Source organism: Lutra lutra, chromosome 2, assembly GCF_902655055.1.
Source record: "Lutra lutra chromosome 2, mLutLut1.2, whole genome shotgun sequence".
NCBI classification, from domain to species: domain Eukaryota; kingdom Metazoa; phylum Chordata; class Mammalia; order Carnivora; family Mustelidae; genus Lutra; species Lutra lutra.
Genome location: NC_062279.1, coordinates 185,742,406 through 185,814,091, shown reverse-complemented (window position 1 = coordinate 185,814,091; position 71,686 = coordinate 185,742,406). Strand labels below are relative to the sequence as shown.

Genomic DNA, 71,686 nt, shown 5'->3' with positions numbered 1-71,686 from the left:
TACCAGGATTAATGTGGATATTCATTATGTGAACCTCAGGAGCTCTGTCTTCGGACTCCTTTTACTGCACGTTGCACATGGGGAGTGGGCCAGTGCCTTGGCTGGCCGGAGAGCCTGGCAATGCTCAGGGTGGGGGCAGATACATGTTTTTTTAAGTAACTCAGTAGTAATACACATCCACTTACTCAACTTTGAGTAGAGAGAACCACCATTCATCCCAAGCTGGTTTTTAAAAAATAAAGTGCTAAATTTTACAGATGATGTCAAAAAATTAACCCATGTGCAACCACAAGACTAATATGTCAGCCATCTTCCTTAGTATGAGTCTGTCCTTTGGCAGTGGACCTCTGGCCTCCTTCCTGCCTCATCCATTTTGGTGAATGACACCTGCCCACAGGACAGACTGAACAAGTATTTGTTGTATAAATGAATGAATAACACCTGGCTAACTATTTCTCCCTTAAACAGGTTGCTGATGCAACCTAGATTTCTCAGACCAGTAACATTTCCAAAAATACGTTTAGGGCCCACATGGTCCCAACTTAGAGTTAGGATTAACTACAAAACAACACAATAACACATAAACAGCTCTATGATGACCGTATCATAGGAGGAATGTTTTTCTTTTTCTTTTTAATTTTAGAAAGATAGGAAAGTTCTAATCTAAGAATAAAAGTAAATTATTTAAATTCAATGTATTTAGCCTCTTAAAAAACTTTCTACAATGTCCTTCTTGCCTCCTTTTCATCATAGACCAGTGAAAATCTTGTCATGGACCCGGACTGGTTCTTATATTAGTGTTTGGAAACCAGATAATATCGACCTGCTTGCCTAAAATATTATTGGAAGCAAATCATTTTCTCTTTTTTTATTCTCTGCCTTGTGTCTTGTATCAGTTGGTTTCTTGTTTGCAGCATTAAAAAAAAAAATTCCCATTTCTTTTACATACAATGAATGAGATCTACAGTACTCCCCCCTGTAATTTACCTGTTTGCCTAAAATACTTTCTGTTGTAATTATTTCCTTCTTTTTTCTTCTTTTCCTTGTGCTATCAGATTCTTGCAACTTTATGAGAATGGCTTTAAGAGGTTAGGTCTATCCTTATCTTTGTCATCTTTGAGACTTATTGCTAACATCTGGTGTTCTCATAATTCATTTAATTCAAGGAGCTTAACGTGCTTTGCATAGTACCCCCTAATCCTTTAATATAGCATTTTTCTACTTAGCAGAACGGGAGGCAGACATTCTCTATCACCCGGCCTTGGTGATTTGGGCGTTTAAGTTTTTCCTAACAACCTCTCCCAAGCTACAAGCTTCTCCTCAGAGACTGTGAAGTTGAGGGATGGGTCAAAGTTGCCTGAGGGAATCTTGAATATGAACTCTTGGCTTTATTACCCAGAAGCATTGCTACCTTTACAAAACAGCGTGGCTGAAAGGGCCTGGGACAATCTGCCCCTCTAGGGGTCCACCTCATTTTTGCAAGGAACACGTGACTACAGGAAAACATTTACCGTTAGTAATAAGAACCATTTATTGTTCATTGTAGAGAAAGGATACCAAAAAGGTATTATTTCTTCCTATAAAGTCAGTTTCATGATAGCTGTACTCACTTGGTTTTGTTTTTCCTGGAAAGAGTGAGCCTCCCCATGCCCAGGGCTGGCTCTAGTCAGGAAATGGGACAGCAAACTATGCTAAGAGCGCCACCTAGTGTTTAACTTTGAAGATACCGCTATGCCAGAAGAGCTCACTAAATTTTAAAAAAAAAATTTATTATTAACATACAATGTATTATTTGTTTCAGGGACACAGGTCTGTGATTCATAAGTCTTACACAATACTCAGCGCTCACCACAACACATACCCTCCCCAGTGTCCATAACCCAACCGCCACATCTCTCCCACCCTCCTTCTCTCAAGCAACTCTCAGTTTGTTTCCTGAGATTAAGAGTCTCTTATGATTTGTCTCCCTCTCTGGTTTCGTCTTGCTTCATTTTTCCCAGAAGAGATCACTAATTTTAGGTTTTGCTCATCTGCTAACATCGGAGTGTTTTGTGTGTTCTGTTGTGTTGGTTGTTCCTTTTGATCTTTGCCTTGAAATTGAATTTGCTCATGACCTGGGATTTTGGTTACCCATATTGTGTATGCTTTTATTGTCCAGGTAGGTACACTAGCATATGATTTGCTTCTATTGAGTTCAATTGAGGATTGATGTTAAAGGGTGGGTAAAACTCTCCTGACGGCCGATCCCTCAGGACTCGACTATTTTACCACTTCCAAGAAGGTTTCCATGATCTTTCCTCCAATTCTATTCTCTGCTGGGTGGTTGCAACATCTTTGCCTCTTTAAGACTATGCATACATATCACAGCTCTTGTCACTCCGATTTATAATGGGCTACTTGTTTCTCACCCAGTGGAGTGCAAGTTTCTCCAGGACAAGCATTGGGTCTCATAGTCTGTAGTATACCCTGATCCCAGCACATGGGGTGCTCGATCAATATTTGTCAGATTAAATGAATGAATGAATTGAAAAGGTTTTCTAAATAGAATGAAAGGGTGAGTCTAATCTTTTTCCCTGAAACTCTCAGTGTCTTCTGTGCTCAATAAAATATTCTGTCTTGAAATGGCTGAATTTAACAAAACTAACAACCCTCTATAGGATCTGCTAGGATAATAAAAATCCTGATTTGAGGGCAAAACCTTGAATTCAAAGGTGGATGGGGTTCTGATGACAGCATACATCTGCCTTTCAAAATCAGCCTCCTTGCTTGGTCTTAATGTTACAAGGTGGAACACAACTTTCCCTCTTACACCAAGATCCTAATCAGCCCTGACTTGTTTAAAAATGTACATTTGTGGGGCACCTGAGTGGCTCAGTGGTTGTTAAGCCTCTGCCTTCAGCTCTAGTCAGGATCTCAGGGTCTTGGGATCTAACCCCACATCGGCCTCTCTACTCAGCAGGGACTCTGCTTCCCCCTCTCTCTGCCTGCCTCTCTGCCTACTTGTGATCTCTGTCAAATAAATAAATAAATAAATAAATAAATAAATAAATAAATAAATAAATAAAATCTTTTTAAAAAATGTGCATTTGTTTGTTTGAGCAGGGGCCAGATCCCAGAATGAGAAAAGGGTAGTGATGGGGACGCTGGCACAAGGAGATCTGTAAGGAATGCCTAGGTTTCCTTCCTTCCAGGAGATGTACTGCTGATTTGGGATGAATTCCTAAATTATTCTCCCAAGTTAAAAAATTTAATCCTCTTGCCTCTTAAGAGAGATGCTCCTGAGCTAAATTAAGTTAATTAATCTCATGTGTGGTATTTGGTTAAGTTACCTGATCCTGATAAGCAAGAGTCCTAGGGTCTCCCGTAGGTGATTTGTGCCATGGAACTGAGTAAAACCACACACTTGGATTTATCAATTGAAGGCTGTGTCTCACAACTCCTTTTGCAGGGGAGAAGTAGTTAGGAATATGAGATTTGGAGTCATATTCACCCAAGCTCAAAACCTGGATCTGTTATTTATTTGATAAATTATTTAAATTGCAAAGCCTGATTTTTCATCTGTCAGATGAGGTGTATACACACAGTCCTGACTCGCAGGGTAGCTGTAAGGATTAAGTGAGGTGCACTGTGTATAACAGGCTTAGCAGGCTGCCTGCCATATGAGTAAGTGCTTGATATAAATGTGAAGACCAGTAAAGACCTTCATGGGCAGCTCTGTACCCAAAACTTCCAGTGTGTAGCCAGCCCTCCTCTGGCCTGGACATGAGATGGTCAGTTTATCCCTCAGGATCTGTTAACACGTGGCTAGTGGAGAAATGGCTTCCAAAGGCCTACACTCCTGGCTCTTGCTCTGCAAGATAGCACCATGGCTACCAATGCCACCAGCTCTTAACTCCCCCCACCTCTGTCTAGCTGGTCTGTTTGCCTCAAGCAAAGCTTCTCTCCATCTCCACCCTTGGAGACTCCAAGTCATGTGTTACTTCCTTTCTGGAGCCTTCTGTTGACACCCAAGAATGACAGGTGAGTCCCTTCCAGGGGACACCAGGCATTCACTGTTGTCTGTCTCCCCTGTGAGCCTGCAAGGCAGGGACTGTGCCTATTTTTTATCTCTCAGCTCTTATTTTATGCTTGGCATTTAGTAGACCATCAGCAAATGTTTAGAAGAACATGTTCAGTATTGTGAACATGCATTACACTGAGATGGAATTCAAGAGAATCTCTCTACCTCTCAGCCTCCATTTTAGTTAAATCTCTAAAAAGAGCAATGTAAAGGGAATGAAGTACAGGGAGTAATGACCTTTCAACATAGTCTAAGAACATAAGTGAGAGGCAGAGAGCTGTTAACTGTTAAGTCATCAATACAAGTGGCCCTTGAATAGAGAGACATAAGGGAAGTTCTCCGGAGACACTCCAGACAGCCAATGCAAAGCTGTGGTTGGAATGAGTTTAGCCAAGTACTTTGTCCTTTGACATGGACAGCTCTCCCTCAAAGAGTGGTCCACAGGGAGGCAACCTCCCCCATCCTCTGGATTTTAGATGCTGGGAGCTTTGAAACCACTGGTAATTTTTACCTTTTAAGTCCCCTGCCACTATTGTGTTAAAAGAGTAAAAAAAGAATATGTGGAGTTCAAAGGAATGTCAAGATGGGACAGATCTATAGCATCCACATTACATCTCAAAGAGTATACCCTTGGAGCTATAGGGGTCACTCTTATGGAGGGGTCAGCTGTTTCATTTAAGAATATAATTACCCATGTGTGTCTAGGAGTCTGGAGGGAGGTCCTAATTGAGATCTTCTCCTGCTCTGTAGGTTATGCACAGTGGAGATGGTTTTCTGGTGGGAGAAGACTCTGTATTTTCTGCCAAGTTCAAATAAGAGATAATTTTTGTTGTAAGACTCCCCAGTTCCAGGGGTAATCGATGCTGAGCAGAGTCAGGTCCTATACTATCAAGCCATATAAGGTAGAGGTCAAGGCCACACTTTCTTTAAGGAGTACAATAAAGAGTGTCCATTTCCTCACCTCTGTCTCCTTCTGGGGCATAAGAAGGTGAGCATGAATGATTCCCACCCCCTAAAGACCAGAGAAGGCAACCCACCAAATTCCTTATAGCACTGTGGGTTCTGTAAGGATGGATGACATTCCTTGCCCTGGTTAGCAGCCATCGAGACTCTTGACATACCTCAATTGACCTGAGCAGGGCACACCCAGTTGGAGAAGAAGAGTCAAAGACCACCCTCTTGGATGTTGCTTTCTGAGATTCCCAGAATACATACTGAGTTTGTGCCCTAGACTAGGGCTGCAGATAGTATGTGAGGTTGGGGACAGGCTGGCCAGGAACTGCCTGCCAGGCAACCACCAGAGGCTAGTCCTCTCAAAGGAATGCAGATAGAGGGCCAGGATTTGTGCATCAGAAGTCAATGGAGGGAGACCTGGGTGGCTCGGGGGTTAAGCCTCTGCCTTTGGCTCAGGTCATGGTCTCAGGGTCCTGGGATCGAGACCCGCATCAGGCTCTCTGCTCAGTGGGGAGCCTACTTCCCTTCTCTCTTTGCCTGCTGCTCTACTTGTGATCTCTCTCTCTCTCTCAAATAAATAAATAAATAAAATCTTTAAAAAATAAAAGTAGTCAATGGAGTTAAATGTCTCCGTATTAGGGACAATTGCAGTCTCTATCTGTAACCACAGGGCAATCCAAAGCTTAGAAGCTCAGATAGTGGCCCATAAGTTTACAGAAAGGGACAAATATACTTTATCACAACCAGTCCGAAAGGGAGATTCCTCCCACTTCTCTCCACCTCCCCACCCCACAGCCTCCCAGCCTGAGCATGAGAGGAGCAACCCCGAGGAAGAGAGCAGTGGGAGGAGGCCCCCAAGAAATTAGCCTCACCAGCTATGTGGGGGGCTGGGGCACATGTCCACGTAATACAATATTGCAAATTTAAAATGCATGGGATTAAATCTTGGTAGCCAGAATGACACTGTTTTACTTGCTATAAATAAATAAAATAAAATATAAATTTTATAAATATATCTATAAATATAAAATATTTATATTATTTATAATAAATAAATAAATAATAAAATAAATAAATAATAAATAAATAAATATTTATATTATATTACATATATAATATAAATATTATATTATAAATATAAATAAAATATATAAAATATAAATATATATATAATATAAAATAATATAAAATAAATAAAATTCTATTTATAGAATTGGACTGGGATCCTTAAAGGAAACCATCACCCAGTGGGGAGTGTGACCTTGACAGAGGACAATGAGAGCGGTTAAGTGGGAGAACTTCTCAGTTAGTGCTCATGCCTTAGCCTCCTCCCTCAACTGGTCATATGTGTATCTATGTACGCACATATACATATATGTAAGTAGTTGGACTCTGTTTTTTCTAAAAATTATTTAACGCAAGTTTAAAAGATGCGTGTGTACTAACTCTGAGTATCTGTGACCAGTACCCTGGCTGGTCTCCAGTTAAGGACTTCCTTAGAGCATGAACTCTGTCCATTAAATTTGAACATCAGACAGCTCATTGCTTTAGTCAAAGGGGCATAACAAAAATCCCACTGATGAAAGTAACGGCATGGCTGTGCTAACAACAGAAGTGTTAATCATTTTCTCTGGAAGTAGACTACTGTTAATGAATTCATATTTTGAACAAGTAATGAAATGTCCACAGAAATGTTTCCTAAAAGTGGCCTTTCTGACAGTCTCCTAGATATGATCACTGCTGTTTTGGGGGTTTGGGGAGGTGTCTGGCTTCCCCTTGGTGATGCCTCACTGAGCTGGAAGGAGCCTGTCAACTCTGCTGGAGCTGCCCGCCAAGCTAATGGGAGGAACCATTCTAGAGGAGGCAACTTAAAACAATTTTCTTGAAATAAATTTAAATGTGTAGAAGAGAAAATAATACAGAGTGATCCCATATACCCTCAGCCAGCTTCCTGTAAAGTACATTGAACATCCCTAGTGCATGTGTCAAAATCAAGAAATTAACACTGGTACAATCCTATTGACTAAATTAGGACTTTACCCAGTTTCTCCAGGAATGCCCCTTTCTACTCCAGGATTCCATCCAAGCTCCCAAACAAAATTGTTGCCTATTTTCCATGCTCTTGCGGGAGATAACTTCCAATATGAGGAGTGCTTTTCCGAAGTCCGGCTTCCTGGCTGCCGGACTTGGCGCCAAAACTAAGGGCTGAGGCCAAGAATGTGCAGCCCAGGCCCCTTCCCCCGGAAGATCGTCAATCCGCTGGGGCTTCCCACAACCACGCGCCTGATTGGAGTCGCCTGCACGCCTCTCCGTGTTATGATGTCACCAGAGTCAGAGTAGTGTGGCTCCCATGGCTTTATTTGGAATGAACCAACTGGGGCAGCGGAGTCCAGGGATCCACCTCCATTAGGTACGGAGGCTCTGGGGCGCCCAAGGGGAAATATGGCAGCCACAGGGTTTCACGCCCCGCACTGCCAACTCCTATTCTTTCCCCATCCTTGCCCTCCCAGCTCTTGCTTCTCTACGCAGGTGTTTGCCTCTCAGCTTTTAAATCTACTTCTCTTTTTTCCTGTCTGTTCGGTATTCAAGGGGCTGGTCCCTGGGAACTACATGCCCTAGACTCCTCCGCCAACTGGAATGCGGTTAGGTTCAGCAGAAGGGAGGCACTGCCACGTTGCGGAGCAGAGGGAAGAGAGATTTCCCCTCCTCCCTCTCTGCTTTGGGTGGTGCGGGTCTGGGAGGTGCCAGTCAGCACCACATGGTTCCTTCTCCTGCTGGGGGCCCTGACACTGATTCTGGCAGTGCTCCCTCTGCCTTTTATCCCTCCAAGGGTGTAGATACTCTTTGCTATTGCTAATCTCTGGGTTGCTTCAGTGCTTCCATTTGGCTTTTTAACTTTTCCAGTGCCTTTGTAATAACGAGTTCTTGATACTAAATTCCCTCTATGGAACTACCTGGAATGGGTACTATTTTCCTGACTAGGCTCTAATTGGTACCTATACCTTTATTGCTTCCCCATCCCTCCCAGGGGCTAAAAGGGGAACTCAGGGGTCTCCCAGGGGATGAAGTCTCACTTAAACTATTCAAGGTATTTGTCATCGCAGGGGGCAGGGGGGATCTGGGCTCCATGACATAAATGTGGACAGAAAGTTCTATTTTATTCCTCGACCTTAGGCTCTTGCCCAAAAACCTTCATATGATGTGGAAACAAACATTGGTCTGTATTAGATTAAACCAAGAAATTACTGCATTCGAGAATTTTTGCCCTACACAAATGGCAATTTCACATGACTCTGCTTAATAGAAAAAGAAGCAGATAAGAAAGACAACTAAACTGTCCCTTATGATTTACAGCCAATAATAAAGCTAATATTTACTGTGTGTTTACCATGTGCAAGGAGAACTCATTCATGACTCCTAAGTGTTTTGTGTATATTGAATCATTTAATCTTCAAAACAACCAAGCAAGATCAATATATTTTCCCCCATTTTATGGATTAAGCATGGCGAGGTTAAGTAACTTGCCCAAGGTCACATAGTGAGTGGCAGGGTTAGGACTTGAAGCCTCAACCATTACACTATACATTGTCTTGAAGTAGCTGTTTTTAAATTCATTTTACAGAGAAGGAAGCTGAGAAATAGATTAGTTGGATAACTTGGTCTAAGACACACAGCTGGGAATGTGCTAAGGTGGCATTTGAACCCAGTGCCATCCTTAAATGCTTCCTCCCCTCCATAGCCAGCTTCTCCAGGTTGTCCTGTGAGGTCTCTAACACTCCACCTCACTGGGTTATCTTGTCTTTGCTTACAAAAAATAGTAAAGTGCATGTTTCAACATATTCTACCCTCACATCAGTCTTACTGCATTCATTGAGATTCCTTCATTGTGATGCTGGGGACCTTGTGTGTGTGTGTGTGTGTGTGTGTGTGTGTGTGTGTGTGTGTCTACGCATGCGTGTGTAGCCAATTCAGGAAGAAATGACCATGGTTTGTGTTAAGACCCCTGACATAAGGGATCTCAGTGTCTCTTTCGACTGATAATGCTACACAGGCTCACTTCTATTTTCACTTCCTCTACATACTCCTTAAAAAACTGGGTATTTAATAATGACCTTGTTCATGTGGTTTATGAGCATGTTTATGTTATACAAGCATACTTTGGAGATATTGTAGGTTTGGTTCCAGACCACCACAATAAAGTGAGTATCCCGATAAAGCTAGTCAAATGAGTTTTTTGGTTTCCCAGTGGATATGAAAGTTATATTTACACTTTTCTGCACTCTAGTAAGTGTGCAGTAGCATTATGTCTAAAAAAAAAAAGTACATTGTTAAAAGTTACCTTATTAAAAATTTAAAAAATACTTTACTGATAAAAAGTGCTAACCATCATATGGGCTTTCAACGAGCTGTAATCATGGACCACAGATCACTGTAACAAATATAATAATGAGAAAGTTTGAGGTATTGTGAGAATGACTGAAATGTGATACAGGGACATGAAGTGAGCAACTGCTGTTGGAAAAAAGGTGCCAATAGACTTGCTCGGTGCAGGGTTGCCACAAACCTTCAATTTGTAAAAAGCACATTTTCTGTTAAGCACAATAAAGGAAAACACAATAAAATGAGAAATGACTGTATTCGCATAGTGCCGAGAAACACAGCCATTATTTATCTGAACAGTATACTTCTTGTCTGTTTTGTGGCAATGCCAGGCAGAGTCTCTAGGGTATCTCTGTCCCAAGGTCCTGCAACCCAGGTAGGAGGTTAATACCATCTACGTTAACAGCGAGGGGTTGTAGTATTTAAATTAGCCACAAGAGGGCTCTATTTCTTTATCCCACAGATATACTGCACTAACAGCTTTTGGGGCCACAGATGTGAAATGCTATTCTGGACACAGTAATTAAACCACATTTAGTGCAATTTACCAAAAATAAGCAAAATGGTTTGTTTGGTGGAATAAAAAATTCTGTCATTTCTTTAACCTCCAAATACAAAGAGGGAAACCTTTTAATAAAACGAATTTGTTTTCCAGCATGCATTCACAGGAATTTCTCTCGTTCCTATTTGAATGGTGGCATTTGAAAAGCAGTAATTTCATATTAAATTCTCTTAAAAATATCTCCCTCCTTTTTAAAATTTTTTTAAACTAAGGGTCCTAATAAATTTTTCTGAAGATTTGATAGTAAATGAAACATCAAATAATCTTCCTTCTAATGCTGGGTATCATTCAGGCTCTAGTCAGGAAAACTAAAACCACAGTTGAGACAAATGGTAGCTACACTTGTGATGAGCAGAACATAATGCACAGAATAGTGAATCACTATATTGTACACCTGAAATGAATATAACATTGTGTGTCAATTCTACTTCAGTAAGAAAATTTCTTTAAACCCACATTTTGATATTTCAGCAGAGGGAGTTTAATATGGAGAACTGACTGCACAGGTGTGAGAGGGCTGAAGGAACAAAAAGTGACCATCGACGTCATCAATGTTATTACCGCTGGAAGTAGCAACTGTTCATAGGGATGAGGAAGCTAAGGGAAGCAGGTGGTCTTATTAAATCTTGACACTTGGGGGAAGGGATTTTGTGCTGATCCCTCTGAGAGGTGCAAAGAGTCTGCTCTTGGCAAAGCTGAAAGTCAATGCCAGGGCAAAGGGTCCTAATGAGTCAAAGAGAGGTAAGTCCCCACTCTGTGGAGGCTATGGCCTTTTTTTTTTTCTCCCTTTCCCAATTGATTTTTTTTTAATTTCTTTTCAGTGTAACAGTATTCATTATTTTTGCACCACACCCAGTGCTCCATGCAATATGTGCCCTCCTTAATACCCACCACCTGGCTCCCCCAACCTCCCACCCCCTGCCCCTTCAAGACCCTCAGATTGTTTTTCAGAGTCCATAGTCTCTCATGGTTGACATTCCTCTAGTGGCCCCTATTGGCAGGACATAACCGGAAGCCAACAATCAAAAAGGCTGTGGACCCCACAACCACTGTGCAGAATGTAGAAAGGTAGCTTCTGAGCACAGTTCACTCTCTTGGCGACTGAGCTACTAAATATACTATCTCAGTGTATTTTGAAATTCTATATAAAATAATAACTTTTTGCCTTGGCTATAGATGTTACCAATTTCCATTACCTTTTACTACTGGGCACAGAGGTTCTAAGAAATTGCGTAGAGAATCCTTTGGATTTCAAAAAGACTTCCTGTGTAATAGAAATCCGACATGCCTCAGTAATGGCGATCCACCAGTACAGTAACTGCCGCCCTCCACCAGCAAGGCTAGGAGCCCCACCAGACAGACCAGCAGTCTCAACACTCAAACCTGTGGAACAGTGTTTATGTCAACTGGTGGAAGCATTTCTCCATTAAGAAATCAGACCTCAGAACCAGAAGAACCCCAGGTTACAGGGCCAGAGAGCAAACGTTTTGTGGGTGGATATTAGGTATCATAGTGAGAGAAGCCACTCCCACCTCCACCTTTGATTCTTGGACTCATGTCCCAATTTTTTTCCCTCTGCAAATTGAGTTCCTTGGTCAGAAGCAATGCTATGTGGAGTTCTATGCATGTGAATAAGGCATTATGCAAATTTGATGGTGGGAAGCTTTGTTAAGCAGGGGTTTTATAATAGCCAATACTCATCTTGGCAGAGAAAAACCCATTGGTCGGCCATGTCCTAAAAATCTAGATCTGCCCTCTATCCTGCCCTTTCCCCCTTCCAGATTTTCTTCTTTGCTTCAAGGTGAGGTTTTCTGTTTATTTGAGGACAAATACTGTACGGGCCAGGAGACTGACAGTAAGTTAGGTTTTCACTATGCCTACATTTTAACTTGTGTCTCTGTCTAGAGGAAAATGACAAAGGACAGTGGGGTGGAGGTCAAACACGCATTTGGAGGCAAATGTTCCCCCTGAAAACAGCTTGACCTCAATCTCAGTATTTATGCTCCTAAGCAGAATGATTTCATGAAGAATGGTTATTCTACACTTATACACATTCAATTATGATTTACATTTATGTTTACTCTGAGGAGGAAGTATGCAGTGTAAATACATTGTTTTAACTCAAAAGGGCTGAGAACATAAGCAATTTTCTCTCTATATGTTTAACATTGTCACGGCAGCATTGTTTCTGTTTAATGTTAGTTTTCAAGCTGGTGAATCGCTTCTCGGCCTTTTGGCTAAGATCAAGTGTAGTTTTCAAGCTGGTGATACCTTCTGATATTGGTGATACCAATATAATCCAGTAGTAACCCTGACTTGTATTTTTTTTTATTTTATTTATTTATTTGACAGAGAGAGAGAGAGAGAGATCACAAGTAGGCAGAGAGGCAGGCAGAGAGAGGAGGAAGCAGGCTCCCTGCTGAGCAGAGAGCCCGATGTGGGGCTCGATCCCAGGACCCTGAGATTATGACCTGAGCCGAAGGCAGAGGCTTAACCCACTGAGCCACCCAGGTGCCCCCTGACTTGTATTTTTATAAGCATTTAAAGAGCCGAAAGCTCACTCCACCACTGAACATTTTCGAGCTGTAATGACAAGGACTAATTCCCAAGGGAAGATAGATTTAAGAAGACACAGTCCCTAAGCACCAATCTAATTCCAGATGGTCACTTGGTTTCCTGCAGAACAAATACTCATCTCCTCTCCCTCAGCTTTGGTTGATTTGACTTTTTCCCATTTCAATATCTTGTTTTGTGGTCAAATTCTCATCACCCTTCTCGACTATGGAAAGAAGAAAGTTGAACTATTTTTTTTAAAGTTTTATTTATTTATTTGACAGAGAGATCTTAAGTAGGCAGAGAGGCAGGCGGGGGGGAGCGGGGGGAGAAAGCCGACCCCCTGCTGAGCAGAGAGCCTGATGTAGGGCTCAATCCCAGGACCCTGGGATCATGACCTGAGTCAAAGGCAGAGGCTTAACGCACTGAGCCATCTAGGCACCCTGAACTATTTTTTAAATACACATAATCATGAATTTTTTTTTCAACAAAAATGCAGTGAGGACCCACTTTACATCAAGAATTGAGGTTAGGTAATGAGTGTACTGCTGTTGTAAGTGTTCTTACAGGTCAGGCCAGTTTTAGTGGCCCAATAGGATAGGATCACAGTAACTGGGACAGAAGGACAATTCCCTGGTTCCTCTGCTCATGGGAATCCCAGTCTCATCCTAATCCCTCTTTCTGGTCTGGAGTCTTTTGTGGGGTGTGTAGTCTTCCTTTCCCTGTCCTCTCTAGGGTTTTGTACCTTGCATGGCTGAGAATTCACCCTTTGCGACTCACTCCTGGGGACTATGTAAGCTATACACTGGTAAGCACCAAATGTTGAAACCAGAAAACCTGGATCTGTTGTCAGATTCAAAGGGTAAAGGCCATGCCAGAAATAGGAAACCACGCTAATGAGTTCAGGAGCCTGGTGAAATGAAGAGCAAAAGTCAGAGATCGTACATTGCACAGGGCCTGGAGACAGGGCTACCACCCAGAATTCTTCAAGTTGTGCACGGCCAGCTCCTACATGCTCCCTTCACATAAATCACTACATGATGGACACTCCCTCCAACTGCATACTGCCCAACCTGCACAGTTGTATGAGCTATGCTCTGAGGCTTGTTTCTGTTTGCTTGGTTTGTTTTTGTCTTCTGCACTGGTGCACCATGGGACGTGGAGGACATTACTTCCAGGCCAAGATGGAACAGACACACCAGCTTCTTCCTCATCTCTCCATGGTCTGCCTCATGAGGGTACCCATGTCAATGGTCTTATCCCCTCTTAGAAGCACCGCTGTGCTTAACCTTTGATTTTATATAGAATCTAGTGATAACTACACTGTATTTATCTCAGACTTATTAAAACAGTGTATCGTCCCGGAAGAAGGCAGTCTGACCATTTCTCCCATTGTGGAGCACTCAGTGGTCCCCCACACCTGTTCCAGCTCAGAGCCCCCTTCACCCTGACCCTCAACAATTACCTTTCCCTGGTGAGTGCCGTTCTCATCTGCTACACATCTAAAATACCAGACTAACATCAGCTCCCCAGGCCTTCAGAATTTCCCCCTCTGTGTCAGCACTCAGCTTCTGGTTGTGTGTACTTCCCATGGGGATATTTGACTCCTCATGGAGCAGATTCCTCTAATCCTTTATTTAGGTCCTAGAATAGTTGTTAGGCCTGCTCACAATTATGTCATCCTTTCAGGTGCATGGTAGGATTCCACTTACCCACTCTCTTTGAAGTTCCATGTGGCATAGGACTGGTTTGGTCAATGAAATGGGTGCAGATATGAGATTTCCAGGCAGAGAGTTTAGGACCCAGGGCGTGATGCACTGTGACCCTTTCACCTGATGAGATGACCAAGAAAGCACATGTCATGGGAAAGCCAGCCTTATCTGCATCCCTGAATGACTATAATGCATACAGCCTGCCTGAAACCCTTGCTGGAAATGTAACATCAGCAAGAAATAAATGTGGGTTGTGATAAGAAACTGAAATGTTGAGGTTGTTTGTTGTTGCAGCTGATGCAAGGTCTTCAAATGTCTGGAGTTGCAATGAGTACACACACTCTAGGCCTTCATGCTCTACCCTCTACTAAACCAAGATGCTAATCCAGAAAAGAGCTGGGGTGAAGGGTACAGTAATTATCATTTCCTAAAATCAATGTTGAGATTCACCATTATGATTTCCACCATCTTGAAAGAGATCAACGGGCATGTCTTGGATTCCATGATTTGCCACAGTGATGTGACTGCAGTGAGGGAGAAAAGAAGGTAAGTGGCACACTGGATTGCAGAGCTGGCTGTTTCTAGAACAGCTAATCCCTTACCAAAGGGCTTTAGTGGTTTATCTGAGCCAGAACAGTAGGAATCTGGCTCACTCTCTGGAATCACAAGAGCAAACATCATTCCTGAGTGCAGACTCATTTCAACAGAGCCAAAGCTGGAGAGCATAACTGTGCTCAGGGACCCTTGCTTGTCCCTGGTTCCCACTGCTCCCAGCCTTCACTTTCTCTTGGTCCCTGGATGGAGCATATGACAAACTCAGCCCAGTTGTGGGATTTTTGAGATGTATGACTAATGGCATGTGTTTGGTTAAAATTGTTAAGTTGGCAAATTTGATTCCCATCCTTAGCCTCTGAACATAACCCTCCCTCCCCCATACTGAGACTCCTTCTCGCAAAGTTGGCTATCAAACAGCTTCTCTTGAATTGTTGTCAGCAGATAAGTACTTCAACAAACAGCATTTTGAATCTCTTCACTGTGTGCCTCATGTGAGAGGCACTGGGGACAGAGAGAGGGTAAGGAAATGTCAGTGACTTATGGCCTCATGCTGGGTTGGCAAATTATAGCCCATGGGCCAAATCCAGCCTGTGGCAGGTTTTGTAAATAAAGTTTCCTGGGATGCAGCCATGCCCATTTGCTAACACACTGTTTGGGGCTGCTTTGGGGCTGTATCTGCAGAGGTAAATAGTTGCAATAGAAACTGCACAGTCCACATGGTCTCAAGTATGTACTATCTGTCCCATGCCAGAAAGTTTGGCAACCCCTGTCTAGCAGATTATTAGCTGTTCTAGGGGAGTTAGCTTTTTTTTTTTTTTTTTTTTTTGGCAACTCTGAGACTCAAGGGAATGATGCCAATAGTGGAGGTTCAGGCAAATAAGAAGCTATTTTGAAGGAGGAATTCACTTCTAGTTGCAGTCAAAGCATACCCCATAGACGGCTGTCTTCTCTGTCAATCCAGGATTTTTGCCTTTTCCAAATCCCTGCACAGAACTGCAAGCACCAGGAAGAAGAGATAGTTCTCTCGGCTGGGTCTGGCCCCCATGGAGGAGATCTAGAGCATAACTCCCCTGTGGTTCCAGGAGCACCCAGCCCAACTCTGTGCACAGACACAAGCTAACTTTGACTTCTTTACTCCTCTGGGTTTTCTGATGACAAGAGAGTGAATTTTTTGCAAGCCCCAGAAAAGATCTTCAATACTCCCTTTCTCTCCAGAGGCACCAATAAGGGGGTTTCAATGGAGAACTTCAAGAGAGCCCATCAATTTCTAAGCTAAGGGAAAATGGGGAAAGCTGAGTCGGCCTCAGGTCAGGAAGCCTCTTTGCCAGACTATATCCATTCCCTATGTGAGAGGATGGTTGCCCACTGAAATGCCCAGCTCTCTCAATGGTAGAGGAGAATCCTGGCCATGGTTCCAGGGCCCAAGCAAGTTTCTCTGTGAGCAGGACCAGAGTCTTCTAAGAAACTTGGGGACTTGATCATACTCTGATTATGGAGCCTAGACTGAAACCTCTGCCCATGAATGTGGGTCACGCAGCTGAAAGCTATACCTCATGGGGAGCCAGCCAGCTGGACCCTGGGACATGCCTCCTCCCAAGGCTGCAAATGACACATTGGGCTGGAGTCAGGCTGAGGAGGAAACTTTCTCAGTCTGTGATGGCAACCTTAATGGAGAGGAAAGAAAATCTTGTGGGGCTTCAGAACCCTTCTTCCTCCTCTGGCGTTGTCGTGGAAACTCTGTCATCTCAGCAAACATGGGCAGAGTGTCTGGGGAGCAAGGCAGTGTCCCAGTAGAAAGCTACCAGAGATGCAAAGTTGTCTAGGATGTGGCCGCATTGCCTTCAGAACCATGAAGCAGAGAGAGCAGAATCTATAAAAGGAATTCAATCCTGGAGTTTGGAGAAAGATGTATCTAGGTTTAAATCTCAACTCCACCACTTACTAGCTATATGAGTTTGGTTATATTCATTCATTCATCCAGGAAACATTAATTGGAGGCTGACTATAAACCAAGTGTCCTGCTAAATGCCAAGGACACAGAGTGGACCAACATAGAGGAGATGACTTTTCTTGCTTTCATAGAATTTACATATTCTAATGGAGGAAAACAGACAAAAAGCATGTATACATATAAATAAAAAAATACTACTAGAGATTGGTAGAGGCTATGAAAAACATAGAGTAATGCGTAAGAGTGACTTAGAGCAGTAGCTCTATAAGAACAAGTAGTTAGGGAGCCTTCTTGGAGAAGGTAGGTTTTGAATAGAGACCTAGGGAAGGAGGCGGTCAGGTGACCATTTGGAGGAAGAGGATTCTAGGAAAAGAGAACTATTGGTGCAAAGGTCTGCTCACATGAGTCTCTGAGTTTCAATTTCTTTGTCTGTAAATGGGAAATAATTTGCTTAATGGGATTGCTGTAAAGGTTCAGTGATATACACTGCATCTAAAGTACTTAACTCAAAGCATAGTACTAGGGTTAAATGCTCTTTAACATTACTAAATACATAAAATCACAAGATGCAGTTAATTCTGAGAGCGTGGGGTGAGTGCCGAGTCATGAAGGACTAACATTTGCCTCTTACCTTGCAGAATGGAAAAGGCTTTGTTAAATAGGTCAGATCTTTCAGCTGGTAACTTCTATCTTCCCAGGAGCTTCCCTTTCAGATGCTGACCACACTTCATCATAATAACATGAATATGTTTCTTTACTCCAATCTGTAAATTACACAGAAGTAGGGATTTCTTGTTTTTTTTTCCCCCACCATTCTACTTCAGTGCTTAAATGAGATAATGCATGCCAAACATGTAGCATAGTCTTTCTTCCGTACGTGAGTGAATAAATGAATGATTCAATGAATGAATAGTGGGAAGGACATTAAGGTAGTAAGTACAGCATGAAGTAGAGTCTGTTTGGGAACTGGTAATGGACCAGCAAAGAATGAATGTGGAATCCAGAGAGAGTGACCCTCTTAGTCAGAGAGAACTCTTCCTGCCTGACTACCTTTGAACTAGGATATCAGATTTTTTCTTGCCTTCAGACTCCAACCCAAACATCAGCTCTTCCTAAGCCTCAAGCCCACTACCCCCCAACTGGAAACACACCTTTCACCTTTCTTGGGGCTCAGGCATTAAGATCAAACTGTGATGACACCATCAGCTGTCCTGGGGCTCCACCTTGCTGACTCACCTTGCAGATCTTGGGACTGGCCAGCCTGCATAATCATGGGAGCCGATTCCTTATAAAAAAAATCTATCCATATATCCTTTTGGTTCTGTTTCCCTGGAAAACCCTGGCTAACACAAAAGCCCATCCTAAGGGATCTACTTTAATTTAATCATCCCTTTAAAGACCCTATCTTCAAATACAGCCACATCCTGAGGTATTAGGGATTAGGGCATCAACATCTTATGCGGGAGGAGGGACACAGTTCCACCAGTAACAGTGAGCAAATAATCCATTCTTTGTTCAAGCCATTGTTAACTGCAACTGAGAATGTATTAACTGCTCACACCAGGTGTGGATTCCACATACCAAATTTGATGATCCATGAGGTGTCTTGCTATATTTCCATGGTAGCATATTAAAATGTGTTCCGTCTTTGATGAGTTATTTAATAGTTAACATGTGGGCTTGGGAGAAAGGAAGTCTCAAAAGGGTGTCAGTTTGGCGACTGACTTTTGGGGCGATTGCCAACCATGCTTCAAATTGTCCATTGCCAGCTAACCCTAAAATAACACCATGCACCCCTGACGTGAAAAGTCATCCCAAATCTGGAGTCATCATCTGAGCTTTGGGGTGACGGAGGGGAGGTTCAGCAGCCATGGAGAGATAGGTCTCTTAGCCAAACTTACTGACATATCCCTATGCATGCCTTCCAGCCAATGTCAGCTGCTAATCTGTATGAATTAATGCAGTAATAATTGGGCCGTATTCAGCAAGCACTAATTTCTTTCACTACATCAAATCAAGCCTCACGATTGTTTCGAAATAAACACGCCATCCCTAGAATGCTGAATCCCTGCACCGGCAGCTGGGTTCTGAATGGGTCTGGAAAGGTCCAGGGAGGAGGCTGGGTTGCCAAATGGTAGGACTCAGATTCCTGAGTGCGTGAGACCTGATTGAGCCCAACCACATTTTATTTATTTATTTTTTAAAGATTTTATTTATGTGACAGACAGAGATCACAAGTAGGCAGAGAGGCAGGCAGAGAGAGAGGAGGAAGCAGGCTCCCTGTTGAGCAGAGAGCCTGATGCAGGGCTCGATTCCAGGACCCTGGGATCATGACCTGAGCTGAAGGCAGAGGCTTTAACCCACTGAGCTACCCAGGCGCCCCCCCAACCACATTTTAAAGGATGAGAGGAAGTCAAGCTTTGATTCTGGCCAGTATCCAAGGAGCTCTCACCCAGGAGCAATCTTCGGGGTTTCTACTTTCTTTAGAAGCCTCCAGCTCAACAGAATGCAGAGTCTGCCTGGCTGCTGCTCCACGTGCCTTGGTAAGGGGGCTCTTGCCGTGTCGCCGCAGTGAAAGACCCCGAGAGAGACTTTTTCAAAGACTCTCGGGTCTGGACTGCAGGTAAACCTCAGAGGAAGTGTCTAACAGACTCTTACAAGCGAGAAAACAGGAAAACCGAAGAGAGAGAGAGAGACTTGGGGTCAGTGAGCAGGAGATGCTTTTCTTTGCTCTGCCTACAGGAGGGGAAGAAGGAAAAAGAAGAACAAGGTCTAGAAAGATGATAAGGAAGCAGGGCAAGGACTGGCGAGTTAGGCTGGCCAGAAGATGCGCTGCTTCTCCACAAGATATTTAGCGATCGATTGGTGGGAACTTCAGATGTCTGCTCCATCACTGGGCAGGTCGTTAAGTAAAATCATGAAGGTCAACATTGCAGGCTCTCTTCTCTTCTCTCTCTCCCACACACTCTCATATTAATGAGCACCTCCTCTGTGCCAGGCCCTGTCCTGGGCCCTGGGGACAAAGCAGACAGAGCTCCTCTCTTCCCTCCCTCTGTTCCTATCCCTTCTCCCCTCCCTCTCCCTCTCTTCATCTTTCTCCCACCGTCCCTCTCCTCCTCCCTCCTCCCTGACCCCCTGCTTCCTCCCTCTTTCTCCCCCACTCCCCACTCCTCTTCTCCCCTTTTCCATGTTTGCTGCCTGGCACCCCCACTCCTGATGAGCTGCTTATCTATCCACAAGCTTAGAATGTCAGAGCCTAGAAAGCTTCTTTAGATTTCTCTTCTCTTCCCTTCTGTCCTTATCCTGTCAGTCAGGATGAAAGAAATTATGTTGTGTAAGTCTGTACATTTCTCTGTGATCCAGCTTCCAGGCCTTAGAGCTGCCTGCGAGCTGCCACATCACCAGGGTCTGGATTCAGACACAAGCTGTAGGGGTTCTGGGAAATAGGTGCCATTGTGCCCCCAAAGCTCCAAACTTCTAGGTCATGACTGAAAAGCAGAAAGGAAGCTGTAAATCAAAGCTCCAAGGACATCGCTTATGGCAATGGTGGTAATGAACCAGAACCCAAAACATGATGAGACTCTGCAGTCATCTTCCAGTTTCTGGAGGAACACTGCTGCCTATGGTATGCAGGTCACACACTGTACAGTGTGCCTGGCTGAGAGGGCAGCTTACCAAGGGGCCAAGCTGTATGCTTTTGTACAGAGCTGTGTCTGTCCCATCCAAAGGGGTCCCTTGTTATGTACTTGGCTGTTGGCTGTTGGGGCCACTCTTGCTTACAGGGCCTATCTCTTTGAAATCCTCACAGGGACACAGGTGTATGCCAGTGCTGGTCAGGCGTATAGATGATGAGGTAACAAATAGACTAACTTTTTAAAGTAGGTATTTTTTTTTAATATTGTTCTTTGAAGTGTGTTTTAGAATTATTATAAATGTAATGCCATCTCTTATGCCTTTTGCATGTGAAAAGTATATAATAATAACTATATATATTATGTAACATGAATAATTAAAAGTATAGTAACTCCCATTTATGTGAACTTTCTCGGTTCCTGGTACTATACTGGGTGCCTATATATTTTGTTCCACAATTCTTCCTTCCCTGCCTGCCTCTACTAGAGTTCATCATGCGTGGAATATTCTTCCTGCTCCACTGACTTTGGCCTTAGCCATAACATATTTGGGCAACAGAACTGGGCAGAAATAACACTGTGCCAGTTACTTATAGCTGAAGATATATGAGACATGGTGAGGTTCTGCCAGCCCTCTTGAGGTTCCATCCTCCACCACAAGAGGAACATGCCCCCAGGTAATTTTTGTTCTTTGACCTGAAACCATGACATGTGGAGCACACCTGAACCTGACCCAGAGCTCAGAGTCTAGCCAAGTTCAAACACAGCTGAGTACGGCCAAAGCACAGTGAAAAGACCCATGAACATCAAGTAGATGTACATTGTTTCAAGTCATGAAGAATTGGGGGTTGTTTGTTACATGGCATTATCAATGACAGGAACACTTACGGTGCCTGATGCTTTTCTTTTTTCTTTCTCTTTTTTTAAATTCTTGTGATCATTCTTTAAAGTGTGTGTTCCTATTTTACGTAAAAGAAAACCAAGGCTCTTAGAAGTTGAATAACTTTTTAAAGTTAATAACAATTATTAACATATTAGCCAGTACTAATATCCAGCTCCATTTGATTCCAAGTTCTTCATACTGTGTCCAGAATATTAATGCTGTGTTCCCTCTAGAGATCCTTAACCAGCAAAAATGACATAATTACAGTCAATAAGTTTGTGTTCTATTTAGGCACTAGGACCAATGGATTTAATTTTGCAAGATTGCATTCAAACTGTCTCTCTGCTCAACTGTCAATTCCACACAACATTATTTTAAGCAGAATTCATCCTTCCTTTCCCCTCTACCCACCCCAAACTTCCTGTTTTTTAAATCTTCAATAGTTTTAAGGGTCCTAAATGTGATTCCTATTTCTTGAGGCTGAGATGACCAGAGGCTGAGGTAGAGTTTAACTTGGCATCTTGTTTGTTGTCAGTATGATAAGCCAGAACCAGATGCAGATCACTGAACTGAAGGATGACTTCTGTCTCCTGATAGCAATTTAGGCAGAAAAAAACAAAAAACAAAGCCCTTTGATGTATTGTTCAGTGAAAAAAGCAAGGTGTAGAACAATGTGTATTATACATTATTATTTGTGTGTTTGAGAAGCATGTGCATGTATGAATGTTTATAGTCTCCACAGGATTTCTTCAGAAGAATACCCTAGAAGCTGGCAATGGTTCTACCTCTGATAAGGGAACTTAGTGGTTGGTGGGGGGCAGGGATGCAAAGAGAATTATTTTTCCCTGGGTAGTCCTTTAAAGCTTTCTAAATCAGTGTGCATGTTTATATCACTACTCAAAATAATGGAAAGATTTTTTTAAAGAAGAAAGCATACCTTCTTCATTCTACCCCCATTTTTCACAACAGTCAGGCTATATCTCCTAGGTTTCAGATCCCATGACTTTTTATTATTATTATTATTTTTAAAGATTTTATTTATTTATTTGACAGAGAGAAATCACAAGTAGGCAGAGAGGCAGGCAGAGAGAGGAGGAAGCAGGCTTCCCGCCGAGCAGAGAGCCCGATGCGGGGCTCGATCCCAGGACCCTGAGATCACGACCTGAGCCGAAGGCAGAGGCTTTAACCCACTGAGCCACCCAGGCACCCCAGATCCCATGACTTTTTTTTTTTAATTAATTTTTTATTTTTTCAGCATAACAGTATTCATTATTTTTGCACCACACCCAGTGCTCCATGCAATCCGTGCCCTCTACCATACCCACCACCTGGTGCCCCCAACCTCCCACCCCCCACCCCTTCAAAATTCTCAGATCGTTTTTCAGAGTCCATAGTCTCTCATGGTTCACCTCCCCTTCCAATTTCCCTCAACTCCCTTCTCCTCTCCATCTCCCCTTGTCCTCCATGCTATTTGTTATGCTCCACAAATAACTGAAACCATATGATAATTGACTCTCTCTGCTTGACTTATTTCACTCAGCATCATCTCTTCCAGTCCCATCCATGATCCCATGACTTTTTAAGAAGACTTGGAAGGAGGAGCTGGCCCAAGAGGAGGAGGCCCTTTCTGCCATGTTCTCTTCCCTGTATAGTTGAGGTGGTGCCAGATAAACATCTTCAAAGTCTCTAGAGACAGCAGAGGCAAACGAAGGGGCATAAGCTGGAGCCCATTGGCTTCCACAAGTGAAAGTGATCAGCTGTTTTCTTAAAAACAAGACATCCCCCAAAATGTCCTCTGATCTTGCTCTGAGTTACACTATGAACGTGCCAAAAGTCAAAGTCCTAAGATTTCCACCTGAAAGACAAGGATGTTTTTCCGTTAAATCCTAATCATATCTCTAGAGTTTATCAATTGTTTCAATAAACAGACATCTATGTCCATTCATTATAAAAAAAAAAAAAAACAAGGTAAATAAATCAACTTTCAAATCATGTCCTTCTGCAAACACCAGCTGCACCGGAAAAGGAAGGCAGCCTGCTAGCAGGCTCTCAGTGCAGGGCTGGGCTGGGGCTGTCCACATGCATATCCAGAGCCTGTTAATGTGTCCTACAGCCCACAGGAAAGAAACTCAGCGGAAAACAAGAAGGCAGAACAATTGTGTGAACTTACCTCCCCTTCTTACTCTCTAAACATCTGGCTCCTGCATGTGTCAGCTCTTTGATTTGAGCACGCTCTGGGGTTATTGATACGGAAAATCTCCACCTGGGTGAGGAGCGGGATGTGGACCGACTACCTCTTCATTAAAGAACGATTAGCACAGACTCAGTTTTTGTCGCAAAATAGTGGAGCAGGTTGGTTATAAGCCACGTTTCTGAAATGGCCCAGCTCTGTCTCTGCCAACTCTTTATGGAGTGAATACAACAAAAGCTGGAAGACAAGAGACAGTAAGGAGAGCCCTTATGATTAGGGCTATAGAAAAAAACAAAACACACAAGACGCCATCTTGGTATTGGCTAGCCATGGGGAAAATCTCTGCTGTTTAACATAATGCATTTATAAACACAGATGTCAGGGATGAAACAAGTTTATTTTTATAGTTCCGCATCTTACGTTTCCCCAGTTGATTCCTTTTCTTATCTACTTCTACGTCAGAACGGGCAAACAGGATTCAAGTGATGCATTTGGATGGCTTGCTTCCCAGAATTGTGTCTCTAGTCATCAATGGGACACTTCATTCCACCTGTGGACAAGGCAGTTTTGTGATCATCACAACCGTCCCCACTGTCGTACTCCTTGTTTGATTTCACTGGGATACTTTGAATACCAACCTCCCAAGCTTACTTTGATGGCAGCTAAAAATCAGTTTGGTTGTGGTATTGCCTGGAGATCGATCAGCTATTAGATTTCTGTGTCTGTGAAATTTTAACTATCCGCCCAATTTTTAAGTACTTAGAGCCACTTAAATTTGGTTAGGCTGCAAACTTAATTTGCAAGCAGAGCATGATGACTGCAGACTGCATGCAAAGCTTGCAGGGCACTTCTTCCCCTTCTCTTTTGCACCTCTCTCATTAGCACCTGCTCCCTTGGCTGGGTGGGTGAGCCTATGAAATAAGGGGCAATGACAGTGTCACTGAGCCAGTGCCACCAAAAGGAAATCCAGCAAGGCTCAGGGTAAAGCCCTGTGTTCAGGCTATAAAAAAGAAATCAGGGGCGCCTGGGTGGCTCAGTGGGTTAAGCCGCTGCCTTCGGCTCAGGTCATGATCTCAGAGTCCTGGGATCGAGCCCCACATCGGGCTCTCTGCTCAGCAGGGAGCCTGCTTCCTCCTCTCTCTCTGCCTGCCTCTCTGCCTGCTTGTGATCTCTCTGTCAAAAAAATAAATAAAATCTTTAAAAAAAAAAAGAAATCAGTCACACAATTTTAGATTAGGAGAGACTGAGTCAGCAGCCACATACATGAAAGAGATTTGAGAGTTTAGTTAACTGCAAGCTAATTTTTAAAAAAGTTAAACATCATACACTTCCAGTGTATCAACAAGCACTACTCTAAATATTTTACAAATGTTAACTCTTTCCATTATCACAGCAACTTAATAAGGTAAGTATGATCATTAGACCCAATTATCAAATGGAGAACTGAGGCATGAAGAAAACACAAATTGTGTCTAGTAACATAGCTAGAAAGGGTCAGAACCATAATTCAGATTCATGAAGTCTGGCTCCAGACTCTATGCTCTTAATGTAACCTTGGTGTAAGGCAGTAGTGGGTGTAACTGGTAGAAAATAAATTTGGAATAGGTTTTGTTTAATGTTGTTACTAATTGAAGCTCATTAAAAGAAAATTGTGAAGATCAAAGCTTCTCTTAAAAGAAAACTAGATGTCCAAAAATTTCAAATGTTTCAAATAACAGCGAACAAAGTGAAATTCTAGAACCTTAAAAACAATTAATATTATCTTTATAAAGTTGATATAATGATGTTATACCCATAATTTTGTGATCATTTTGGTGGAAACTATCAACTATTTGGTAGAAATATCAGGGTAATGTTCCAAGTCAAATTAACCTTCTGCGTCTTCAGTCTCATTTGTCCAATGTGTGGAATGAGCTCAATAATTTCCTAATCTTTTCACATTTTAAAAATTCTAATATTCTCCCAAATGATCTTTCAGGCCAATCATGAATTTATTTATTCAGTCATGGAAATGGCATTTTTCTAAGCATTTACTTCTTTTACAAGGCATCCTGCTGGCATCATGGAGAATGGTGAGATGAGAAGGTAAGCCTTGCGCTATAATGCAAACCCATCGAAGTTCTTCGACAAAGTATTGGTTTGTGTTCTTAGCTGCAGACAACATTATCACTCTACCTGCTTTGTATAAGGAAGGATTTGGTAGGGGGATTTTAAATATTCACAGAATCTTTGGAAAAGCTAGAGGGATAATATCTGGACTGAAGCTCTTAGAACCCTAAAGCCACCCTCGAGAACTGGCCTGACACAGATGCCTTGCACTGATTCTAGAACCAGCTGGATGTCTTTCTCTGTCTACAACAGCAAAATGGGTGTTCCATGCTCCTCTTGTTTCCATAACTCAATTCCAAGTCAAATCCTGTCATAGATAGTTAGGATTGGAAGAAACTGAATAATGGTGGTGCTTTGCAGGGGGACGGGTTACGTGGGAAAAATCAACTTTGGGAGGATTCTATTTGAGATAGGCAGAATCCACAGTTTTGGGAACTATCAAAATGTAGAAAGGGTGTTTAAGAGGTTTTTGGCAGCCATGAATAACAAACGTCTGCTACAGGTATTTCTCTCAATTCAGCAATGGGAAGGCTGTTATTTAAGAATAATGTTGAGTTATGTTTGTTTGAGATATTTATAACTGAAAATTAATCCCTTTGATGATGGTAGTGGTGGTGATGATGATGGTGGTAGTGATTATTCATTGAGGATTTTTCAATATTTTAGCCACTGTTTTCCATATTATACACTTGATCTTAGCCAAAAGGCTGAGAAGCGATATGTTTTCCATATTATAGTGGAAATATTATTTTATGTTTCGGTGGAGTAGACCCCTCTTTAGCTGTCAAGGAAACCTATGACCAAGGCTTAAGTCATTCAGCATATTCCATTCCCTGGCCATCCCTGGATGGGCATTTGAAGGTCTTCAGATCAATGAGTGTCAGGCTTAGGATTTTTATTTGATTGTTGGACTGGAACATAGGAAAATGGGGTCTATGTTTCTTGACTGCCATCTTGCCACCATGTGAATCCTTGAACAAAGCCAAAAAAAGGAGAGTAGAGCTAGAATTGGAGAAAGATCAAGTTTTGGTCACAGCATTTGAGCCCCTGGATCAAGCTACTGCTATAATTGGCATACCTCCCAAATTTACATTTAAGTCAACAAATTCCCCCATTTCTCTTTAAACCACACTAAGTCATGTTTTCTGTGATTTCTTTCCAAAGTTGTCTTAATTTCTTCATATACATTAATCCTTTAATTCTCAGAAAATACCCTATCACATTTCATAGATGAGGACCCAAAGGATCAAAAAGATTAGTACCTTCCCCAAAGTAACAAAACTTGTCCACATGACTTCAAAGCACAGGTCCTTCACCTCTTGTGTTATGGGAGGGTATTGGAGAGTACTGGGTGGGTGGTAGAACTGTGATTTAAAGTTTGAAAAGCATACCTTAGGGACTGATAGTAAGCCACTCTGGATGTCAGGGAAATACCTTACATTTCCTTTATATGCCCTGCAATGACTAGATGTACATTCTGTGCAGACTGGCTTTCAGAATGCATTGCTTGCTTACTGAGTGAACTGGCAGAGAAGGGAATGGAATGCTTCCAGTCTGGGGGGATAAGAGAGATTAGCAATCTCCACCTATATGAAGGGACATTATATAAATGACAAGGACAGCAAGCCTATATAACCCTGGCTAGAGAACAAGGGTACGTGTGGGGGTGTCTGTGTTGCAGGAAGATGAACAAAGTTTTAACATCAAACAGGACCTTCTACTCTCAATGCTATGCAAGACTACAGACTCATTTTCTGGAAATATTAAAGAAAGAACAATATAATGATCTTCCTAGCCTACTGATATTTCCCTAACCACAAATGCTCTTTCATGTTTTCATTGCATGTGCCATTCCCTCTGCTAGGAAAGTACTTCCCACCCCTTGTTTGTCTAGCAAACTCTTACTCATCCTTTAGATTTAGCTCAGGTGCCTCCTTCTCAGGGAAGCCCTCACGGAACTATTACCTTTGGCTCAATTCCTCCTTCCTCCATCTCCCCACAGCATCTTATGTGTACCTACATTAGACCTTAACACACTTTATTTCAACAATTTGTCCTAATTTTCTGAATATAAATCAAGGGGCACATTATTTCTCCTGGTATTCCTTGCTCCTTACATAATGCCTGCAACTCTAGGTGATCTTGCAAATCCTGCTAAGAAAGCCCTTCCTCGGTATCTTTCTCTCAAACTCTCTTCCTGTTTGTTTTTCAGAATGCTGCATAGAAATCACCTCCTTGGGAAGCCTTCCTTGACATCCAAAGCTGTTTTCCCTGTGTAGTCCCCAAAGCAACCAACACATATGTAATGATTAAGAGAGAAGGTGTCAGTGTCTGATTGCCTGAACTTGAATCCCAGGTCTGCCATTTCATAGCAGGTTCCTAACCCGGCTGTGCTTTGGTTTACACATCTATAAAACAGGAATAATCATAAAAAACAATATACCTCATAGACATTTTGAGAGAGAGGGTGAAATCTGAGAGGAAACAAGCTGCAGTAGAACCACAAATATTAACTGAGGATTGACCATGTGGAAGACACTGTTCTGGGCACATCAGCAGGGAATGAAACAAAGATTCCTGTATCGTGGCATCATTTACATGACACCTTACGTGGTGTAAGAGAGTAACCAGCATAGAGATGGCATGACATACAATAACTAATCTAAATTAGTAAATCACATGGTATATTAGACAGTGATAACTACTATGGATGAAAAATAAAGTGAAAAGGTGAAGGCACTGGAGGGGGCATGTGTGCTTTGCCAGTTTGGGAAGGAAGGTCTTCCTGAAAAGATAACAAGCGGTTAAAGACTCGAAGGAAATGGGTGAGAGAGCCATATATGCATATGGGAACACAGAAGGGAATAGCAAATGCAAGGACCCTGAGACAAGAGCATTTTGGGAATTCAGGGAACAGTAAAGAGGACAGAGTGGCAAACATGGAATGAGTGAGAGTGCTGCAATGGGAGAGTTCTCTATGGTTGTAAATAAACCATTGTGAAACTTAATGACTTAATAATCATATTTTGTTATGTAGCTTCAATTTGAGCAGGGCATGGTGGGGATGATTTATTGTTGTTCCACGTGGCATCAGCTGGGGAGAGTCAATGAGGGGCTGGGGCACCACTTTCAAAATGGCTCTCTCACATGGCTGGCAAGTAGATGCTGGTCGTCAGCTGAGAGCTCCATAGGGACTGTTGGTCAGCGGCCTAGGTTCTTCCCCATGTGGGATGTTCTACAAGCTGCTGGATCCCTGTAGGCATGATGGCTAGGTTCAAAGAACAAATGTTCCAATAGGCACAAAATGGAAGCTGCCATAATCTATTGGTCCAACAGTCATAGAGGCGAGATTCAATGGCAAGAAAGAGAAGACCCTTGGCTTCTCTACCAGAGGGATGTCAAAGACTTTGAGAGCCATGTTTTAAAACTGCCACAGAAGAAGAGAAATGATGTCAGAGAGGGCAGCTTGATCATCCAGGGCTTTATAGGCCGTTGTTATGGATTTGACTAACTCTCCCAAAGGATGAGGAGCCATTGGAGGATTTTGATAAAGGTATGACCTAATTTGACTAGTGCTTGGCAAGGCCACCTGTTAAGGTAGATTAAGAATAAACTGAAGGAAAAAAAAAAAAAGAATAGATGGAAGGTAGACAAGGTAAACCAATTAAGAATTTGCAAGTATCCAGGCAAGAGATAATGGTGGCTTGTACCAGAGTAATAACAAAACAGAAGATAAGAAGTGGTCAGATCCCAAATATATTTTGAAAGAAGAACCAACAGGATTTCTTAATGGATTGGATACACAATATGAGAGAAGGTGAGGGATTGAGGGTGACACACAGGTTTTTGTCCTCAGTAATTGGAAGAATAGGGTTGACATTATTTGATGTGAAGGCTGAGGAGAAACAGATTAAGCAGCTGGGAACAAAAGCTTGCTTATTGATATGTTAAGTTACACATCCTAGTAAAGACATTGAGTAGGTAGACAGATCAATGAGTCTGGAGTTTAGGGGAGAAGGCAAGGATGGAGATACAGATTTGGGAGATATCAAGCATAGAGATGGTAATAAAACCATGGGATTGAATAAGACCACCAAGAAAGTGAGTGTGGATGGAAAAGGAGAAAAAGTCCACCATTATGAGGAGATGAGAAGGAACCGGCAAAGGACACTGAGAAAGAACAATAAATAAGTAGAATAAAAACCAGGAGAATGTGTTGTATTGGAAGGCACATAAAGGGAGTGTTTCAGAAACTGGGAAGCCAAGATGGAGGAAGGTCCATCTCCCTGAATGTTGAACCCATAAATTATTATGCCCAGAATAGTGCTGGAAAAACTGTGAACCAGGCTCCAAAGTCTTCAGGGAATGAAGGGTGTGACCTGGGGTTTGTTCATGGACATGACAAGGAGGGATAGTGAAGGATGTGATCTAATGACATAAGATTTAAAGCCAACTGAGCATGTGAGTTTTTGATCAGGAAAAGAGATGGAAAATTGTCTAGAAGCAGCAGCAAGAGGGAAAAAGGACACTGTAGAAAGACCAAGAGCAGTAACCCATTTCCTCCCATCTTATGTGCAATATGCAGAAGATCCAGGTATAGCTTTAAGCCCATTAAGGAGAGAGAGGTGTGGGTCAGTGTGAAGAGCCTACAGAATGTAGAGATTTCTTTACTGGGGTCCATGTCAAGACATGGACCTGGGGGTTACCTGTGCTTGATATCCAATGACAGGCCGGGACCAAGGTCACCTCCATAGAGACCAGTAAGTATAGAGACAGCTATCTGTGAACCAGAGGATCCTCCATAAAGATATGAAGCTACACTTGTATGTCATCTTGTACAAGGGGGTGTTAGACAGAGAGAACAGCCATAAAAGATCTTGGAGAAATTCCTGGAGGTGTAGAACTGCTCAGAGCAGTACTAGTTCTGTATCTTCCAAGCTCAGATCATGGGCTTTGTTTCCTAGCTTCATCTCTTGGTAAAATGGTACCAATAATAATTTTGAAAGGGGACTTTAATCTCTGCTTATTCTCTTCCTCCCAAAACCCATACCCACCCCAAAGAACTGGGCAGTTGCTTACAATTTTTCAGGAACAGATAACTTAAAAAATATTCACTTTAAACATAATTAAAACCATACATGTTTATTGTAGAAAACTTAGAAATTAAAGATAGATTATCTGACCACTTCTTATCCTCTGTGTTGTTATTACCCTGGTACAAGTATAATATTATCTCTTGCCTGGATGCTTGCAAATTCTTAACTGGTTTACCCTGGTATTAGTCGTGATCTTTCCTCTTTCATCCTCCTCTCAGCAGGATATAATAATACCTGTTTTCTGACAACATTTCTCTTTCTGCTATCATTAAAAAGTCTTTGCCTTGACTTCTTGAGTTGACTTCTTGAGATTTTTTTGTCTGATCCTTGATTTGTGTTTCCATGGTAAGAATGAGACTGCTTCCATTTTGCTTTTTTTCTTACGTAACAGGACTGACTAATCTCTGCCAAGAAGTTTTGGGCCACCATTTTTAAGCTACAGGAAGGTTTGGACCCCTAACAACATGTGGAGGCCAAAATGGTTTCAAGTCAGAAAATCCTAGCCTGGGGGCCATTTGTCTTGTCCTTGGAAGTTACTCCTATCCCTCATCTCAAGACACCTCATCTGTCTTCCTTCCAGCTCTTAGCTTCTACAATCCTTTGTCTTCCTGTTTCAGGGAACGTTCTTACTAGCTCATCCTCAATATCTGTGGACAGGAAGGTCGATCCAAAGTCAAGTGTATTTGGACAAAATTCTGACTTCTTATCCTTTCCTTGCAAACATACACCCTTAATAGAAATCCGAGTTCTATCTTTGCCTTTGTTCAGGCTGATAAAGATCTTTCAATTCAACTTGGATAATATTAATTGAACAGCAGCATGGTTTTTGGTGAAATAATGGATATGATAGAAACCCAAAACCACTCTTCTTTCCTGGTAGTAACTTTTTCTTTTCTTTCTCTTTAGTAAAATCTCATTCATCCACTAATGTTTCCTCTCCAATCTCCTCTCTAGAGGATTCAAAAATGTCATGGCTGTCGTCATCTTCCTGCAACAGTGATTCACTGGCTGGTTCTAAGGCCCATTCTTGACTGTGAGATCACCGTAAACAAGAGCTCCTGATAACACGGGTGACAGGTTCCTTCTCTGACAGTCCCAGTTATGTAAAATGTATTGTTCTGGCTATGAGCTCACCTTTAAAACAATGGCTTGTGGTTAAAAAATAAATAAATAAAAGAATAAAAAAGAGACTAAGAAGAATGGGTAACACCTGAATAAATGAGGCGATTTGGGGGGACTTTCTGGTTGACATAGTATTTTCATGGGGCTCCAAAAGGGGAGTCATGGTTTCTCTGTGCCTAGAGCTTGTTTGAGAATCTTTTTAATGGGACTACAATGACTTTAAGCAGAGGGACAAAAGTGTTTTGGCTTTCAAGCAGATTTTTAGCTCTTCATTGGGATTGGGGAACAAAAGTGTGAGTCCTAATAATGGAAAACTGAACCTGTTGCTTAATGCAGCATTAGGACACAGTTTGTGGGAAAATAACCTGTATTTTTATATGCTGTTTATTCACACAGACACGCGTATGCGAATATGCTGACACATGCAGAGATATATGCTCAAATAATGCCATAGTATTTTTTATAGAAACATATGGAGATATATATATATATATATGCACACACACATACACACACATTATATGTACACACACATTTTATATATATATATATATATATATATATACACACACACATATATATATATGTTTGTGGGTTTTTTTGAAATGTGAATTGCATCTGCAAAAGTTACGTAATCTTGTCCTAGAGAGAGAAGCCTGTGTGGAGCATGGAGATTTTGGAAGCTCTCTCTTCTCTCCTTATTTGAAGCACAAGCCAGTGATTGTCATTCACACTGAGCAGAGGTGTCTGTGCCAAAGGGTGACAGAATAGATAAGTAATCCCCAATGTCAGCTGTTGGGTGTGATACCACAGAGATGTACGCCCTCTGTGCCTGCCAGGATCGTCTCTCTCTGTTCTGGAAAGTGGAATCCGATGATAAATGTCAATACACTTGCGTTGCCACATGGAAGTGAGCTGTAGCTGTCTGGATCACAAACAGAAGCGGCAAGTCGCAAGATGGGGGTGCCAGATGGCACTTAGGAGTTGGGCATGTGGGATGGCTACTGAGGGAGGTTTTATTAGCTGAGATGAGTGGCCTGGCACTGCTGAGTGCCACCTTGCCCCCTCTGGGGGTTCCCTCCAGAGAACATTATCCAGTTTGCTTTTAGATACCCATTAAACGCATACACCACTCTCCTGCTCCCGCCTTTTAATGGACTCATTGGGATGTGCTTGGAGGTGCTTTGGCTGAGGGGTGTCACCAAAATCCATAAAAGGAAAGAGAGTAGTGTAGGAATGAAGCCTTGTCATAGAGGAACTGTCCCATTAATAAGGCAAAAGGGACTTTTGTAATGAGTGGTGACATTTCTTTCATGGTGTGATCAGGCTTGAGGGGCAAGTGAGCTGTTACCTGCATCAATTTCCCACTTTCTTGAAGGAGGTCTTTGGGAAAGTGCTTGGTGTCCCACAGCCAAACGGTCTCATTTTCCTTTTGCTGTGGGGATCGGGGAGGGATTCCTTCACAATATGAAAAACTTAAGTTTGTATTTTTGAGCTTTCCAGTTTACAAAGCATGTTCACATGTGCTAATTTCTCCTCCCAACCTCACAGCTGTCATCCTCATGTTATGGATGCAGAAATGGGGACTCAGAGAGGTAGCAACCTGTTACTAGTCACACAGCTAGTGAGGCCCCTACTCCTGCAGAGTCAAGCCTGGACTTGACCCTTCAGCAGCACCTACCACTCATTGGTGCCTACTGTCTTAGTCTGCTAAGGTCACAGACTGGGGGCTTGTAAACAGAAATTTGTTTCTCACAGTTCTGGAGGTTGGAAGTCTGAGATCAGGGTCAAGTGAGGGCTGTCTTTGGGTTCGCATACCAATTGTTGTGTCCTCACATGGTGGAAGAGGCCAGGGAGTTCAGTTGGGTCTCTTTTATAAAGCCACTACTCCCACCCATATTGGCTCCATTCTCATGACTTAATCACCTGCCAGTACCATAACATTGGGGATTAGGATTTCAACAGATAAATTTTGGACTGACATAAACATTGAGATCATAGCACCTGCTATGCGCCATGTGCTTTACACATATTATCTGGACCCTTTCAACAAGCCTGTAGAGAAGGTATCTTTGTTGTGATACACAGATGACAAAGTCAAGGCATAGAGGGACTAAATGCTTTGGTTGGTGTCACATAGTCATTACGTTGCTAAGCGAGGCTTTGAAACCATGACTGTCTTGACTCAAAGCCCTACATCTTTCCATTCTAATAATTATAATAGCTAACGATTAATGAGAACTTACTATTTTCCAGCCACCGTTGTAAGGGTTTTATTGATATTAACTCATTGAATGTTTATAACAAGACTATGATGTAGGTATTGCTAATATCCCCATTTTACAGATGGAGAAACCAAGGCATAAAAGGATTACTAAAGGCCACACAGCTGGAGAGGGGTAGAACCAGGGTCTGAATTCAAGCAATTTAACTCTGGGAGTCACATTCTTGGAATACCACTATGTCCACATAAGCACTATGCTAGCTTGCCTACTGCAGGCTTAAGGGGATGATTTAAAAAGGGTTTTGGAAAAACCCATTTCTTTATGATTTTGGTGCTGTTCCACACTCTCTATAGACTCAATACCAACTTCTTTTTTTTTTTTTTAAGATTTTATTTATTTATTTGACAGAGAGAGATCACAAGTAGACAGAGAGGCAGGCAGAGAGAGAGAGAGAGGGAAGCAGGCTCCCTGCCGAGCAGAGAGCCCGACGCGGGACTCGATCCCAGGACCCCGAGATCATGACCCGAGCCGAAGGCAGCGGCCCAACCCACTGAGCCACCCAGGCGCCCTCAATACCAACTTCTATGTGAGTTTCAGAACCACCCCAACCCTCCAGGGTCTATTTTGGATCAGAAATGACTAGGCTCTTGCTCTTGAAAATGCCATTGCTGACTAGCAGCTTCCGCACCTACTTGGGAGCTTCTTAGAAATACAGTATCTCAGCACCAGCGCTACTGAGCCAGAGTGTGCAGCATTAGCAAGATCCCCAGGTGACATGGGCACGTTAAAGTTGCAGAAGCACTGTTCTAAGCAGGAACTAAAGCCTTTAAGGGCAGCATTCTGAATCTCAACCACATTTTGGAATCCCTGGGAAGCTTTAAAAAGTACTGATGACTGGATCCCAATCTCCAGAGAATCTGACTTATTTGCAGCCTGAACACTAGGAATTTTCAAAGCTCTCCAGTTGATTCCTAAGTGCAGCCAATGTTGAGCCACCACTGCTCTGGAATGCCTTGTTCTCAGCAATTCCCAGGGTTCACCCACATCCCCACACCCAGACACCTGAATCTGCCTCTAGGTTTGGAGGATCAGAGAAGTCATCACAGGGCGGTTTGACCATAGCTTATGATCACTATTATCTTCAGTAGAGCAGTAATTACCACAGAACTAGCACCGTTCAGACTCTACTGGCATGGAAAGCTTTCCCTGTTCCCACCTCAATGATTTTTCCTCCTTTTTTTTCACTTACACATGAAATAACTTATCCTGAATGAAGAAGAGAAGGCTTCAGATGTGATGCTAATTACCCTGACCCTTCATGTTGGCAAGATTTGCCATCCCATCACAAGGTCCAAGTGTTTTTCCTACTGCCCACATGCAAGGCCTATGTGGCAAAGGATTTGATGGTAGAAGAAGAGCTGAGGTTTGAAGTAGACACCCACCATGTCCTTGAGGCGATTATGTCCAAACCTCTGTGCAAGAACCCAGATTGACGCTGACTTGTAGTAGAGCCGTGAGTTGTAATAAAAATGTAGAAATTTCCTCTCTAAGACAGGGAATATCTTTACGGTCGTATTTTCACACATGACAGTAAGTTCCAAGAGGGCAGGGACTTTGTTATACTCTGTGGTATCCTTGGTGTTGAGTACCCCACATATGGTAGGTACTTTGTAAGCATTTATTGAATGAACCACTGAGGAGATGACAATCATCAACACGATTTACTAACACTTTATAAACATTATCTTGTTTCATCCTATGACAGTCTTAAAAGAAATTTGTTTATTTGCTTTTATTTCTTTTTCTTGTGATGAAATTTTTTGATATGCTATTGATATATTGATATGCTATTGATATAAATTTTGTGATATGCTAGTCACCATGCAATACATTATTAGTTTTTGATGTAGGGTTCCAAGATTCATTGTTTACGTATAACACACAGTGATCCACGCAATACGTGCCCTCCTTAATACCCACCACCAGGCTCACCCATCCTCCCACTACCCCCCCTTCTAAAATCCTCAGTTTGTTTCTCGGAGTCCACAGTCTCTCATTGTTTGTCTCCCCCTTCGATTTCCCCCTCTTCATTGTTCATTTTCTTTTAATCAGTCACTGAAGTTAAATAATTTATCAATTGGTTGTTACTTTCTAGTGAGTGGCAAATTCTGGATTAATTCATTCAATATTTATTTATTGAGTGCCAGACATTGTTCTAGGTATTTGGACTGTATTAGTGAACAAAACAGAAAAGATTCCTTTCTCTTTGTAAATTCAAGGGAGAGAAGCATACAATCAATAACCTAATAAATAAGTAAATTATATAAAATGTTAGAAGGTGTTAAGAGCTATGGCAAAAAATTAAAGAAATAAAGAAGATCAGGGTAAGCAATTAGGAGTATCAGAAAGGTTAAGATAGTGGCAGTGGGCAGTCTCAATGGTTAGTTTTATATGTCACCTTGGCTAGGTTATTGTACTCAGTTATGTAATCAAACACAAATCTAGGTATGAAGTTATTTTGTAGGTGTGGTTAACATATGCAATCAATTGACTTTAAGTAAAAGTGATCGTAATTGATAACATGGGTGGGTCTCACCCAACGAGTTGAAGACCTTAAAACAGAATGAGGTTTCCAGAGAAGAAATTCTGCTCAAGACTGCAGCCCTAACTCTTGCCTGCATTCCTGGCCTGCTCATCTGTACTGCACTCCAGACAAGAAAGCAACACCAACTCCCGCTTGGGCTTCTAGCTCGCTGGCAAGACCTATGGGTTTTGGATGTGCCAGCCTCCCGATTCCTTAAAATAAATCCCTGGAGAACCCTGACTGATAGAGATAGTGAAAGCGGGGTGGTGCCGTAATAAATGCCTAAAAATGTAAATGTGGCTTTGGAATTGGGTTATGGCAGAGGCTAGAAGAATATTAAGATATGTGATAGAAAAAGCCTAGATTGTCTTGATAAGATGATTGGTAGAAATACAGACATTAAAGACAATTTTGGTGAAGACTCAGACAAGAAGTGGGGAGACTGCAGAGAAAGCTTTTATCATCTTAAAGAATGCATATGCTGTCATACAGAATGCCGCTGCAGATGTCAATGTTAAAGGTACTTCTGGTGAGGTCTCAGCTGGAAATGATGAACATGTTATTGAATGTTGGAGGAAAAGTGTTTCTTGTTATAAAGTGGCAGGATACTTGGTCAATTCCAGAGGCCCCAAAAACTTTGGGCTAGCATATTACTTTAAGGTAAATAAGATGGTGTGCAAGCCTGGGCCAGTGAATTCTGTATAACTGACACGTTTGTCCCTGCAATTAATAATTCATGAAAAAAGTAGAGAAGGGAGGTAGGATGGGATGGTGGTTAAACATTGTAATGGTTAACTTTGTGTCAACTTGACTGGGCCACGAGGTGAGGAAATATTTGGTCAAACATCATTCTAGGTGTGTCTGTGAGGGTGTTTTGGGATGAGATTAACATTTAAATCAGTAGACTGAATAAAGCAGATTGCTTTCCTTAATGTGGTGGGCTTTATTCAATCAGTTGAGGGGATGAATTGACCAAAAAAGCAGACCCTCCCTCAGGTCAGAGAGAATTCTTTCTGCCTGACTGCGTTTGACCTGGACATTTGGATTCTTTTTCCTGCTTTGGACTTGGACTGAAACATTGGATCTCAAGCCTGTCAGCCTTTAGATGATAACTACACTAATAGATGTCCTGTTTCTCAGACCCTCAGACTTGGACTGGGACTCAACCATGGGCTCCTGGGCTGGAACTAAACCATGGGTTTTTGCTTATTAACTCACCCTGTAAAGCTTGGGGCTTGCCTGCCTCCATAATTGTGTGAGCTGGGATTCCCTATAATAAATTTCTTTACAAGCACACACACACATACACACATCGATGCACATGTAGGTAGGCACACACACACACACACACACACACACACACGCAAACACACTCTATTGGTCCTGTTTCTCTAAAGACTCTGTTTCTCTAAAGAGACTGAGTAAAGACAACAACTGGCCCTTCAGCACAGATAGTTTGTGGATTCTTTTAGTGCTTCTCCAATTTCAATGTGCAGAGGAACCTCCGTTAAATATGGACCTCTGTTAAATAAAATAAATAAATAATAATAATAAATAAAAAATAATAACTTTTAAAAATAAATAAATAAATAATAAATTTTAAAAAATTAAAAAAACAGGAACCTCTGTTAAATATGCAGATTCTGACCCAGGAGGTCTGGGGTGGGGGTGGAGATTCTGCATTTCTTTTTTTTTTTTCTTTTATTTTTTCAGTGTTCCAAGATTCATTGTTTATGCACCACACCCAGTTGTCCATGCAATAAGTGCCCTCCTTAATACCCACCACCATGCTCACCTAACCCCCCACCTCCCTCCCCTCCAAAACCCTCAGTTTGTTTGACATGCTCCTGGGTGATGTTGATGTTGCTTGTCCTTAGGTTGCTCTGAGTGGCAAGGCCCCAGGTAACTTCTATTACCACAGACTGATTAATTAATGTCCTACCTTTTCACAGAATGGAATTTGGGAGCATGAGAAAATTAAGGTGACCTCTGAGGTCTTCTAAACCTGTCATTTCTGTGGGACTTTTACATATTTGTTCATTTTTTTTAAAAGAACTTTAATATGGTAATTCAGGCATGGTCACCATGCATATTATTTCCCATTTTTATCTGGAAACTTTGAGGCTAGATAACTCTATTTGAATCACTAAGTATTCTACATTGGGATTATTGGAACGTATTTTTATATAGTTTGATTCAGACCAATGATTTTTTAGGGAGACAAATTATTCAGACCTGATAAGCTATCACTCTAGTCAAGGCATCTGTCCTTTCCAAGTCAGGGATTTCATTTAGCCATTGAAATGGCCACATGCTAGACTCCTGAACAGCTAGCAGTCTTGATCTTACTTAAAGCAGAGATTATAAAGACCCAGAAGGAAGTGTAGACAAAAGATGACCAATAAAATACTTTAAAATATATGTGTATGTATAGGAGTGGAGGGGGTTGTCACTCTTGCTGTAGGTTCTAATTATGGAATTTGCAATTAAAAAGACCAGAACCTGGCCTTCATAACATAAAGGGGCAGGAAGCAGGAATGGTGCTGTTGGAGCCTATGCTTCAGAGAAGAGAAGTGCTTGACAGCGGCTGTAGCCACAAGACCTGGCCACTGTAAGGATCAGAGCAGGCCAGGGGAGGAGGCAGAGAAAATAAACACCCTACCTCTCTTCTAGCTTCCAGTCTCCATACTGGTGCCTCCTACTGGCCAAGCCAACCAGCAGCTAGATGGCAAGTGACCCTGAGTTTTGTCCTCTGTGGACAGCAATCTCCTGGGGCACAGAACCAGGCAGGGAATGGGTGGAGAAGGGGTTCAGAGAGGCACATGGAGAATAACCAGCATAGATCCCACATTCTATAAACTGACCCCCTCATTCTTGGGCTTCTCATAAACTTCATACACACATACACACCTGAAACTCCTGCCAGGCACTTACACAACCCATTGTTTGGGGATCAAAGGACATACTGTGGAGGAGTTGTTACATTTGAGTTGGTTCAATCCAAGATAACTTTGTGGAGGCAGTGGCTTTGAGGTGAGCTCATATAGACCTGAGAGATATGAGTTGGGGGAAAAGACATTCAAGACAGAGAAAGAATGTGGAGAGGGCTGCTAAGAAATGAGTGCCAAACAAGCCTGTTGGAAGGCAACTACATTTGAATTGAATGTTTTGAATGTTTGGAGGGAGCAATGGCTCCCTGATTTGAATGTTATGGAGGGAGCAATGGCTCTTGAATATAGGAGTGACACATGGAGAGAAGATTAATCATCATCATCATCATAATACCTGTGCACTGGGTAAATTAGAGATAAAGTCATCTTTGATAGTGATTTTTCACATACATCATGTCATTTATGCCTCACAACACTGATGGGGATGGTAACATCATCATCTTCATCACTGTATAGAAGGAAAAAATGAAGGTTGGGGGAAATGGCTTTGTCAAGTGTGGTAGACTATGTTATTGTTCAAAACTATATTTTGTCTTTCCCCATGGAGTTTCTCTTTATTGGGTCCTCCCTACCAGATAACTTTCTGATTATACATGTGCCATTGACATCAAGTTTGGTTACATGATTTTCTTTGACCAATAAAATGTGAATGGAAGTGACCTTCACCACTTCTAAGAAGAACCTTGAAGATCCATTGTACTTGTTCCTCTCAGTAGAGGATACTTTGTCAGTTCAGATCCCAGCGTGAAGAGGAACTGAACAGATCTATAGCAGTTACCCACAATGTGCATGTAATAAGAGCAAGAAATCTTTGCTCTGATACTGCAAGCCATTGAGAAATGGGGCCATTTGTTAATGCAACTTAACCTAGCCTATCCTGATTGATAAACCAAAGACAGGAGTTTCCTCCTAGTTGCTGTGTTTGGAATATTCATCTTTAGTTTTCATTGTACTTGACCTCCCTGTCATATTTAGTACTTGATCAGCCCTTCCTGTGGCTTCTATTATTTTCCTGTGGCTTCTACCAGACTATTCCTGTTACTTCTTGAATCCCCCTGAGGTACCTCTGCCTTTGCTTTCTGTTGGTCATCACCAAAGTTGTAGCCTTGGATCATCTTATCTAATACATATTCTTTGGGCACCTACTGTCACAATCCTGGTTTCATCAGTAAATGGGTGTATCCTATGGGAATTGGGGTAGGAAGCAGGAGCACATTTCACTTTATAGCTTTGATATCATAGCCATGGGGGAATATCAGATCATATCTAAGGGAAAGAGGGAGAGGGGACAAAAGGGGATTTTAATGGCTCATCAGAAAAGAAGCCCAAGGTGAATGGAGCTAGCTCTGGAACCAAATGAGGATGAAGAGTCGAGAAAGATGACAGTGACTTTATACACCCTCTCAGTATGTCTAAGCTTATGCTGAAGCACGGCTCTTTTGAGTTTTGGAAAACTGCGATGTTGATACTTTCAGGAGGTAGGAAATGTGGAGATGAAAAGAGCAGGAAGAAAAACTGTAATGAAATAGTTTGAAAAAAATGTGTTTTGACTGGAGAAATTGAATTCTTCAGTTTCTGGGCAGGTGAACCTGTCTGTGGTCTGCCAGTAAGAGCAGCACAGCTGTTCGCAAAGTGAGACACTGGCATGTCCATTTGCCTTTGTTCTGCAGGTGATAGGGGTGGCAGCACACAGGCAGATGCAGACTTGGAATACTTTGATTATTTCCTGAAGTTGAGCATGCCCACAGATGGGTCTCATTTCTCCTCGACATCTTCAATCTATTCTTCTTTCTGTATTCTGGCTCTCAAGAGGTGTTAGGAAATACAGGGGGGAGGGTCACTGTTTGGATGTCATATGGCTAGGAAATGCTACTGGAATTTAGTGGATTGGGGCCAAAGATGCCAAACATTTTTAAAATGCACAAGAGAGTCCCACATAGAAAGGCTTGTCCTGTCCAAAATGCCATTAGTACCACTATTAAGAAACACTATATGAATGTCAGCACTGGATACCCAATTGCCCAAGAGAGAAACCTGAAAGTCATCCAAGATCCCTTCCTCTCACTTCCCCTCCCCTCACCCTACTAACCTGTCTCTGAGTCTTGTTAATTATACCTTCTAAATATTTCTCAAATCAACATCTTTCTCTTCATTCCCACTGCCCTATATTAGCCTCCAAGTTCTCCTCTTATCTCTAAACTAGGCTTCAGGCTGAGCTGACAGGAGACCGGCCTGCCAAATGTATACCAGGCACACAGAAGATGCTCAAATATTTGTTGCATGAATGAATTTTAACTCCTGTTACTGTTTTCTCTTCCTTAGTCAGAGTGAGCATTCTAAAACGCATGTCTTATCAGGCTACTCTTGTTTTTATTTTATTTTATTTTATACATCATTTTTCTTTTTAAAGATTTATTTATTTTAGAGAGGGGGAGGGGCAAAGGGAGAGAGAGTCCCAAGCAGACTCTGTGCTGAGTGCAGAACCATTACGGGCTGGGGGTGGGGATAGGGTCTGGTTCAGCTCAATCTTGGAGCTCAATCTCACGACCCTGATATCATGAACAGGGATGAAACCAGTAGTCAGGTGCTTAACCAACTATAACACCCAGGGGCCCCATAATCAGGCTACTCTTGTTTTTTAAATCTTTCATTTGCCTCCTACCCTCTTCAGGGTAAAAATCAGATACCTCATTATAGAATGCAGGCTCCTTGCCTCACCTTTCAGCTTTATCTCCCTCCATTCTTCCACAAGAACATTTGCTCCAGCTTTTTTCAAACTAGCCTGTTTTGACACCTTCGTCCTGTTCTCTGTTCCAAAAGTATCCCTTTCCCCCTTCTCTCAATGTAAGCTATAATTGTAGAACTAGCCCAAGCGTAAGTTCCTCTGGGAATCTCAGGGAAATTCCCTGGCTATCGTTCCCACCAATAGCTAGACTTAGACCCCGTCCTCTGCCTCCATGGCATTTCTACCACACACTTTCAGCACACTGTGCCGATGTCGCTCTTCCTCACGTCCTTCCTCCCAACTAAGCTGTGGGAGCCTTGCAGCCTGCAGGCAGTATTGAGCACTTCATTTCTCCATCTTTTGTGTCTTGCATAGTCCTTGACCTGTAATCACTCCTTAGGTGCCTCCTGCATCGATGAAGATACTAACCAAGGCTGTAAACAGTAAGTGGCAAAGCTGATCTCTGTGAAAACTTCAGGCTCCAGTGTACTCTACTGTCTCTCATGGAACTCAGAAACAAGGAAGTCAGTTACTGGATTGATGCATTAATTCTGGAATAAAGATTGGAAAACAATAAGCAGAGTTCATTCAACTTTCAAAAATATCTATTTTTGTCCAGGAACAGAGATAAGAAATATATCCTGATGAAATGTGCAAGAGACCTAAGGGATAGATTTTGTAGGGCTGTGGTGGATGAAGGGGCATTGCTAGGGGAACTCCAGAGTCATATGGGCACCATCCTAAGACCAGGCACTCCGGGGGCACATGGCTTAGCCTCGGGAATTCAGTAAGGTGGGAGAGGTTAGGGTGAATCAAACAGCCTCAGGGACTCCTGCACAGCCAACTTATCATTCTCTTTCTCCCATCATTCTATGTGGCATGGAGATGAGCTATCAAAGGAAAAATGTCTAGAAGGCAGAGCCAAGTTTCCTTCCACCACGGTCATCAGCCGGGGCGGGGGGGGAAGCCGGATTCCAGGAGGAAATCTTGTATTAGAACTTGTTTATCAACAGCACCACCTGGCACATTTTTAGCCACTGGTTTCTGTTGAAAGTGGGAAAGGGAACTAAGTAAATAATCACTTGTCATTTCAAACACCTGGATGGGAGGGAGAGGAAGTCAGTCATCTAGGGGCCCAGAGGTCAGTGAAAATCCAAGACCTGGAGTCTGGATAGCATCTGAGTTGCAGAAGTTGTATCCCCCCGCTCGTGGCTCCACCGGGACTCCTTCAAGGGCCAGTGGGAAGGAAGCAGGAGCACAGAAGCCAAGGTGCAGAGAGTACTCTGATTGGCAAACATCACGGACGGGTCTTCCTGTCTTCTGCTCTGGATCACCACAAGTGAGGTTAGTGGCTTAAAAAACCACCTCAGGGTTTTGACAGGTGCTGGGAAATAGCAATGTAGTGAGTAGTGACCAGTGGTAGGAACACCAAGTCCAGCCCTGCTTATGAACTGGACTTAGGAAAAAGGATGGATAGTTTTGAAGGCAGTGACCAACAAGGCTAACAGAGCCTCATGGAAGTGTGCAAATCAAGAGTTAAGGAAAGCCAGCCAGATCAGCAAAATGTCACATTCCTCTTATCATACCAATCGTTTTGATTTCCTCACTCAGGTTTTACAAGGACAATGGGACACACAATAAAATGAGTTTCAGTGGAGAAAATAGACTTCACTAGTTACTAAATATGTTGCTTTGGGAAAGTCTGTGTTTACATAACCTTTTTTCCTAAAAATTTAATGATCTCGGATCAGTTTACTGAAATCTGGACATACAAAATGGCATTTCAATTTTTTAGTGCAAGATAAACTTAGGGAAATTAGCTCTCTTTACTAAAACTTTAAACTCATTAACACAAAATATTTTCAAATTAATTTATGCCTTATCATTTGTTTTGGAGGCTCTGGAGATTGGAACTCACATCTGATGCCCACATTCCACGCAGCCCGGCCTTTGGAATCCACCCTGCAGGCTTTCTTTTCATGCCCTCTCACCATGGGTTCGAAACTCCTCTGAGAGTCAAAATTAAGTCCAAAGCAAATCACACCATAAAGCCTTTATCTAGAGTCTGAGAAAGAATTCTTAATAGGAAATTACAAGAGGGAGGATAGTTACTAGTCAAGTGAGCATTGAGTTGGATCTTTAAAAGTCAGGGGAAAATGAGGGCCTGGCACTGTTTGATGACCGAGTCTCATTGTGTTGTCAGTAGTAAGCAAATAGTCTTAAGCATTCTTAAGCGGAAGCTCAATTAAAAAGACAAACCCTGGAATAGGCTTTGTGGAAGGCCAAGAGATTTCGATTCTGCCAGTCCAGGAAGGAAGGGATTCCAAAGATAAAGGGCATCCATCGAAAACATTTTGTTTCCAACTCCCAGGAGCTCCACATCAGGAAATGAACAGGGATGTGCTACTTTACAGAAAGAGAGCAAGACAAGGAGAGACAGGGAAGACAAACAGAGACAGAGACAGAGAGACAATGTCTCTAAGACAACCCTTAACACAAGCTCCTGGAATCCAGGGGTTTTGGTTTCCAACACCTCCAAAGAAAGTTTGGGTCCGTCAAATGCTAACTACATCAAAGACTCGAGAAACTAACATTTCTATAGCCCTTTGTTTTATAATTTTCTCCCTCTACTTTTTATTTAAAATTAAACTTGGTTTCATTCTCTGGTCCAGACTCTGCCATAGATGAGTATTCCTGGTGTGTAGGCAAGAACATTTAATTGCCAGGGAAATGCAAGCTCTTGGGTTAAGAACCCTGTGCTAGGAAGTTGTCTATTTCTTGGCACATCAGTTCTCTTTGGGCAGGTTTGATGAGGTGGTTCCAGGAGTACCTGCCAATGAGCAGGACTAAGTGTTGGCTGCTGATTGTGGACCTTCACGCTGGTGTTGGAGAGGGAGGCGGACTCTGCTCAGGTGTCTGGACTTGCCTCGGGAGCAGTTGTGTGTCGCGCTCAGGAGGTGACTGTGGGAATACTCAAGTTTATCCAGGAAACACAGCAAAGCAGGGGTGCTGGCAGTGGTGAAAAGCCTTCATCAGAAAACCAGAAACACAGAATTGTGTCCAAGACAAAGGGTATCGGGAACAGAGCTAGACATCTCTCCAATACAGCCTGCTGCATAGAGGTGCTCTGGAATCCGCCACTGGGTTTGAATCCCCCCATGTATGTGTTAGCTTTGCCACTATGACAAATTACTTAGCTTCTCTCATCTTGATTCTCATTAAATGTAAAATGCAAGGAAGTACTAGTGACTTCCTTATAGGGTTAAAGAAGGATGCACTGAGATAATGTAGGCCAATGGGGATAACTCACACCCAGGGTGAAGGTCGTCTGCAGGGAGGCAGAGCTGCCCCAGGAACACTTCACGTCATATGCTCTTCAGGCTGTGCCATTGTGCTTGCTCCAGTGGCACTGTGCCATTTGTCCTAGTTGTGTGACCTCAGATAAGTGACTTGATTGTGCTCAGGCTTGTTGTATGAAATCTTACAGGATCCTGGTGAGGATTAAATGAGTTAATACATGTGAAGTACTTGGAACAGTGCCTGGTACATCATGAGTAGTATATGTGTGCCTTGACCAGAATGAGAACTTGCGAAGTCAGGGAATAATGGTGAGAGAAAGTGCCTGTGTGCGTGATGCCAGAGTAGGGGTGGGGAGAATGCTGAAACATCTCTTTGAAGATGATCTTTTACAATGCATAATAATCCCCCTCTCAGTGTGGGAGAAGAGTAAAATATCGGCCCAAGGCAATATTAATTAATATTACTTATAGCCATGTCTTCATCATGATTAAACAATTAATTTTTCTAAAACCATTGTAAAGAACTGGGGATTTGCATTGAGGAATTACTGGAACTTTGAATATGACGGTGGCATTTCTGTAATGTTTCATCTGCTTTGATCCTTAAAATGTTTCCCTTTTTATTTGGTTTTAATGGAGCTCCTGCTGCTGATCAGGAAGCATTTAATATGAGGTTGCCTTAGACAAAATTGAGTCACCAAAGCGTGCCTTTGAAATACAAAGTTATTTTTTTTTAAATGATGAAGAAACTATTGGCCTATACTAAAGGTAGAATGGCAGAAGAAATGGCTTTTCTTTTCTCTGACTTCATTGTCATGTCTGGAAAGCTGCAAGTCAGGGAAACATAACCCAGTAGGAGTGAGAGGGAAGGTGGTAGGATTCTTTCCCATCTGTAGGTATTTCTACTATTGAGTTTGGTCCTTTCACTTTAAAACACACTACAAGTGGGGCGCCTGGGTGGCTCAGTTGGTTAAGCAACTGCCTTCGGCTCAGGTCATGATCCCGGAGTCCTGGGATCGAGTCCCACATTGGGCTCCCAGCTCCATGGGGAGTCTGCTTCTCCCTCTGACTTCCCCTCTCATGCTCTCTCTCTGTCTCTCAAATAAATAAATTAAAAAAAAAAAAACAAAAAAACCACACTACAAGTGTCCCCAGATTCAGTGTTCTCACTGCAGGGGTGGTCAAGCAGGTCTATCTCTGGGCTTCTAGGCAGCCCTCGCCAGCCCAGCACGGGCTGCAGGAAGGTTCGGAAACCTTGCCTGGGCTCTGCAGAACAGTATTAGCAATGCCTGTCGCAGGTGGAGGTAATGGTGTGAGGGGTGTGATGTGCACATTTTATTTTGACATCCCTGTTCCAATCCCTCTGTATGACTAAGGGGCAGGATTGCCGAGTTTCTAGCTGTGAGGTTTTAGGGTATATTTCTCTAACTCCCTAAGTCTCAATCCTCATCTTTAAAAAGGAGGAAATAATAATACCAGATAGTAATTACTACATGCCAGGTCTGTTTCTAGGAGCTTTGCATATATTAATTCATTTAATCCTCAGGGCAACTTGTGAGGTAGGGCTATCATCACCCCTTTCTGCAAATGCTGCTGATGCTCTGAATAATGGTCCCAGCCAGGAAGAAGCTCAGGTCTCCTCTTTCAGGAATGTGGCCTCTTTTAGATGCATGGGAAAGCATGAGGTACCCGTTACTCTTTTGCTTTTACTTCTGGATTATCGCAGCTTCTAGAAAGCACAGGAGTATGCCAAGGAAACAAACAGGAAATGGGCTAGTAGAATCTGCTTTGGTTTTCCGCCATTCTATTCTGTTCGATTCTCATGTCACTGGGAAAGAGGATATTAACACTTAGATGAAGTCCACAGACAAATCTCTTCAAGGCATATTTCCTGTCTCCATAACCCCAGACTGTCTGGGGAGTCCTTGCTGCAGATCCTTGCAACTGTGGGATACAGGCAGGGACCTTGGTTTTTACTGGGGAACTTTATATCTTTTTTTGAACCAAAAGAAATCCTATTTTTTAATTTAAATTCAATTAGCCAACTTAGCACATCATTAGTTTCAGATGTAGCATTCAATAATTTATCAGTTGCATATAACCCCCAGTGCTCATCACATCATGTGGTCTCCTTAATGTCCATCACCCAGTTACCCCATCCTCCTATCCCCCTTCCCTCCAGCAACCCTCAGTTTGTTTCCCATAGTTAAGGGTCTCTCGTGGTTTCTCTCCCTCTCTGATTACTTCCCATTCAGTTTTCTCTCCCTTCCCCTGTGATCCTCTGTGCTATTTCCTATCTTCCACATATGAGTGAAACCATATGATCATTGTCTTTTTTTGACTCACTCATTTTGTTCAGCATCACACCCACCAGTGCCATCCACATTGATGTAAATTGTAAGTATTCATTCTTTCTGATGGCTGAATAATATTCCATTTTATGTGTGTGTATATACATATATACACACACATACAATGGATATATATATATATACATATACATATATATGTATATATATACACACATCTGTGGTATATATTATATACCACAATTCTTTATCCATCCATCTATCAATGGACATGTGGGCTCTTTCTACAGTTTGGCTGTTGTGGACATTGCTGCTATGAACGTTGAGGTGCAGGTGCCCCTTTCGATCACTACCTTTATATTTTATTGGAAGATAGCACAGCCAGTATGCAGACTCTTTCTACCACTCTATACATCTGGTTTCTCTAGCTCAGTGGTTCTCAAAGAGCGGTCCCTGGATTACATGTTAGCAGCACTTGGGAACTTGTTAAATAAGCAAATTCGCTGACCCTACTACTCCAGACCTCCTGAATCAGAAACCTTGGGGAGGGGGCCCAAGAAGCCATGCGGTAAGAAGTCCTCAGGAGATGTGCACTCAAGTTTGAGGAGGTAAAGTTGAAGGAAGTGGAGGTAACCAACTAAAGAAACATGTGATGTCTGCCATGAAAGGTTTGAAAGAGGTGAATGTAGAAGATGGTTTGTTCAGTGCTGTTTTAAAGGGTTTTCAATAAACTGAAGAAAGAACATTCTATGGAAGAGCCATGCTAATTTGAATGTTTGCAGAGATATTTCCAGTCACTAGAGAGAGTTCAGCAGAGAGACCCAAGGCCATGCATGCCCATAGAGAAAGGCAGGAGAAATTCTTATATTGGGCAAATAAAGTTGGAAGTTTAAGGGACCACTAAATAAAAAATTTTCCTTCTGAGTTTGGAACAAACTTTTAATGAGAAATAAAAAAGAGGGGCCAGATAAAGGGAGATCAAGTGTCATTACTAGTAAGTGTAATTCTCCACAAGGGTAGAGAATATGTGTGTTCCAGATTTTTTTTTCCTATTTAATAAATCAGCGCCAAGGAGTGACTTAAAATAATACCAGTCATTAATTTGCTCACAACGTGGGAACTGGCTGGACTTCACTCAGTGAGTTTCAGTAAGGTAACTCATGTGGTTGGAGTCGGCAGGATGTAGGAGCATTCATTCCCATATCTAGCATCTGGAAAGACTCCAATAGCTGGACTGGAAAAGCATCTCTCCCCTGTTCCCATATACTCTCACCACATGGTCACATCAGGGGTACCTGGACTTCTTTCATGGTGACTGAAGGGTCCCCAAGTGATTGTTCCAAAAGAAATCAGCAAGAGCCACATGGCTTTTTTAATGGCCTTAGACATTACCCAGCTCCCCTTCTGCAGCTTTCTCTTCATTAAGACAGTCACAAAGTCCCAGCTAGGTTCAAAAGATGGGGACATAGATACCATCTCTCGATAGAAAGAATGTTCAAGAATGTGCAAACATGTTTTAAAACCACTACAGGATGCCATCACCTGGTTTCTCACATCTTCTTCCCTGAACTGAATGAACTTGGCTCCCAGCCGTAGTCTCACCCCTTGCAGGGGCAAAGTCCGCCACAAGAAGCTTGCTAAATGTTTCTGTGGACAGGCTGGGCTACATTAGAGAGGATGCTCAGTTTCATTTTCAAATTTACCAATCAGGTAAATTGCTCCTGAGCTGGGAGAGGGGGATAAGAGAGGCCAGGAATGTTACACTGGAAGAAGTCCCCAGATAGAAACATGAGGCCGGTGAATGGGGGTTACCTCCTTCTAGGCAGGTTTAGAGGATTAGAGAGAATGCCTTTCGTTTTTAAACTTTGGAAAATTTGTGAATTTTGATTCCTAAATATCATTTGTATCCTCAGTTGCAGAGTAATTTACATTTTGGCATGTTTGCTTTTCTCTTTCCTTCAAACCGCCTTTAAAACCACTTTAAAGCTTTATCAAGATGTAATCCCCATATCATACATTTCACCCATTTAAAGAACATAGTAGAATGGTTTTTAGTATATACACTGATATGAACAACCATCAGCACAGTTAATTTTAGAACATCCTGTCATCTTTAAAGAAATCCTGTACACTTTTTAGCAATTATCTTCCTGTCCTTCCATTGCTTCTAGCCCTAAGCAATTGCTAATCTACTTTCTGTCTTTTTAGACTTGGACATTTCATCTAAATGAAATCATTAACATGCAGTCTATTACATCAGGCTTCTTTCACTTGTCATAATGTTTTGTGTCGTATGTGTTAGTCTCCATTCCTTTTAATGGCTGAATAATATTCCATTGTATAGATGGTAAAACACATTTTTAAATTTATCAGTTGGACGTTTGGGGTGTTTCCACCTTTTAGCTATAAATATTTGTGTACAAATTTATATGGACATAGGTTTTCATTTCTCTTATGTATATGTCTAGGGGTAGAATGGCTGTGTCTTGTGGTAAGTATATGTTTAACCATTTGGGAAAGTATACAACTGTTTTCCAAAACAGCTGCACCATTTTACATTCCCACTAGCAGTGTATGAGGGTTCTGGTTTCTCCACATTTTCAACACTTGTTATTATCTGACTTTAAATCTAGCGATCCTAATGGCTATGAAGTCATATCTCATTGTAGGTTTGATTTGCATTTCCGTGATGACTAATGATGCTAAGCATCGTCATATGCTTTTGACTATTTGTACATCTATCTTATTTAGAGAAATATTTATTCATTTCATTTTCCTGTTTTTCAATTGGGTTATCTATCTTCTTCTTATTGAATTGAATGAGCTCTTTATATATAGATCCATCAGATATTTGATTTGCCAGTATTTCTTTCCTCATTCTGTGGGCTGTCTTTTCACTTTTTTGATGTATTCTTAAAACACAAAATTTTTAAATTTTGATGAGGTCTAATTTATCTGTGTTTTTCCTGTTATTTCTTGTGCTTTCCCTGTCATATCTAAGAGTCCATTGCCAAATCTGATGTCATGAAGACCTACACCAATATTTTCTTTTTTTTTAAGATTTTATTCATTTATTTGACAGACAGAGAGAGAGAGAGAGAGATCACAAGCAGGCAGAACAGCAGGCAGAGAGAGAGGGAGAAGCAGGCTCCCTGCTGAGCAGAGAGCCTGATGCAGGACTTGATCCCAGGACCCTGAGATCATGACCAGAGCCAAAGGCTGAGGTTTAACCCACTGAGCCACCCAGGTGCCCCCCCCCAATATTTTCTTCTAAGAGTTTCATAATTTAGTATTTGGGTCTTTGTTGCATTTTAAATTAAATTTTGTGCATCATATGAGGTAAGGATCCAACTTCATTTTTCTGCATGCAGATGTTCAGTTGTTCTAGAACCATTTGTTGAAAGAATTATTCTTTTCCCATTAGATAGTTTCATGACTCTTGTCCGAAATGAGTTGATCATAGACACATGGCTTATTTCTAGGCTTGCAATTCTCTTCCATTGATCTACACGTATATCTTTGTGCCACTTTGTGCCACAGTCAATATACTGTGTTGATTACCGTTGCATTGTAGTAAGTTTTGAAGTTGGGAAATATTAGTCTTATATCTTTCTTCTTTTTACAAACTGTTTTGGTTATTGTCAGTCCCTGGCTATTTCATGTGAATTTTAGAATCAGCTTACTGATTTCCAGAAAGAAGTCAGCTGGAGTTCTGATAGGGATCATGTTAAGTCTGTAGATCAGTTTGGGGAGAATTTCCATCTTAATAATGTTAAGTTTTCCAATCTCTGAACATGGGATGCTTTTTCATTTATTTAGATCTTCTTTTTTTTTTCTTTCAACAATTTTTTGTAGTTTTTAGGGTGTAAATTTTGCAATAATTTTGTCAAATTTATTCTTAACTATTTTATTTTTTTGATACTGTTGTTAATGAAATTATTTTCTTAATTTCATTTCTGGATTGTTAGTTAAAAGTATATAAAAAATAACTGAGTTTTGTATATTCATCTTGCATTCTGCAGGCTTGCTGAATTCATTGATTAGTTCTAATAGTTTTATTGAATTACTTAAGATTTTCTACACACAGGATCATGCCAGCTATGAATAGAGGTAGTTTTATTTTTTCCTTTTCAATATAGATGTCTTTATTTATTTTTCTTCCCTGGCTAGAACCTCCAGGACACATTGAATAGAAGTGGTGAGAGTGAACATCCTTGCCTTTTCCTAATCGTAGGGGCAAAGCATCCAGTCCTAACCTTAAGAGAAAGTATTTTCACCATTAAGTATCATGTTAGCTATGGGTTTTTTGTAGATGCCCTTTACCAGGTTGAGGAAGTTCCTTCCTATTCCTAGATTTTGTGTGTGTGTGTGTGTTTATCATGAATAAGTGTTGGATTTCGCTAAATTTTGTTTGTGTTTATTGAGAGGATCATGTGGATTTTGTTTTTTAGTCTATGAATAATGAGGTAGGCAGCAAGAAGAAGGGATGAAGTCCTTCTTTCTCTGCCTTTTGTTCTATTCACCCCCAATGGATTGAGTAATGCCCACCCAAACTGGAGAGGGCAATCTACTTTACTGAGCCCATCAATTTAAATGTTAATCTCATCATGAAACATCCTCACAGACACATAGAAATAGTTTATCTGAGCATCCCATGGCACAGTCAATTTAACACATAAAAATAACCATAAGGAAAGAGTTCCCTCCATTTCTATTTTGCGGAAGTTTGTAAAGAATTGATACTCAGGGATGCCTGGGCTCAGTCAGTTAAGCGACTGCCTTCAGCTCAGGCCATGATCCCTGGGTCCTGGGATCGAGCCCCACCTCTGGCTCCCTGCTCAGTGGGGAGCCTGTTTCTCCCTCTCCCTCTGCCAGCGCTCTGCCTACAAGTGCTCTCTCTCTATCTCTCTGTCAAATAAATAAATAAAATCTTAAAAAAACGGAATTGATACTCAGTATTCTTTAATGTTTGGAGAATTCAGCAGTGAAGCCATCTGAACCTGGGATTTCCTTTGTGGGTAGTTTTTGATTATTACTTCAGTCTCTTTACTTGTTATCAGTCTATTCAGATTGTCTATGTCTTTTTAGGTCGGCTTCAGGTGTTTTTATCTTTTTAGGAATTTGTCCATATCATCTGAATTATCTAATTACTGGCAAACAATTGCTCATAGTATTCCTTTATAATCTTTTTTTAATTTTTTAAGGTTGGTAGTATTTTTAAAGTTGGTAGACATTTCATTTCTGATTCTAGTTATTTGAGTCTTCTCTCTTTTTTCTTGGTATATCTAAGCTAAGAGTTTGTCAGTTTTATTGATTTTTTTCAAGCAATCAGCTTTTGGTTTCATTTGATTTTCTTTATTTTTCTATTCTTGATTTCATTGATTTTTATTATTTCCTTCCCCAAAGGGGGCATTGATCATTACCATCTCCCCAAAGGGACCTTGATAATCCACATTTATAGTGAAAAACACAAGAAAATCATTTTTATCATAGTATTATCTTTTCTCCACTTCTGTTTCTCTTCCTATATTGCCCATTTTATTATGACAGTCCAATCACCCAAGCTGCAAACTGGAGCCTTTATTTATTCTTTTTTGTTCTCAAGCTTCACATTCAGCTGGTCACTGAATCCTAGAAGCCCTACTTCAGAAATATCTCTCAAACCCATCTGCTTCTCTCTGCTTCCACTCTTTTCCATTAAAATTCCCCACAGTTTTCTGACTAACCTTATGGTGTATAACAGCCCACCCCTAACATTTGCAGGGCCCCAAAGAAGAGTTAAAATGGAGGTTTTCAGCCCATTGCCCAAACCCCTCCTTTCCTATCCCATTGCTCTATCACATTGCATACATGTAGGCATCCCAGCTTCCACGTCCAAGTTCTTTCCTACATTCCTAACAAACAAACACCTCTAAGGCCTAGAGAATGGACCTGTGGAAGTCTACACAATTTCGAAACCCTAAAAGCAGGTTTGGGATACTTTGAACAGGGAATCTCAGTTGCTGAACTCCCAGACTGTGATCTAGAAGTGGAGGAGAGTATAGGCTCTAGGTGGACACATTCCATTGGCCCTGTGGACTCCTTGCCTTGAAGAGATTGATGTGTCTAGAAGAGAGCTAGAGCTTTGTCTCACAAAATGTAGGTTTCAAGGGAGGGCCCTTGTGTCTCAGTGTAAGGATGATATGACGTTACTTCCTTGCATAAAATGCTCGTCATATCCTGTAACCCACTGAATTTTGTCTAAACTCATTAACATAGTACACAAAGCCTAGCACAACCTGATTTCAGCCAATTTTCACACCTTTTCTCATTTCTCCATGAACTTTCACCTCTCGTTATAGTTTAATCTAAACCTCCAGGCAGAATTAATTGCTTTCTCATGCTTTGATGGTCCTCCACGTTACTCTTGGACGCACTTCCATTAAAGGATGTATAACATTGCATTGTTATTACTTGCTTGCATAGCTGCCTTTCCTATCACCTGGTAAGCTCCTTAAAGCGTTTTTTGGTCTTTCATCGACCTTGTAGCCAATCTTTATTAAGGGAATAGTGTCTCCTTTTTAGGAAACTATTCCTCCCTCTTTCCACTGACATGCCCCTCTACTCTAATATGAGATTCAAATAGTAGTTGATGTCCAAACTCATCAAGTTGTACACATTTAATATGTGCAGTTCTTTGTATATCAGTTATACCTTACTAAAACTGATATTAAAAAAAAAACAAAATACAAAAAACTCTCCCTGCCTCTGTGGACACAGTGACTAGGAGCATGTGACCTATGCTGGGCCAGTTAAGTTCTTCTCCAGGATTTTTAAACCTACAGCTGTATGGAGACTTCTCCTTTTGGTAGTGAATTTGGAAATCTGGAGCCTTGAGTTCCTGGAGTTCCTGAATGTTTTATGTCAGCTTCATGGGAGGAGTTGCCAAAACAGAAAGTGAGCTGGGATAAGAAATGGGAAGAAGACAACTTGAAAGCACTCAAGGCTCTGATTCCTGTTGCTTCAGCCATTTCTGAGTTTGAATATGTGAAACAATGAATTCCCTTTTTGTCTCAGCTAATTCAAATTTGGTTTTTGTGATTTGCAACCCAAAGAATCCCATAAGGTTTTCCTCCAGGGGAGAGGCCAAAGTTTGCTCACTTATGTATCACAAAATCTAGCTTAGATCCTGGCCAGAGTAGGCACTCAAGACATTTATTTATTGTTTTAAGGCAAAATGTAAATTAGCTGAATCTGATTTACTGAGAACCATACTGGTAGGTCTAAAATGAAAAGAAAGCATCCAGTGTTATTTAGGTGTATTGGGAGAATAAGAGCTTGATGGTTTGTGGGGAAAACAGTGAAAAAGTAGAACAATTGCAGAAAAAGAATAAATCTGTTGCCAACTTGGCAAAGTGAACTATAGGAAGGCAAAAATGTGTATTTCCCTTCCCTATTCCTCAATAGTTTTTAAACTAAAGCTTCTTTTTATAAAATATATTTTATAAAATATAATGCTCCCTGGGGTACCTGGATGACATAGTCGTTAAGTGTCTGCCTTAGGCTCGGGTCATGATCCCAGGGTCCTGGGATCTAGCCCCTCATGGGGCTCCCTGCTCAGCAGGAAGTCTGCTTCTCCCTCTCCCACTCCCCCTGCTTGTGTTCCTTCTCTCACTGTGTCTCTCTCTATTGAATAAATAAATACAACTTTAAAAAATATATAACACTTCCTTTCATAAAATAATGTAATTATGCTTGTGGTTATTAAAGATGGAAACTAGTGAGTGTAATTTTCCTCCCTGAGTGCTGTTGTAGCTCACCATCCCAGCTGGGCTTTAGAAGGCAGGGGAAGGGGGGAAAGTGAGATTGGGGAACTGGGATGCCTTTACCACAAATGGAATTACCTATTCCCAAATAAGAATGGGATCTTCACTGTACCTCCCTCAGGCATTCAGTAAAAAGAAGGGTGGCTATAACAGTGACAGAAAAATGCAACCGTATCTTCACCAAGCAGGTCTGGCTGGTTTAGGACTATGTGTTTTGCCATCTCAAATGGTTGTACCAACAAAGAGGTCATGAATAGTCCAAACCAAGTGCCATTTATTCCTGGAGCTGGATGAGAGCTCAGAGTTCATCTGTTTTCAACCACCATCTGCTTCTGATCCCCTCCATACTGCCCTTGAATTAATTTCTAGTTCCTTCTTGAACCCACTCATGAAGAGACATCCAGGTCTCCAGACAGCCCATTCCATCTATGGACTGTTAGAAAATTCTCTGTTACAGTAGGCTAAAAGCTAGTTTATGGTATTTCCTGCCATTGATTCAAATGCTCTTGCTTAAGTTCTTGGAAAATAAATCTACTCCTTTCACAGTCCTTTAGATACTTGAGGCAGCTACCACATATATCTAGGCGAAACATTCCAAGGTCCTTCAGCAGTCCCTCATGGGACATTAGGGCTTTAATCCCCTTTAGAGCAGACACTGAGTCATGTAGCAATTAGATGCAAAGGGCATGCACTCAGAGCCAATTCCTAATCCTTGCTCCAGGATGCACCTCAAGTCTGTGGTGTGACTTGTGTACATTACTTAACCTCTATTGACTTCGGTTTATCATTTGTAAAAGAAAGACATAATCTCTCTGAACTTCAGTTATCTCATCTATAAAATGAAGACAATAATAGCTACGTAAGGAATTGTCTTTAAGATTATGTGAGGTAATCCATATAAAATGCCTAACACAATGCCCAAAACACACAAAGTACATTTTTATTGTTGTTGCTATTATTATTCTTTTACATTACTGTATTTTAATACTATATCTATTAGTCAATTCAGGTTTCCTTAACAAACATAACACAGACTGGGTGGATTATACAACAGAAATCTTTTTCTCACAGTTCTGGAGACCAGAAGTCTGGGATCAAGATGCCAGCAAGGTAGGCTTAATTGGGAGGCTGCTTCCCTTGGCTTGTATGTACACACCATTAGTCTTACTGTATGTCAGATGATCACTTATTTGTGCACACATGGGAAAACAGAGAGAGAGAGAGAGAGAGAAGAAAAGAAAGCAAGCTATCAGGTTTTTCTTCTTATAAGGACACTAATCCTATCAGATTATGGCTATATGTTTATGACCTTATTTAACCTTAATTACCTCCTAAAGGCCCTAATTCCACATATGGTCACCTTGTGGGGTTAGAGTTTCAATATTCAGATTTTGGGGAGAACACGATTCAGTCCCTAGTATTTAATATTATATAATAGTTCCATAATTTAAAAGAAAATTATGCATCCCAGCAAAGGGGCCAGGCATCTGTAAAGGCTCTCAGGTGATGTACTGACTATAATCCACTGTGGCTGAGGTAGAGAATACAGGGGAAAAATAAAATTTGAAAAGCAAACAGGTGTACGACTATAATGGGACCAGTCGTTCACATTAAGGAGTTTGTATTTTTCTCCTAAGAACAATGGGAAGACTTGGAAGGGTAAGTGAAAACATGGCCTAATATGACTTGAGCTTTGTTAGGATTATTCTGTCTGCTCTGCAGAAAATAGATTGAAGGGGATTTAATCCTGTGAGAACTCTAACACGCACATATGAAAGAGTTGTCCTCAGCGTGGTAGGAAGAAAAAAGACGGATTGCATGGAGCACTGGGTGTGGTGCATAAACAATGAATTCTGGAACAGTGAAAAGAAATTAAAAAAAAATAGAAAATAAAAAATAAAATGAGAAAGAGAAATGAGGAAAAAAAAAAGAAGTATTAAGAATCTGGGCACAAATCCTAAGGATAGAATTTGAACTCAAACCTTAATGGCTATTATTCAGCCTTTCTAATAACTAATAGCACCCCACCCCCTGCCTTTCACCCCCTCCCACAGCTTTTCTCCAATCTCCAATTTTCTCTGATGGTTGTGGAAGAGTGAATTTTGGGTGCTGTTACTAATTAGCATAGTGTAAGATAAGCAGCAATTTGGTTGGAACATTTTAATAATAGTTATTTTCTCTTTTGCCTGTATTTAAAAGTTCTAATCTAATGAATAAATTATCTTCAGAGATCTAAGTTATTTCTAGTTTTGTTGTTCCATCTGATATGTTAATTTCGTCAACAGATTTATTTTAATAAGGGAAGAAGAAACTAAAAAAAAAAAAAAGTCTGCACCTTGAAGTCTAAACCAACTTTATATTAATACCCCAAGAAAGTTTGGTAAAGTAAAGAGGTCTTCACACAAAAGGGTTTGGATGATGAACATCACAGAGCATTTTTTACACCCAAAGATGGGGCATTCCTAAATCAGAGTTGGTGAAACTTCTTTGGAACAATTTTTAAAAACTACTTGGATGAGGTTGTGTTATCTTTTAACCAATAGCCAGGGGGTATAACAGAAATAGTGGACCAGAAACTCCAAGACTGAGTTCTAGTTTTGGCTTTGCGCTAAGTAGACATGTGATGCAGCACAAGACAATGGCTTTTCTGGATCTCAATTATTTTTGGAAAACAAGGGAGGGAGAATAGATCATTTATAAAGGCTTCACAAGCGTGTGTTTACTGTGTCAGGTTCTTCTCAAGCAATGGGGGAATGAACAAAACAAATAAGATCCCTGATCCCATTTGAGCATTCATTTTTATGACAGAGCATAATTTTAAAGTGGACATATTCATTAATAAATAATAGGATATCCCATTCAGATGGGATGATTATTTAAGAAAATGAAATTGGCTAGTGATGTATAGAGAGGTGTGTGCTGTTGGGATCAACTATTTACATAGGATGGGTATCAGGAAAACTTCTCTGATGAGGTTCCTTCTTTTCTAGTCTGAATAATGAGAAACAGTTATCCACACAAAGATCTCAGGTAAGAGCATTTTAGGCAACAAGAGTAGCTAAAGCAAGGTCCCCAGTGGTGGACTGACTATTCTAGGAATAAGTGTGATCAGTGTGGCTGGAGCATAGTGAATGAGAGGAAAGTGATATGAAATGAGGTCAGAATAGTGGACAGTGGCCAGATCCTATAAGGTATGGTTGGCTATAGGAAGGGTTTATATTTTATTCTAGTCATTATGAGCAATTTGACCCATTGAACAGTTTTAGTCAAGTGAGTATATGGTGTATTGTGCTTGTTTTGTTTTTAGAGATGACTCAGGGTACTGGGTGGAGATGGGCTGTATTCATGGGTAAGAATGAAGCAGAGGCAGTAGGTATGAGCCTGCTGCAGTAATCCAGCTGAGAGACAGTCATAGCGGTGGAAGTTGTGGGACAAACAGAATTGGGACCTGTCACAGAGGTTGAGTCAAGAGTACTTGCTAAGGAGTGGATGTTTATGACTTTTTGATCTATTGGTCTCTAAGAATCCATTATTCTGTGTTCCTTTCTAAGTTTCCCTCCCTCCCTTTCTACTATAGGAGGTGGTTAATTGGGGTGAGAAAAATGGTTTGTGGTTATGAGATCAATTTGAGTAGCTGCAGAAAGATCATAGACTGACCTCACGTCCTCTATCATGGTGCTTCATCTCACTGAGTCAATGGAACATCCGATGGGAGAAATATCTCTGATGCACCGTAAGTAAGTAGAGAGCAGCTGCTGGCATTGAGACAAACCTGAATCTTCTAACAAAGCAAAGACTCCTTTCTGCTTTCTTTCCCTTTCAAATTTGTTCCTAAGAACTTGGTACATTCAGTTTGGCTGTAGTGGAGACAGCTGTTTCAAACAGAATTAAATCCAATTTCCATGGCATTTTGCACACATGCAGATCTTGGCATTCAAATGATTCATGAGTGCAATTAATAAATGGCAGCATTATTTTGGAACACTTAGTGCATTAGGTTTTTAGGAAATGGAGTCTACCTAACTTTTGACTAGTTATACTCAGTTTTCCATAGTCATGTCACTGTGGTGTTGGGCTACTTATCCCTACAACATAATTATATTCCTTATCAAGCTGAATAGTAAGATCTAATTCTCTTCTCACCATGACCCAAATAATGGGATGTGTCCATTTTTGAAGAACTAACATATCAAGCCCAAGATCCTAAAAATGCCATGTTGTTTTTAAACCTACTAAGAATGTTGTTGGTATCTTTGGGATCTGGCCTCATCAACAATTTTCTTGTACAAGTGACTCTACCCAGCATATCTGGGAGACCTAGAAACTGAATCCAATCATTCAGCAGATATTTGAGCCTCTTACTCCATGCAAGATACTGTGCTGAACACTGGGGGAACCACAAAACATAAAAACATAATGACATCTCTGTGCTCCACCTAACTAACTGTCCACTTGGGAAAGCTGTGCAGAAAAGATTAAATAACGGTGCAAGAACTAAAAAAAAATAATAATATAAGACAATCCACAACTATAGGATAAGATCTGGTGACAAATAGTGGCTTATAACTGTGCTTCTCAAGCTATTACATACATACAAATATCTTAGGCATCTTGTTGAAGTGCACATTCTTTTTCTTCTTTCTTTTTTGAAATGCACATTCTGATTCAATAGATCTGGGGATGGGGTGGGAATGAGTTCTTAGCTGATGCCAATCCTGATGACTTATTACCAAATTTTGGGCAGCCAGGGATTAGAGCCAAGGTCCCAAAACTGTATGATGAGGCACCCCAGGGTGCCACAGCAAATTCACAGAGGCACCATGGGATATTTTTTTACTAAGAAAAAAAAAAAAACAGTATGGCTTATCATCTGCCATGTGAGCTACTATTAGTTCATAGTTTTGACATTAGGTCATGTACATTGCTTTAATATTATTCTATCTTTGCAAAACTGGATTCTTGGCAGTTATTGTGATAAATATGCAAGTACTTTTCCAAAAACCATGTGGAACAGCCAAGGAGGGTGGCAGTGTCCAGACTGATTTCAAAATTTGAGAAGTCATGCAATGCCTTATAGGCATATACATCCATTAGTAATTATAATTGTATAAGAATAAAATTTTAAATAGCAGCTTTCTTTGAATTTATAGATACTATTTTATTCAAACAGCTGCTAAGTTGCTAGGACATAATTTACTAAGTTGTTTGGGCATAACTACTAACTGATGAAGACTATTAGGTATTTCTTTTGGCCAAAGGACACCATGAAATAAAAGGGAGACACTTAAGACGCTGTGAACAGAGAAGGTTGGAAATCTCTGGGTTAGATAATAGGTATCATGAATTCAGAGAGGTTTGGAGTGGTCAGGAAAGAACACGTGGAAATTGTACAACCTGAGTCAGGTCTGCAAGAAAAACAATATGATTGCACTCCCTAGATTTTAAGAAATGAATGAATACGAGCTTTGATTTACCTTTTGATTCTATATCTCTACTTCCCTCTTTTCTTTGGTGCCTCTTTGAATGCACATAGATTTCTACTCAAGACTCCCTTTGAGTCTTCAACCTCAAATCAGATTTACCTCCAATATCTTATAACATGTGTTCTAATCTAGAATGTGGTTTTAGGGTACTGGGCTATGTGTTTGGTACGAAGGTAGTCCTTCCTTGGTGAATAATGACAATGTTACCTGGGATTCTTCTCCATGTCTGCAAACCACAGTATGTTTCTGTGATTCAAATTTTTCAAAGAACCAGTATTTTTATTTTCATTGTCCTGACATCATTAATTATTGTTAAGTAGACTTATTTTTTATTGTCCTCTTTTATTGGGTTTTATTTTAGGAATAAACCAGGTTTCTTTTTTCCCCACAGAATAAATTTAACTATTTCTAAAAGGTACTTGAACATGAACATGTTAATAAAATTTGTGGTTGATTTCACCAGTCACTTTATTCTCTGACCCAAATGGTTTTGAGTTTAGAGCAATAGGCAGTGGTGAGCTGATACAAAACAGTAGTGAGGTATAACAGTGTCATTTAGTGCAGACTGAAAGGAGGGACAACCAGGAAACTGGTGGCAAAGCTCTACTGTGAGGTGACAGTGACAGTAGAAATGAAAAGAAAAAGATGGCTATTAAAAGACTTTAGTGTCTGGCTGTACATGACGTAAGGCAGAAGGAAGAGGCAGAGATCGTGCCAAGTGTCCCGGGGGTCTGGGTGACTGGGAGACTGGTACAGAAATATTGGAAAGTCAAAAGAGAAGAACCCATTTTGGAGGGAAGAGGTGAATTTGGCTTTTGACACTAAGTTTCAGGCGATAGTGGAAAGATGCCATTGCAGTTAGGGCTGGAGATAGGAAGACAAGGGGCAGAGATTCAGTCAGGTAAGAGGTGAGAACAGACACATCTTTTAAGGAAGGATGGGGATACAAGGCCAGTCAGGGCTGAATTCTGGGAAGCACCTAATCTGACAGGACAGCAGGATAAAACAGAGCCAATAAGCTAAACATAGAAGGGAGAGTCAGAATGCTCAGAAGAGAGAAGTATAAGGCTCCGGAAAGAGTAATGATAATTTTCACCTACCAACTGCTTCACAGATGTGAAGTATGATCTTAGGTGTTTCCCAAATGCTGTTACATGGAATGCCCACAATAAATTCTGAGATGGATATTACCATCTTCGTTTTACAGGTGAGGAAATCAATGGGCAGAGACACAATGCAATTTGGCCAAGATGATTCAGTTAGTAAGTGGAAGAATTTGAATCCAAGTTCTCGGTTTGAACCCAAAGCTCTTGCTCGTCCTCTAAAAACTTTCAAAAATGGAAATGAAGATGTGACTTGTTGGAGCAAAAGGTCAAATCTTTTGGTCTTTACCTACTCCCTAGATAAGTTTCAGGCAGTTTATTAATCTTAAAGTTATGCGGAAATTTTTGTTGTAAAAAAATACATATATTTTTTGTTTTGATGAAGTAGTCTATAACTTCTACCAAATTACCAAAGATATTTTGAATTCTCCCCCAAATTTAAGAACAGCTGTTCCAGACAGCTGTTTTATAGAGCAGTGAGTTGTAGGGAGTTGTGGACTAAACAGGTAGTGAGGAAGACAAAAATAGTATGTGACATATTCAAGAAATTTGGCTCTGAAAGAAGGAAAATGCCATGGTAGTTTGAAGAGGTGGAAGAGGCAAGTAAAAAATTTTTTTTTAAATTATTATTGGGAATCTATGAACCTGTTTGGCAATAGAGGGGAAGAATCCGGTGAAGAGACAGTGATGAGTTGGGGTGGGAGGGGGCAGGAGCTAACTGAGGAGGAAGTTCACCAGAGACAGGGGAGGAAGCTGGCATTCTCTCCTAAGTACGTTGGTGGGCTTCATGCCTCCACAAATCATTGCTGTTGTTTCATTAGCTGGTTCAGTAATATTCTAGGAATATTTGCTTTCTGAAACACAGTCTGGAAAAAAAGTAGGGTATGGGAGAAAGAAAGGAAGAATGGGAGAAAGAGAAAGAAGAAGGGAGGGATATAATAAGAGAAGAAAGGAAAGAGGGAAGGAAGGAAGGAAGGTAGGAAGGACAGGAAGGAAAGGGAAGAAAGGTGTGAGGGAGGGAGGAAGGGAAGAAGGGAAGGAGAGAAGAAAGAAAGGAGAAGAAAAAGAAGGAAACCTATAGTGTTTCTGTAACAGAGAATGAGGAGAAGGAGGGGAGGGACAATCAGGGCTGGAAATGAAATGTTCCTAAGTCTGTCTTTATTTTTAGGGGTCAAGTCCAATTCTGTGACAATGTCAACCTCACACATCAAGAGGAGGTGGAGATTCCCAAGGACAAATGCCATACAAAGCCTTCAGTGATGCTCTAAATGAAGAGCCCATTCTGTCTTCCAAGGACAGTCATTTTTGAATTTAGAAGGAGGGGGAGGGGATCAAGCTAGGCTGTTTTTATTACAAAATTCTTCATCTCTTTTTATCTCCTGGGTTTCAGATGCATTTAATTATCCTCCCTAAATCCCATATTCTGCTCTTAATGAAAATCCCTTTTTTAAAAACTTACTGATGCAAAATGCAAATTAAATTTGATGCTTTGTTTCCATGAAGGAAAATATAGAGTACCATGGACTGTGAGCATTGTGTTTTGGAACTTGTTTTTAAACAAAAATAGGATTTTATTATCGTTATCAATAGATGCTCATGGAATATCAAAGATTAAATTTAGCTCATATTTGCAACACCTGGGAATTATTAAAGAATTCACTAAGGAATCCATAGCCCCAGAAGTTTCTGATTAAAAAAAATACACACACAGTTTTCATTAGCATAAAATGTGTATTCTGGTTCTATGATGTGCTAGGCATTGTGCTGTCTCTAATTCAAAGGCACTGAGAATCAAATAAGCAAACAAAGATAAGCAAATTAATAACTATAATACCAATAACATTTATTGAGCACTTACTATGTGCCAAGCACTGTTTTAAATGCTTTATAATTATTGCCCATTTAAATCCTTACAATAAACCTATATTATAGGTGCTATTACTGTCTTCATTCTACAAATGAGAAATCTGGGAGAAAGAAGAGCGAAACAACTTGGCCAAGTTTACACAACTAGTGAGGGATGGCTCCAGGCAGCCCACACTGTTAACCATAAATGCAATTAGTTATGGAAAGATGCCCAGACAGAAGGAGAGGGACTGATAGGGGATGGAGGATGCTTCCTGGTGCAGGTGATCTTTGACTTGGGTTCTTCAGGATGAAGGAGGTGGTGGGATTATAGGCAGAGAAGTCTGAAACAGCAGGGTGAGTTCTGGAACTTGGGCAGTTTGGTATTATAGGGTATGTTGCAAGAGAGGTAAGGACTGGGTGGGAAGTACAATGGGAGAGATGGTCAGAAGGCAGATCAGGAAGGAAGTTGAGTGCTGCCCTAAGCAGGTTAGACCCTGTTGTGGGACATGGCAGTATGCATAGGCAAAACACCAAAGCTGGGTTTACGAATATCTTATTCTCTGAACTGCTCTGGATTCTTAGTTTTCAGGGCTGCTTTTTTTGTGTGTGTGCCCTTTTTCTTTTTTAAATCATACTAAAGAAAAAAGAAAAAAAGAAAAACACCGAAGGAATCACAAAGGTTTATTAAAACAATTCAAGTTTGTTAAATTTTAACTTATGGTTGACTCAGGTCCTTTATTAGTAAATAACACACCTCCTTTGTATCCCTTAGATTGATGAAATTAAAATATTGATTAATTCATGATTAATAAAAGTAATCAATATAAATATAAGAATAAATAAAAATAGGGATAGGAAACATTTTTTATAATAAGCCTATTGTCCACCATGTTTTCGAAAAGAGCATGTTTCTTGAGTGTTTATATAATAATTTACTTTATACTTTCATTTTAGGTTCTTCCCTCAAACAATTCAAAGCTTTATTCTGGGGGCAAATTTCAGTCCAGTGCGTATAATGTGATCTATGTATTTCCTGACTCTATGCCTCCAGGCCCTCTACCTTTCTAGAGATACAGTTTCTTTGAATATACACATTAAATAGTGTGTGGCCCCTTATGTTCCAAAACCACACCTCCAAGATTACTAGAGTTTCCCAGGGGTCTCGCATGATCAGTGTCCCCTCCCATTTTGAATTTCAGCTCCCACTGGATTCTTTTCTTTTTCATAATCATACCTGCTGATTTAGTTTTTTCTCCATTCTTGACAAAGAGCTAGTTTCTTGATAAGAAGAATTTTGCCTTCCTTCTGGGCCAAGGTAAACTGCAAACAGCTTTTAAAGTAACAATGTTTTCTTTCTTATTACAATAATAGCTTACAATATTACATGTATTATAATTCCATAGTAACTTACAGCTTTCAAAACATTTTCACAATAGAGCGGGTATGATTGTTCTCGTTTTAGAGGAGAATGGAGGAGGGAACTAACATTTATCGGCTGTCTTTTATAAGCTAGGTATTTTGTGCTTCTTGCTTTGCATGTTTTAGCTCATTAGCATATATAATCTAATTAAGCACATTTTCTTTGCAACAATTTTGCAAGGTAGGCATTTGTACTAGTTTCTATTGCCATACAAATTACATCAAAATTTAGCAGCTTTAAACAATAATATTCAGGATCTCACAACTCCTGTGGTCAGTAACTGGGATATGGCTTAGCTGGGTACCTCTGGGTCAAGGTCTCTTGGGAGGCTCCAGTTCTGCTGCTGCTGGTCTGGGCTGTGGTATCATCTGAAAGAAGGGGAGGATCCAATTCAAACTTATTCACATGGCTGTTGGGAGGCTTCAGTTCCTAACCTAGCTGAGATATGCCTCAGTTATTGCCAAGAAGGCCTCCCCACAAAGCCTCACAATATGGCAGCTAACTCCTCCTACAGTGAGTAAGCAAGAAAATAGAAAGAATTCTCAATTTGGAAGCCACGGTTTCTTTGTAACCTAAGCTCAGAAGGAATATCTCAGAAGAGACAATTTTTACTATAGTCTGTTTGTTGGAAGTAAACATGGATCCAGTCTATACTCAAGGGGAGTGGATCACATAAGCGCATGAATACCAGGAAATGGATGATCAAGGGCCCTTAGAAGTTGTTTCCCATAGCATTATGATGCCCACTTTGCTGAGAGAGAAAAGGAGATGTTAAAGAGATTAAGTAACGGGAGCAAATCTTACAAGAAGCTCATGGAAAAGCCAGCCATAAACTCTGATTTTAAGGTTTTAACTAGAAAATATACATATATTGGCTCCAAACATCTCTTAAAAAAAAAAAAAAAAGACAAAGAGCTAAATCATAAGGAAACAAAGTCATATCAGCAATTTATTGAAAACAAGACAGAACAAAACAAAGATCCCTTCCAATGACTTCCTGGGGTCAGTACATTTAGCCAATTCTTTACTCCTTTGGTTCCCAAATGCTGGTCTGTATCTAGGAAACAGTTTTGGCCAATCTGCAGCAAACTGAGAAAAATAAAAATCATGTAGAAGTTTTTCATAAAGGTAAATATTCAATTAGAAGGGCTCTTCTTTTTTCTTTTTCTTTTTTATTGTGGCAAGAACAGGTAGTATGAGATCTACCTTCTTAAAAAAAATTTGTGTGTAGTACAATATTGTTGACTCTAAGTACAATGTTGTACAGCAAAGATCTAGAATTTAGTCATCTTGTATAACTGATATTTCAGTCATTGAATTGCAACTCCCCATTCCTTGTCCCTCTGGACCCTATTAACTACCATTCTACTTTCTGTTTATATGAGTATGACTATTCTAGATATCTCATGTAAGCGGAGTCATGTAGTATGTGATCTTCTGGAACTGGCTTATTTTCACCTACCATAATATCCTCAAGTTTCATCCATATTGTCACGTGTGGCAGGATATAGAAAACCCTAAAGTAAAAGGACTTTCCAAAAAAAAGTAAAAGGGCTTTCTTTACTCTTGTTTTTATTTTGGGTTGTCAAAATGTTCATTCTTTTATAATGTGCTGGCAGTAACAGAATGGCAGTTTTTCTAAAAAGGTATTGTTCTCATTTGACAAAATGCATAATATACAATAGTCTGAGAGATTCCTAGATATTATCTGAAATTTAACTGTTTTTTGCAGTTCAAGAATTTCAAGGCTTCTGTTTCACACCATAGTTTTTTTTTTGTTATTGTCATTTTTAAATTTATTTGACAGAGAGAGGGAGAGAGAGAGAGCACAAGAGCACAAGCAGTGGAAGTGGCAGGCAGAGGGAGAGGGAGAAGCAGGCTTTCCATGGAGCAGAGAACCTGAGGCAGGGCTCAATCCTAGGACCCTGAGATCAGGACTGGAGCCAAAGGCAATGGCTTAACCTACTGAGCCTCCCAGGTGCCCTTTCACACTGTAGTTAAATGACCCTGTAAGTGGCCCCAACAGTTGGAATGATGACCATGAGTTTGGGATATGTTCCTCAAATGTTAAAGAAAGGATCAAATGTGTTTAAAGCATTTAATAAGACAAAAAGGTGGGATTTTATTTATACAGAGTAAAATAATTGGTTTTCCCCAAACTTTTTAAAAATAAACTTTAAAATATTACGGTAGATTTACAGAATGTGGTACAGAGGATTCTCCATAACTTTTTCCCAGCTCCTTTTTTGTTAACATCCTATACTACTATGATTCATTTGTCATAACTAAAGGACCAACACTGGTATAATACTGTTAACTAAGCTCCACTGTTCTTTAAGATTTCACTGGTTTTTCTCTGATATCACCATTTGTGAAAGATATAAAAAATCTGAGTTCCAGATTCTTAGGATATAACTCCACAAATTCCAGACTTCTACAACAGCAATCTTTCTAAAGCACAAATCTCCTTGTATCTTCACTTTAAGACTCTTAAAATCTCTCAGTGGCTCCCCAAAATTGCAAAATTAGTCATTATTCAATAATTTCATACCATGATCCAGGAACTGTGTTATTACTGGTGAATTAAAAAGATATATGATATATGTTGGATCTCAAGGGATTTCAGATCCTCCCATCTTCCTTTTGACTTCTGGACACATTATCTTCCTCTGAGAGTAGTTCATTCCATTTCTCATGTAAATTAAGTTAGCTGCCTCCTATAAATTCTGTCAAATTTTCATCTGTGCTCATTACTTTGAACAGCACAAAATACACATAACTTTGGGAGTGAGGCAAAAATGGGGAGAAGAAAAGAGAGAAGCTCTTAATATTGATGTCTGAATATTTTTTGATGATTGAATATTTTGAGAGAAACAAAGAAAGCTATAGGGTAAAGGTGGCAGAAAACTAAACAGAGGATCAGAAAGAACACAAAAAGGAGTGGCCAATTTGACTCGAAAGTTTGGATCAGGAGCATTTTCTGTGAGGGTAGCATTAAGCTAAGACTTTTTTTTTTAATTTAACATTTAACCATTTGAAGTGCATTTCAGTATCATTAAATACATTCAAGTTGTTGTATAACTGTCACTACTAACCATCTCCACAACTTTTTCATCATCCTAAACCAAAACTCTGTACCTATTTGACAATAATTGAAAATAATTTCCCATTCCCCTCTCCCTATTTATATAAAATTAGCTTTGAATTATATAATTACAGAAATAATTAGCTTTGAATTTATATATATTACATATAAAAGCTTTGAATTTTTATATACACAAATAAATATAGATTATTATATATATATATAAATTCAAAGCTAATTATCTAAAATCTAAGAATGTTAGTGCTTAAAGTCCTTCTGTCTTAACATGTATAAGTATATTATAATCCCAGGTACCTTTTGCACAATTAGAGGAGACACAAAAGTTCACTTTTGGAAACACTATTATAATAATATTTGCTAAGTAGTTTGAAAGGATAGACAGAAATATAATTCATTAAATATTATTTGCTCCCCACTGTCATAATAGTTGATATTCATCCTTGGGCATAATATATAAAAATTAAAGATATATATGCTCAGAACTAATGGTATACTGATATGGTCCTTATACAATGTCTTGTTCTTCTATTTTCCAAAAAAATTCTGTCTTTATAATAAGTATTGAAAATGTAAAATAAGAATTACTAAGGCTCAATTTTGAATATAGATTAATCATGTACCTAATCAGAACCTATAAAAGTCTCCAATCTGCAGAGCTCTTAAGTTAGTAAACTGAAAACACAGGGAAAGAAGTAAATGACTTGGCCAACAAGATAGAATATAAGAGTGAGAAAAAAAAACACAACAATTCCAGAACCCAGGAGACACAACTATTTAAAAAATTATGTTTGGGTCATAGTTTTAATGTGACTAAGCTAAGCCTTTCAGATAGTTAGGTTTCTACTAAATGGAGGTTGTTGTGAGTTGAATTGTGCTCTCCCAAAGATATGTTCAAGTGCTAACTTTTTTGCAGATGAAATCAAGTTAAGATGAAGTCATGCTGAACTTAGGCTGGGCCTGAAAGCAATGACTGATGTCCTTATAAGAAGAAGGAAACATGGACGCAGAGACACACAAGAAGAATGTCATGTGACAACAGAGGCAAAGATAGGAGGGATATGTATACAAGTCCAAGAAAACCAAGGATTTCTGGCAATCACCAGAAACTAGGATAGTGGCATAGAACAGATTCTCCCCTACACCCCCTAGAAGGAACCAACCCTGCTGGCAGCTTGATTTTGGACTTCTAGGTTCCAGAACTGTGAGATGATTTCTGCTGTTTTAAGTCATGCAACTTTTTGGTAGTTTGTCACTGCAACCCTAGGAATCTAATACAGATGAAACATGGAAGAATGTGGAAGAAAAAAGAGTAGACAGAAGACTCAGTGTAGTAAAGAACTGGGGTATGAAACAGCTTGGGCAGCATTTTATGGAAGACCCTCAGGAACATTCCATTGGTGGGGTTTTAGACCCCTGACCCTGCCATTAGTGGCTTATTACTGCTATCTAGTGTCCTTTGGCAATGTTCATTTAGACCTTCTAGAGCATGAGCTGCATATCTACAATAAGGGGGAACAAGGTCTGAAAATAAAACTATTATACATTCTTGCTTGCTCTATGCATTTCTCTAAAAATTAGGAAGAATTTGTCCTTTTATATTCTAAATATGGTAAAGAGAAAGCTCTAATTGGATATCTGCCCTAGGAAAAGTAATAAAAAGAACCATTCTCCTTGCTTTTCTTACTGGAACATTAATGCTGACTTGGCAGTAGGCTGAGGGTAAATTCCTCTGTATCTGTCCCTTGCCAAGGAACTCATATAACACTGGGACCTAGGATGACTGGGTGGAGTGGGAAGGCAATGAGTGGCCCCAGGGAGAAGCTGAATGCTAGAGATGATAAGTTGCCTTTTAAGGAGAGTGGGCCTGATCAACTTTGATGAGTGAGATGTATTCAGGAGGGGAGCATCCAACATTCTCTGAACAGGGCTCAACTCTCCACAAAATGAATATTGAACAAGAACTTGAAGAGTATTGGTTTTGAAGTGGCATCGGGTTATTCAGCTTTACTGGGGGAAAAGTTGGAGGACAGGCAAACACTTGCATTTCTCTACCTGTCTTCATAGAACTCCACCTGGTGTACCTAAAATAACAGCTATCATAAAATGAGCTCTTCCTCTGTGTCAGGCACAGGGCTAAATAATTTATGAACAAGATTAGTTTTGATCTATAAGTCAACCCTAGAAGATAGACACTATTATTACTTTATATGATAAGTGGGGAAGCTGGGACTTTGAGGGGCTAAGAAACATGCCCAAAGGCACATGACCATATAAGTGATTCAGCTAAAAATGATAACCAATCTGGATTTTGGAAGGTGACTTAATCAGGAGAGTGATGATGGAAAACACAAGAAAGGAGAATGGCATCAGATCTTAGACCCCCTTGCATGTCCCTGCAAGGACTTTGGACTTTATAAGTAACAAGAACTTATTGAAAAACGTTAAGTAGGGGAGCCAAAGAGTGCCCAGCATTTAATAGGTCTTTGAGAAATATCCATTGAATGGACACAATCAAGCTATGGTTTACAAGCTATGGAGAATGGATTGTGGGAATGCAGGGCTGAAGCAAGAGAGGCCAACTAGGAGGCTGGTGAGTAATGAGATGAAGGAGAGGTGAAATTTCTTAGCATGCCACAGAGCCTGTAATGAGCTTCTCCCTGTTTTCTTTTATTTAAAGAAATCTTACAAACTTGAGCAAGGGTGTCTGAGGAATGACCCCATGCTCTCCTGAATCTCACCAAACTCATCCTAGTACATTTAAAACCCTCTCAGCAGCATCAACAACATGAATCCTTCTTTGTGAAGAATTTATAGACCCCCTTGGAGCCAAATAGACCTGGAGCTCAGATTTGTACTTTATCTGGTGTTCTTTCTTCTTTTCACCCTAAATCTGGTCCTTTCTGTTGGGGAGTGGCTGAACTTACCACCTGAGTGTCATGTCTCTGCTTTATCAGGCAAGCAATAAAGTCAGATGTTTCACGTTGTATTTGGTGGTCTTTATTTCCTTCTAAACTTCTCAAGCTTGGGCTACAACTATCCGCATATTGGTAAACCCTCTATACCAGCCC

General features: G+C 40.8%; 1 long non-coding RNA gene across 1 annotated transcript; it reads left to right on the top strand.

Annotated features, from left to right (window-relative positions):
* Positions 1-14,522: 14,522 nt before the first annotated feature.
* Positions 14,523-27,936, top strand: LOC125094368 (uncharacterized). The gene is made up of 4 exons (XR_007125485.1): positions 14,523-14,767; positions 20,536-20,605; positions 25,480-25,518; positions 27,755-27,936. It is a non-coding gene; the product is annotated as an uncharacterized LOC125094368 (long non-coding RNA).
* Positions 27,937-71,686: the final 43,750 nt, after the last annotated feature.